The 72089-nt window shown below is 42.1% G+C and overlaps 1 pseudogene across 1 annotated transcript; it reads left to right on the top strand.

The window, feature by feature from the left end:
* The first annotated feature begins 35410 nt into the window (after nt 1–35410).
* Nucleotides 35411–65241, top strand: LOC309978955 (centrosomal protein of 78 kDa-like; annotated as a pseudogene). Its single transcript has 14 exons — nt 35411–35527; nt 35571–35830; nt 39174–39346; nt 39438–39509; nt 40572–40675; nt 42717–42891; nt 48999–49134; nt 50324–50369; nt 51786–51916; nt 61277–61354; nt 62601–62759; nt 63583–63754; nt 64077–64125; nt 64681–65241. The product of its transcript is annotated as a centrosomal protein of 78 kDa-like (transcript).
* Nucleotides 65242–72089: the final 6848 nt, after the last annotated feature.

Below are 72089 nucleotides of genomic sequence, written 5' to 3'. Positions count from 1 at the left end.
GATATTCTGGAAGTCGTCAACCACAGAAAGATTTCAACACATGTCGAGAAGGCAAGCAATGAAATGGAGGAGCCATGAATGAAATAATGAAGAAAAAAAGGCTGAACCTAAGTAAGGTCTGCACAAAGTCACTCAGCTTTTGCTGAGCTCTGGTTATAGTAAAGGGCAGAGGAAAGAAGAGGGGCTGAAAACAAGGAGACAAACGTCATTTTAGGAAAAACACTTCATTTAATGAGCTCCAGGGAACACTCAGCCTGCTGCCATACTAACTCATGAATTACAATGGATTGTTGGTAAGCAAGACAAGAAAACAGGGAAGAAACAAAAGAAACAAAAATCAAGACACTGTTTCTAACTGGACTCTTCTCAAATGAGATCGAGGAATTATGGTTCAATGCCACAGCTGTAAATCATTTCTGCTCTTGGAGAGGTTACAAAGGGCTTATAATATTTCCCTTGTTTTCAGACAGAATTTAGGTCTGAGCAAAAGCTTTTGTGTCCTCCAACCCCAAAATTTATTGGGGATGGAAGCCCAGATTTGCTGGGACATACCATAAAAAGAATCTCAAGAGCAGAGGGTCAAACTGATTTTGGAATATATGAATTATGCCCAGTGTGAGTTTCAATAGGTTTATATATATATATACATTTTTACTGATCTATATGATTTTGGGTTCTGAAACTTCTACATGTCACATGCGTGATACATAACAGACAATGTCAGCCCCAGGAGGGAGAAAACACTCCAATGAAGCAAGCCAAAGAAACAAGTTTTAAGCAAGGTCAAGTGATGTGTAGACCAGGATTGTTCAATTCCTACCTGTCATGCTGAAGCTTCCAGCTCCTGAATAACAACACATGCTTCCCTTGTCCTAGACAGCCAAGAGTACGTCTCCTCTCTTGGGCATAAGAATCCCTAGAGTTACATATGGGTAGTAAAGAGTGGACCCAGCTGTCATACTCACAATGACCAAATTGTGTTGATCGTACTTTATACCAATACATCGCTCCACGCTGAAGTTGCAATAAATGATATATTTGCTTTCTAGACATGAATGAGACGCCTTACTGGATATACTCCAGGAAGGCCAGAGAAGCTGGCTTCTAATCCATATGGAACAATTCACTGGTGAATTTCTTTCAGGATAGACCATGATTTATCTAGAATATCATCTTTACATATCTGGATCCTTCAAACTAGACAAAGGGAAAATACGGGCTTCAAGCCTCAGTTAGAAATATGGAATGGTGCCATGCTGACAACTGGTGCTCCCTGACCTGTATCTTCTGAGATTAGAACACAGTGTGGTGGATGACCAATTCATGCGTTGAACAAAAGAAGACCTCCTACAGGGCAGTGTAGCTGTTCGTTACAGGTATGGCACTTAGGGCTAAGTACCATAAGGACTACAAGAAAAAAAGAAAAACAAGTAACACATGAAGCATATACGATAAGGAGGCACCACAGTCCAGAGCACAAGCTCTGGAATCACACAGGCTTGGATCGAATCCCGGCTAAGCCACTACCATCTATATACCCTGAAGGACAGGCCAAGGTTTAAATGTTCTTTTACCAAATTTCAAAACAGAAGTGAAGAAAGAACCTATCTGCCAGGAAGGGACATCGTGGGCTGCAGCATCCAGTCGGATCAGGGCTCTGCATCTCCTGCTCAGAAACCTTGGCCACCTGGCTCATGGTGATGCTGGCAGCTGAGCAGCCCTGGAGAAGGCGATCCTGTCTCCAGGTCTCGCAGAAGAGCTGGGGAGGTCTGCGGACGAGGTGGCCCACACCCTGGTAAGCTCTGGCTGCCTCCTGCCCTCAGGTCTGAGCAGGCTCTGGCCTCTGGGCCCCGTGGTGGGGAAGGCCTGGCCGATACATACGCAGGGCTGAGGGGCCTGCAGAGCCAGTCGCCAGGCAGGGTGAGCTCTGGAGGAGGCTTCCACAGTCCCCAACAGTCTCCGCATGGTGGCCCATCTGGTGCCAAACACCTGCCACCCACAGCCAGAAGTCCCAGCCACTAGAAAGTCCAGAAGGGGCCCTGCCCTTTGCCTTTGGGCCGGGGTTAAGCCAGCAGCTGGGCTTGCATGTGACCCCTGCATCACCCCCTGCCCCGCCTGCACTTTCTCTGTGACACGTACAATGGATATGTCATAAAGCCAGGCAGAGCCAGTGCTATAAATTCAGAGGAGTTAGAATCTAGGAAGAGGCTCTCCCACTTTCATTCTCTGCTCTCAGATAAGGCAGGCAGTACCTCTAATATGGAAGCTATGGACACCACACCTCCTTCACACGCTGTCCTCTCCCATTCTGCTCCTGTTTTCCCCAGCACCCCATTTACGGCCCTGGCGGGCATCGGTGCTTCAGCAGGAAGCACGTCAGACCCCGAACCTATGGACACCACACCACCTTCACACGCTGTCATCTTCCATTCTGCTCCTGTTTTCCCGACCACCCCATTTACGGCCCTGGCGGGCATCGGTGCTTCAGCAGGAAGCACGTCAGACCCCGAACCTATGGACACCACACCACCTTCACACGCTGTCATCTTCCATTCTGCTCCTGTTTTCCCGACCACCCCATTTATGTCCCTGGCGGGCATCGGTGCTTCAGCAGGAAGCACGTCAGACCCCGAACCTATGGACACCACACCACCTTCACACGCTGTCATCTTCCGTTCTGCTCCTGTTTTCCCGACCACCCCATTTACGGCCCTGGCGGGCATCGGTGCTTCAGCAGGAAGCACGTCAGACCCCGAACCTATGGACACCACACCACCTTCACACGCTGTCATCTTCCATTCTGCTCCTGTTTTTCCCAGCACCCCATTTACGGCCCTGCCGGGCATCGGTGCTTCAGCAGGAAGCCCGTCAGACCCCGAACCTATGGACACCACACCTCCTTCCCACGCTGTCATCTTCCATCCTGCTCCTCTTTACCCCAGCACCCCATTTATGGCTTAGGCCGGCACTGGTGCTTCAGCAGGCAGCACCTCTAACACCAAAGCTATGGACACCACACCTCCTTCCCAGGCTGTCATTTTCCAGTCTGCCCTGTCTCCAATAGAACCACTACCCATTTCACACCGCTGTTCCAAGTTCTGGGAACACACCACCCAGTGATAGCAATGCCTCAGCCCATGCCTCGACTCATTTACCTGCAACGTGAGCCAACAGATAGACCAACACTTCAAAGTTATGACAGAATGTTGAGTAAGTTATACGCTTGGAATTTCATTTATTATTATTAACAAGCACAACTGTAGTGCTTAGACTATAACAAGTACTATTCTAAGGGCTTACCAAATATTAACTCACTTATTCCTCATAATGGCAACCCTAGAGGTAGGGAATATTCATAATGTTCACTCTTCTGGGGGCAACTGAGGCCCAGAGACGTTGAAGAGCTTGCCTAATGCCACACAGTAAGTAGGTGGCAAAACCCGGGATTAAAACCAGACCGTCTAGACTTTCATCACTTTGCTGTGCCACCGTACTATAAGTTGTGGTTAGGGAAGGAACTAAATTGACAAGACTCTGAACTAAAAGGAGAAGGGAGAAATGAGAAAATGAGTGATCCTAGAAACTAGAGTAGAGTTAGGCTCAGCAATTTCTGGTGATGAGACCCGGAAGAACAAGAACTTGGTTGGAATATTAACTTGGGGTAGTATCTGAATCCATGGAGAAATGGTTTTGTTTTCTGTAAAATTTAGAAAGGTCAGTTGGATGAAGATTAATGAAGACAAAAGTAGAAAGGAAAAGAAAAAGGTGCCTTAAGGGAGACATAACCGCTTCCCTCTACGTACCCACAGTTGGGGTCCTGTGGGAAAGGATGGAGCTCTCTCTACCGGGTTGGTCACCAGGCTGAACAAGGAGAAACATGGCAACCATTGTACTGGTTTTGATGATCTCTCAAAACCAAGGCTTCAGTTTCCAAGAACGACCTACGGTAGCATAACTAGTGTGTGTCACACATGCCACTAAGTGTGTTTCCAGTCACACATTTTAATTGGAGAACTACTTCCTATGAGGTAGGCATTAGTTCCCTATGGCTGCTGTAACAAATGACTACAAATGTGCTTGCTTCTAACACAACACACTTATTTTCTTATGGTTCTGCAAGACAGAGGTCCAAAACCAGTTTCCCTGGGCTGAAACCAGAAGTCGACAGGGCCATCCATCCTCCTTCTAGAGGCTCTAAGCGAGAATCTGTTTGTTTCCTCGCCAGCATTCCTTCACTTCTGGCCACATCAATGCAACCCCAACTTCGTCATCACATTCTCTTTGGAGTACAAATTCCCTCTGCCTCTCTCTTACGAGAACACCAGTGGTTATATTTGGGCCCATCCAGGTAGTCCAGGAGAATCTTCCCATCTGAGAACCATTACTTTCATCCCACTGGCAAAGTGCCTTCTGCCATTTAAGGTGACATTCACAGGTTCTGGAGAGTAGAATGTGGACATTTGGGGGCAATGGTATTATTCAGTCTACGACAAGGTAGATACTATTATCTTTCTCAGACGTAGCAAATGACGTTTAGGGAAGTAGTTTGTCTCAGGTCTACAATTTCCAGAGTAGAGACTTAAATTCTGCCACTGACACTTTAGGACACACCCTAAACAACTTGAATCTGTGTCCTTAACTACTGCATAATCCTTGGTTAAGAGTCACACTTAGGTATCAAGACCCAATTGAATGCAACACAAGTACTGTCTCCTCTTTCACTATGTTTGCCTGGTGTACTGATGAATCTTGCCCAGAGCAGAAGAGTTCAGAAAATTGTTATGCAGGTTTACGAAGAGAAAGCATTTACTGTTTGACGTGCCCGGAGTAACGGAAGGCTTTTTCAAATAAAATATGCCACCAAAGAGTCAAGTGTCACAACAGAGGTAACCCCGTGGGAGTCACGAGACTAAAATTATCTCCAATTGTGCAGGAGAGAAAAGTTTCACTGAAGGCAGGTGTAGTTCAGCCAAGCCCTACAGCACAGAAGTAGGAATGTGGGTATGTACGAATGGGAAACAGTTTAATGCAGAATGGATGAGAAATATGAATTCGTCCTATTCTAAAACAACTGGCTTATTAACTCAGTAAATCGATTTAGTCAGTCAAACTAGCTTTAGCTGATTACTTATCCAGGGAATAGCTGTTTAGAGTAATTTTTGTCATAGAACAGTCAATAAAATGGTTGAACTATAGCTTTAGGCTTGCTAAGTGAAATAGATTGCTCTAGATGATTTTCAAGTGACTTACTTGGTAGTACTCACGAAATTGGGGGTTAACAATTGCTTAAGAAAACAAAGAGAATTGATTTTAAATAAAGTACTTACTGTGTGAACTATCTGTTCAGTAGCTCATGTTAAACGGATGTTTATAATCCCCACTGGACAACCAACTACTTTTTTGCAAATGGCAATGTGAATTGCTCTCGCATAAACTATAGCAATGACCACCTATCTAATTTGTTGTCCAAACCAGAAATGTTCTAACAATACTGGTGTCCTAATAAAAATAAGCACGAAGGGAACACACACTGGGTGTCTCCCGTGTGCCCGTGCATGCATCTATATCTCACTGAACCCCCATAACAGCCCCCAAGAGAGGGACTCTGAGTGTCCCCATGCTGCTTGTGGAGAAACAGGCACAGGAAGGTTCAATAGTCTATCTACCTTATATCACACAGAGGGTGGGAAAGCCCGTTTTTAAACCACCTGCCTCCAATTCCAGGTGCCAGGAGCCAGACTCAGCCTACAGCTCTCTTCTGCTCGCCTGGAGGTGAAACAAGGTGTCATGATTAGTCAAATCCCGGTCTTCACTCATCAAGGTAGCTTGAACACCTGCACGTCCTCCAAGTAGCATGTAGCATAAGCAATAAGATGTTTGCCCCGTGATCCTCCAGGAACTTGGAATCAGCTGTGCCTGGTTAGGCTGAGCTGGTTTAGAGTGGAGAGGACCACCGATCTTCCACCCGGGCAAGTGCCTTTTGACCTCCTGCCATCAGAGGGCCGAAAACTCCAGCCTGAGAATGTGCTGAGGCCTGTAGCCTAGTTAGGCCAGCTCAGAACAATGATGAGCACACGTTTTTCCAATCACCTTTCCTCATGCTCCCCATGCCTCATACTGCCCTGCTTCTTTATTCTTTATCCCACAGATACCCAAAGCCCCTTGCCTTTGGGGAGGCGGATTTGAGACCTATTGTCACGTCACGTCCTCGCTTGGCTGCCCTGTGAATAAACCTCCTCTTTGCTGCAAACCTCAGCATTTCAGTGTTTTGGCTTGCTGCGCCTCAGACGGAATGGTTGGGAGCAGTGGTACAGGACCCTTGCATGTGAGGGAAGCTGGTTCCTAGTAGTCACATTGCGGATGTTTTCTCCTCTCGGGGTGGGGGTGGGGCAGACATCCTGCTCTTCCAGAAAGGGAGAAACACAGGTGCCAAACCCTTGCCCTCAGCGTCACCCTCACCTAGGAGCTTGTTAGAAGCACAGAATCCAGGCCCCACCCAGAACTACTGAATACCAGCCTGCATTTAACAAGATCCCCAAGAGAGGCATACCCATATTAAAGTTGGAGAGGCACCAAGCTGTCATCGTCTTCTCCGCAGCTAATGAAAACGAAGCAAAGATTCATCCCGAGCCGACTCTGCCTCAGTCACCTGGATATCCCATGAGCTCATTTAATCCTCCCCAGAACCTGCAAATGAGACTGAGGGTCAGAGTGGTCTAGCACCCAAGGTTCCATAAAAGAACATGACCAAGGCTCACTGGAGCCCAGACTTCCAAAAAAGAAGGCCCCTGAGCACAGCATGGCACCACCACAGCCCAAACCGTGGGCCTGGAGGGTAGGCCAGGCTCCCCACGCAGAGTTCACACCATTCGACAGATGCCCACAGCAGACCACAAGGCAATAATGAGAAGTAACTTCTGATTGTGGAATCTCTGAATTTTGAGATTTAAAGAAAAAAATCTGTTTTCAGGGGATGGTTAAAACAGTTCTACCAAGGAGTAAAGAGAGGGCATCTCAAGGCTCCTTCTGGACTAAGAATTTAATGCCTACTTATTGAGAAATGCTCCGTGCATTTGCTCAGCCCTACGTCAAGATGAAGTTCTCTGTGCCCTAGAAGCTTAGGTTCTAAAAAGGCCACAGAAATGGGTGAGACCTAAAAAATGCCAGAACAATGCAACGGTCTTAATCAGACTGTCTTTGCTTTGCCTTGCTTACAAGTCACTGACTTTAAACTGAATATGGTGTCATGTCTTTATGTTTCTTGAAGCTTTGTTTTTTCAAAAGATCATATAAAGATTTTCTTCCATGGTAAGACTTTTATATTGTATTTTTCTTAAACTGGACTGTGGTACATTTACCCTCCATCAGATGATTGCTTATAACTCACCTTGCTTTATTAAGAATACCGCTAGAGGCTTCTATGTGCCTACTAAAGAAAATACAATTTCAGGCCCATTGAAACCAATGAAAATCCAAGATTTCAGAGCACAAGATAATGAAAATTCTCTCTATCCGTGTCTCTTACTGCTTTTAATCTGTTAACAGTCCCTAAGTGTGTCAGATGAAAGGTACTGTCGCGGGAATTGACATCATTAACAGCATTCCATACAGGTAAGTCTTGATTGTTCCAATTTCTCAAAAAGTTGGACATATTTACTGCCTCTATGACATCTCTAGGGTGTGTGGAAGAAATAAAAAAGAGGGCTGTACAATGTATTTCTCCAAATATACACACAAATAGTTTGCACATACAAACAGGGAAACCTTATAAATAATGTATGGGGAGCAAAGTATTGTCGGTAACGGAACTACTCATTTCGAAAGACAACACTGTCACCAAGTGTCCCCTCACCAAAACTGACTGGGAATTTTTGGGGGCCACCAAACCAGAGATGGAGATTTTCAGGCACATTCTTGCCAGAAGAGAGAGCCTAGGGCATAAACCACTCAACTTGTTGGCACGAATGCCAGGGCAACCCAAGCAAGGGGATGTACAAGCCTACGTGACGCTTGGAAGTAGGAAGCTTTGGGGGACTACACCTGGGCTGGTACTGGCCTCCCTCCCCAAAGGGACAAGGAGAGCAGAAACCTGGATGGAGTCAAGACAGAGAACAAAGCAAGGCAAGGCTGGGTATGGAGCAACGTGTGGATCCAGGAGCATGTGTCTCAGAACTGCCGGGGCTCTGCAGACCAGCTGCATCCCCATCCTCCTTGACCCTCATGGGTATAATGAACTCAGGATGGGCGCATCCCGGCTGCCAAGTCACTTCCACCTGTCCATGGAGTTGACAGTTACTTGCTCACAGTGAACCAACCTCCCTGGACCTAACAGCTACCGCAGGAGGCGGTAGTGGAGAACAAGGTGACGACAACGACCAGATGCGAAGGAGCAAGAGACGTTCAGCGGACCGACTGGGTGGACTGATGGTGTGGGGTTAAGTCTGCAGAGCTAAAGGGGCCAGATGTAGAAAAGGGAAGGGGAACCATGAGGATATGGTCAAGCCCCATCGTATGGATATTTCATCCATATGTTGTATGCAAATCCCATTCAATTTGCTCTGAGTGAACAAGAGAGAACTAAATTATCCTTTAAACCATGTCAGTGACTTTATTTACCATCTCATTTGATGAGCTCATAGCCCAGGGGCAGAGGGAAATGGGAGCTGTGAGTCTGCCATCTCTCAGGAAGTCTCAGGCCTCAGAGGCCCCTCAGAGCCAAACTACCTCACCTTTTGCACTTTTCAAGCAACGTTATTCCTAAGTGCGAGTCACCCTCTTCATCAGGTTCTCCAAGAAACAGCAATCTCTCCCAATGAGAGAGGAAATATGGGCTACTTTGGCTTGCTGAGGCACAATATGTAGGTCTCCAAAATGGTACCTGCCTGGGGATTTTTCAAGAAAATTAAGCATCAGTGGTGATTTGTTTGTCTTCACATAACGTATGACCCAGATGTGCTGAGAAATAAGAAAAGGACGAACGAATCAAGGGTGGCTGATCCAAGGAGGCAAGGGGCAACTTCCACAGCCTACGTGGAAAGCTAGAGGGAGGGAACATCCAGCTGGTGGGAGCTGAAGACAGGGGCCAGTCCTCCTTGGGCTCGGGATGCCACCCCCTCTTCCTACATCTTCACGCTCTCCTTCTCTGTTGGCCCCTCCCAGCCATATTAAAGAGCCACAAGGAAATGCTCTCCTCCATTCCATTCTCCTGTCCTCCTATCCACCCCTCCCTTCTTTCCTTTTGCCATCAATTTCTTGACTTGCCCCCCATTTCTCCCCTCCCATCCACACTGCGGTCTGGTTTCTGCCCCACTACTCTCGCGAAACTGATCTCCTTGAAGCCCCCAATGATTTCTCCGTTGACAAGTCCAGGGCACTACTTCTCAATCCTTACCTTTGTGACCGCCAAGCCGAGTCAGATCTTAAACAACGTCTCTGTCTTGAAAATCTCTTCCCTTGGCTTCCGCGCCACCTTTCCTTTTCTTTCCATGAGACCGATCACAACCAGTGCTGCAGATTCCATCGAATTAAGGAATGCTGTTGCCTACATGTGTGAATGAGCTCAAGTGAGTAAAGTACTGAAGTAGAGGACACCTAAAGTGAAACGTCTTCATGAATGTCCACGTGGCTGAGCAGCAAGCTAACCTTTCCTACATGTGCTAAAGAAGAAGAGTTGGGTTTTATTTTATTTACTTTTCCCTGGACTGTGTTGAATGACTATCATCTACAAGTTCAGGCTACTTTTGGCTGAGGATTAATGCACTGGGAGAGCTGAGAGAAAACTGAACAATAGAGCTGTCTTTTTCTTGACCAGTTCACCTTAGTTTCCCAAACTCTAAGTCTTTCCCGAATTCTTTCTCCTTTTTATTGTAGTAAAAGGAACATAACACAAAATCCACCATTTGGATCATTTTACAATTCACCGTACCATTCAGTGGAATTTACTACTGTCACAATGTTGTGCAACTATCACCACTGCCTAGCTGCAAAACATTTTCATCAACCAAGAGGAAACTTACACCCATTTTAAGGAGTCATTCCCCATTTCCCTCTCTTCCAAACCCCTGGCAACCACTAATGTAGAATCTTTTCTGTGTGTATGGATTTGCCACTGCTGGACATTTCATATAAATGGAACCATACAATATGTAGCCTTTCATGCCTGACTCCTTTCAATTAGTTGCATCCATCATGTAGCATGTATCAGAAATCCACTCACTGTTATGGCTGAATCCTTCATACCCTTTGAATACAAAATTAAAACTACGTTGAGAGTGAAGCTCTGTTTTAATGGCACATCTATTAGGCCAATTCATTGAAACAAGCTGAAGATGGAGATATTGTTGTGAAATGATAATCGTTGAGAAGCCTCAGCCAATTGGATAACGAAAAGTTTGGGAAATGTTGCAAAAAATTATCTGCTTTATGTTAAAAGCCTATTAAACAAGGATGCAGGAGATTGTCTTTTTCTTGCAGGTAACTTAAATGAGGCAGAAAGAAATAACTGCCCTTTAGAACACATTTTGAAAGGATTCCATTTATTCTTAATAGACGAATGGGAGTACAGGAAGTTCACATCCAATATGGACTCCCTGTCCAAACACTGTTTATCGTTCTAGCCACCACTATCGAATTATATTTCTTGAGAGTAAGGCAGCTCAATTCCTGCATATTACTTTCTAAAATTCATCCATCAAATCCATTAATACAGTATAAACAAGAGTTGTTCAAGTTTAAGTGCGCTTCAAATATCAGGTATAAAGAACCCCCAGTAAGAAAAAGAATCCTATATCTCTTGCCAGAATGTGGTCAGCTCTGGGGCGCTCTGCTAGCTGAAAGACACATTCATTATTAAGGGGATAGAGGCTGTTTAAGTGGGATGAGAGCCAAAAAATTTTAACTACATATATGTGTTAAGAACAGTGCTGGGTTATCTCATATTCTATATCAGTCAAGGCTCACCGTTTTACATACGTGAAAAGCAAAGTTAAAAGTGTATTAGTAGGGCTTCCCTGTTGGCGCGGTGGTTAAGGATCCACCTGCCAGTGCACGGGACACACGTTTGAGCCCTGGTCCGGGAAGATCCCACATGCCACGGAGCAACTAAGACCATGTGCCACAACTACTGAGCCTGCGTGCTAGAGCCCGTGAACCACAGCTACTGAAGCCCACGCACCTAGACCCCGTGCTCAGCAACAACGAGAAGCCACCACAATGAGAAGCCCGCGTACTGCAACAAAGAGTAGCCCCCGCTCACCGCAACTAGAGAAAGCCCGCGCACAGCAACGAAGAGCCTAGGCAGCCAAAGATAAATAAATAAATACGTCTATTTTTAAGAAAAGTGTTTTAGTAACTTACTAAAAGGCACGCAACCAGTAAACGTGAGCACACTCAAGTTTAAGCTAATACTTGAGATTAATAAAAACGGCACTAAATTAAAAGTTCAGAGATATTTTTTATTTCATACTTTCACTAATGCTCTTTGGAGATAAATCATGTCATTTATATGGGCCTTAGTTTTCACAACTTTAATAGTTGGAACCTTGACTAGATGATCTGTATGTAGTCTTCCAATTCTAAAATGTTCCACTAATTTGGACTGCTACAATAATTGCCCTTGCAATACATGCATGCTACCACCAAGTAGCAGTAGAGACTACTAGTTCCTTTTTTACCCCTAGTGGGGGTGCATTTTGACAGCAGACTTATCCGTCAATAGTACAACCTGTTAGTATAACTATAAGATAACAAAATAATCTGGCATTCTTTCCTGTAAAAGAGAAGCTTTACATTGTGTCTGTGAATCATACAAGAATCACCTGCAGGTTTTTAAATATAGAGGAAATCCTGAACCCATTGAATGAGACTCTTCAGAGACAGGACTTGGGCATCTGGAATTTTGGGTTCCCATCATTTGTATATTTTATTTCATTTTATTTTTGCCTATGTACAATATTTGTCACATCCTTTTGAATCTTTAAAACTTTCTTTTTGTTTTAAATTTTAGAATATTCCATAATCTTCACCTACTTTTCATAAGGTGTTATCTGTTATGTTTATTCGATCTTGTGCGTCTCCTGGTTAAGACTTCTTTCTTTCCTTTCTTTGTTTTTTTCGGGGCCCTGCCTCATGTCTTGCAGGATCTTAGTTCCCTGACCTGGGATTGGACCCCAGGGCCCCAGCAGTGAAAGCTTCATGTTCTAAATACTGGACCACCAGGGAAGTCCCAAGATTTCAGTTTTAAATGACTTCTTTCCCCACTCTAATTCATTCCTGGGATCAGTTTCATGTTTGAACATTAAAGCAACCTTGCGTTGCCAGAATAAAGCTACTTTGATTCTGATATATGATTGTTTTACATACCATGGATACAGTTTGTGCTTCTCTTTACACATTTTGCATGCATGTTCAAAGGAGAAACTGGCCTGTGATTCTATTCTCGTAATATTCTTTATCGATTTTTTTGTTGCTTTTTTAAGATTCTATACTTTATGTTTTATTTATTTATTTTTGGCTGCATTGGGTCTTCATTGCTGCATGCGAGCTTTCTCTAGTTTCGGCGAGCGGGGGTCTATTCTTTGTTGCGGTGAGTAGGCTTCTCATTGCAGCCTTCTGACCCCATGGGCTTCTGACCCCATTCGTCAGTGCTACTTCAGGTCCTCACCCCTTCCCTTCTGACCCTGGGCGGTGAAATCCTCTTTCTGCGGCTGGCGTGCGGCAGAAAGTCAATGAGGCAAGAGTAGGTTTGGAGTATCCAAGGAGCAGAAAGGATGTCAGCGTGTGGAAAACAGAGCGAGCAAATTGGAGAGGAGAACGAAACAGTCAGAGAGGAAACAGAGGCCCAGATTTCTAGGTCTGTGGAGGCACTCTGAGGACTTTGCATTTTCTGTGAAGAAGCCACTGAAGAAATTTGAGTGACATGATCTGACTTATGTTTTAACAAGATCTCTCTGGATGCCACGCTGATTAGAGACTGTAGGAGAGCAAGGACAAGCCCCAGAAGACCAACAGTTGATTCAAAGAAATGATTACTCAAACATGGTCCCCCTCCTCAGTGAACACGCAGAGCAGCAATTGGCAAATAATGCCCACGAATCAAATCAGGCTCTCAGCCTGGATCTGTGGGACTGTGAGCTAATAATGGTTCTCACGTTTAGAAAGCTTGTTGAAGAGGAAAGAGGAGGAGAAGCTACAGAAACTGTATATGGCCCACAAAGCCTAAGATATTTCAAATCCAGAAAATGCTTTCCAACACCTGACGTAGAGCATGTGGCTGGTAGGAGGTCCTCAACCAAATTTGGAAGAGGAATACATGAGTCAGTTAGTTCCTGAAAACACTGTAAAGTGATAGGTGTCAAGAAACATTTACCCCTTCACCCTTAACCTTCACAAATGATGCCAGTTCCATTGAGCTATTGAAAAATACATTCTGGCTTTCAGAAAAATAACCCAGAGGACATTTTCTCACATACGCAAGGTCATAAACAACTGTCAAGTGAAGTTGAAATAGCAACAAATCAAATAATAACAAAAAACATTTTGACTGATTTTTAAATCTTAGAAAGCATTTTCATGTTCATTATCTAATTTAATCCTCAAATCAACGTCATGAGATAGTTATTATTTCCCCATTAGAAATGACCACATATGAAATCCTTAGTGATTGCTCAACAAAAGCTGAAATCTTGAGTGTTGCATCTATTAAGGCCATGGTTGGGTGTTTTCCCATGGGAACATTGGATGCTAAAATCCACAGGGATTTTCAGCTCAAGATGGCAGACTAGGAAATATATTTACTTTCTGTTCCTCCTGAAACCATATCTAAATAAAACTGTAGAAATACCAAAATTAATCAACCAATAAAAGCCAAGATATTCTGGAAGTCATCAACCACAGAAAGATTTCAACACATGTCGAGAAGGCAAGCAATGAAATGGAGGAGCCATGAATAAAATAATGAAGAAAAAAAGGCTGAGCCTAAGTAAGGTCTGCACAAAGTCACTCAGCTTTTGCTGAGCTCTGGTTATAGTAAAGGGCAGAGGAAAGAAGAGGGGCTGAAAACAAGGAGACAAACGTCATTTTAGGAAAAACACTTCATTTAATGAGCTCCAGGGAACACTCAGCCTGCTGCCATACTAACTCATGAATTACAATGGATTGTTGGTAAGCAAGACAAGAAAACAGGGAAGAAACAAAAGAAACAAAAATCAAGACACTGTTTCTAACTGGACTCTTCTCAAATGAGATCGAGGAATTATGGTTCAATGCCACAGCTGTAAATCATTTCTGCTCTTGGAGAGGTTACAAAGGGCTTATAATATTTCCCTTGTTTTCAGACAGAATTTAGGTCTGAGCAAAAGCTTTTGTGTCCTCCAACCCCAAAATTTATTGGGGATGGAAGCCCAGATTTGCTGGGACATACCATAAAAAGAATCTCAAGAGCAGAGGGTCAAACTGATTTTGGAATATATGAATTATGCCCAGTATGAGTTTCAATAGGTTTATATATATATATACATTTTTACTGATCTATATGATTTTGGGTTCTGAAACTTCTACATGTCACATGCGTGATACATAACAGACAATGTCAGCCCCAGGAGGGAGAAAACACTCCAATGAAGCAAGCCAAAGAAACAAGTTTTAAGCAAGGTCAAGTGATGTGTAGACCAGGATTGTTCAATTCCTACCTGTCATGCTGAAGCTTCCAGCTCCTGAATAACAACACATGCTTCCCTTGTCCTAGACAGCCAAGAGTACGTCTCCTCTCTTGGGCATAAGAATCCCTAGAGTTACATATGGGTAGTAAAGAGTGGACCCAGCTGTCATACTCACAATGACCAAATTGTGTTGATCGTACTTTATACCAATACATCGCTCCACGCTGAAGTTGCAATAAATGATATATTTGCTTTCTAGACATGAATGAGACGCCTTACTGGATATACTCCAGGAAGGCCAGAGAAGCTGGCTTCTAATCCATATGGAACAATTCACTGGTGAATTTCTTTCAGGATAGACCATGATTTATCTAGAATATCATCTTTACATATCTGGATCCTTCAAACTAGACAAAGGGAAAATACGGGCTTCAAGCCTCAGTTAGAAATATGGAATGGTGCCATGCTGACAACGGGTGCTCCCTGACCTGTATCTTCTGAGATTAGAACACAGTGTGGTGGATGACCAATTCATGCGTTGAACAAAAGAAGACCTCCTACAGGGCAGTGTAGCTGTTCGTTACAGGTATGGCACTTAGGGCTAAGTACCATAAGGACTACAAGAAAAAAAGAAAAACAAGTAACACATGAAGCATATACGATAAGGAGGCACCACAGTCCAGAGCACAAGCTCTGGAATCACACAGGCTTGGATCGAATCCCGGCTAAGCCACTACCATCTATATACCCTGAAGGACAGGCCAAGGTTTAAATGTTCTTTTACCAAATTTCAAAACAGAAGTGAAGAAAGAACCTATCTGCCAGGAAGGGACATCGTGGGCTGCAGCATCCAGTCGGATCAGGGCTCTGCATCTCCTGCTCAGAAACCTTGGCCACCTGGCTCATGGTGATGCTGGCAGCTGAGCAGCCCTGGAGAAGGCGATCCTGTCTCCAGGTCTCGCAGAGGAGCTGGGGAGGTCTGCGGACGAGGTGGCCCACACCCTGGTAAGCTCTGGCTGCCTCCTGCCCTCAGGTCTGAGCAGGCTCTGGCCTCTGGCCCCGTGGTGGGGAAGGCCTGGCCGATACATACGCAGGGCTGAGGGGCCTGCAGAGCCAGTCGCCAGGCAGGGTGAGCTCTGGAGGAGGCTTCCACAGTCCCCAACAGTCTCCGCATGGTGGCCCATCTGGTGCCAAACACCTGCCACCCACAGCCAGAAGTCCCAGCCACTAGAAAGTCCAGAAGGGGCCCTGCCCTTTGCCTTTGGGCCGGGGTTAAGCCAGCAGCTGGGCTTGCATGTGACCCCTGCATCACCCCCTGCCCCGCCTGCACTTTCTCTGTGACACGTACAATGGATATGTCATAAAGCCAGGCAGAGCCAGTGCTATAAATTCAGACGAGTTAGAATCTAGGAAGAGGCTCTCCCACTTTCACTCTCTGCTCTCAGATCAGGCAGGCAGTACCTCTAATATGGAAGCTATGGACACCACACCTCCTTCACACGCTGTCCTCTCCCATTCTGCTCCTGTTTTCCCCAGCACCCCATTTACGGCCCTGGCGGGCATCGGTGCTTCAGCAGGAAGCACGTCAGACCCCGAACCTATGGACACCACACCACCTTCACACGCTGTCATCTTCCATTCTGCTCCTGTTTTCCCGACCACCCCATTTACGGCCCTGGCGGGCATCGGTGCTTCAGCAGGAAGCACGTCAGACCCCGAACCTATGGACACCACACCACCTTCACACGCTGTCATCTTCCATTCTGCTCCTGTTTTCCCGACCACCCCATTTACGGCCCTGGCGGGCATCGGTGCTTCAGCAGGAAGCACGTCAGACCCCGAACCTATGGACACCACACCACCTTCACACGCTGTCATCTTCCGTTCTGCTCCTGTTTTCCCGACCACCCCATTTACGGCCCTGGCGGGCATCGGTGCTTCAGCAGGAAGCACGTCAGACCCCGAACCTATGGACACCACACCACCTTCACACGCTGTCATCTTCCGTTCTGCTCCTGTTTTCCCGACCACCCCATTTACGGCCCTGGCGGGCATCGGTGCTTCAGCAGGAAGCACGTCAGACCCCGAACCTATGGACACCACACCACCTTCACACGCTGTCATCTTCCATTCTGCTCCTGTTTTTCCCAGCACCCCATTTACGGCCCTGCCGGGCATCGGTGCTTCAGCAGGAAGCCCGTCAGACCCCGAACCTATGGACACCACACCTCCTTCCCACGCTGTCATCTTCCATCCTGCTCCTCTTTACCCCAGCACCCCATTTACGGCTTAGGCCGGCACTGGTGCTTCAGCAGGCAGCACCTCTAACACCAAAGCTATGGACACCACACCTCCTTCCCAGGCTGTCATTTTCCAGTCTGCCCTGTCTCCAATAGAACCACTACCCATTTCACACCGCTGTTCCAAGTTCTGGGAACACACCACCCAGTGATAGCAATGCCTCAGCCCATGCCTCGACTCATTTACCTGCAACGTGAGCCAACAGATAGACCAACACTTCAAAGTTATGACAGAATGTTGAGTAAGTTATACGCTTGGAATTTCATTTATTATTATTAACAAGCACAACTGTAGTGCTTAGACTATAACAAGTACTATTCTAAGGGCTTACCAAATATTAACTCACTTATTCCTCATAATGGCAACCCTAGAGGTAGGGAATATTCATAATGTTCACTCTTCTGGGGGCAACTGAGGCCCAGAGACGTTGAAGAGCTTGCCTAATGCCACACAGTAAGTAGGTGGCAAAACCCGGGATTAAAACCAGACCGTCTAGACTTTCATCACTTTGCTGTGCCACCGTACTATAAGTTGTGGTTAGGGAAGGAACTAAATTGACAAGACTCTGAACTAAAAGGAGAAGGGAGAAATGAGAAAATGAGTGATCCTAGAAACTAGAGTAGAGTTAGGCTCAGCAATTTCTGGTGATGAGACCCGGAAGAACAAGAACTTGGTTGGAATATTAACTTGGGGTAGTATCTGAATCCATGGAGAAATGGTTTTGTTTTCTGTAAAATTTAGAAAGGTCAGTTGGATGAAGATTAATGAAGACAAAAGTAGAAAGGAAAAGAAAAAGGTGCCTTAAGGGAGACATAACCGCTTCCCTCTACGTACCCACAGTTGGGGTCCTGTGGGAAAGGATGGAGCTCTCTCTACCGGGTTGGTCACCAGGCTGAACAAGGAGAAACATGGCAACCATTGTACTGGTTTTGATGATCTCTCAAAACCAAGGCTTCAGTTTCCAAGAACGACCTACGGTAGCATAACTAGTGTGTGTCACACATGCCACTAAGTGTGTTTCCAGTCACACATTTTAATTGGAGAACTACTTCCTATGAGGTAGGCATTAGTTCCCTATGGCTGCTGTAACAAATGACTACAAATGTGCTTGCTTCTAACACAACACACTTATTTTCTTATGGTTCTGCAAGACAGAGGTCCAAAACCAGTTTCCCTGGGCTGAAACCAGAAGTCGACAGGGCCATCCATCCTCCTTCTAGAGGCTCTAAGCGAGAATCTGTTTGTTTCCTCGCCAGCATTCCTTCACTTCTGGCCACATCAATGCAACCCCAACTTCGTCATCACATTCTCTTTGGAGTACAAATTCCCTCTGCCTCTCTCTTACGAGAACACCAGTGGTTATATTTGGGCCCATCCAGGTAGTCCAGGAGAATCTTCCCATCTGAGAACCATTACTTTCATCCCACTGGCAAAGTGCCTTCTGCCATTTAAGGTGACATTCACAGGTTCTGGAGAGTAGAATGTGGACATTTGGGGGCAATGGTATTATTCAGTCTACGACAAGGTAGATACTATTATCTTTCTCAGACGTAGCAAATGACGTTTAGGGAAGTAGTTTGTCTCAGGTCTACAATTTCCAGAGTAGAGACTTAAATTCTGCCACTGACACTTTAGGACACACCCTAAACAACTTGAATCTGTGTCCTTAACTACTGCATAATCCTTGGTTAAGAGTCACACTTAGGTATCAAGACCCAATTGAATGCAACACAAGTACTGTCTCCTCTTTCACTATGTTTGCCTGGTGTACTGATGAATCTTGCCCAGAGCAGAAGAGTTCAGAAAATTGTTATGCAGGTTTACGAAGAGAAAGCATTTACTGTTTGACGTGCCCGGAGTAACGGAAGGCTTTTTCAAATAAAATATGCCACCAAAGAGTCAAGTGTCACAACAGAGGTAACCCCGTGGGAGTCACGAGACTAAAATTATCTCCAATTGTGCAGGAGAGAAAAGTTTCACTGAAGGCAGGTGTAGTTCAGCCAAGCCCTACAGCACAGAAGTAGGAATGTGGGTATGTACGAATGGGAAACAGTTTAATGCAGAATGGATGAGAAATATGAATTCGTCCTATTCTAAAACAACTGGCTTATTAACTCAGTAAATCGATTTAGTCAGTCAAACTAGCTTTAGCTGATTACTTATCCAGGGAATAGCTGTTTAGAGTAATTTTTGTCATAGAACAGTCAATAAAATGGTTGAACTATAGCTTTAGGCTTGCTAAGTGAAATAGATTGCTCTAGATGATTTTCAAGTGACTTACTTGGTAGTACTCACGAAATTGGGGGTTAACAATTGCTTAAGAAAACAAAGAGAATTGATTTTAAATAAAGTACTTACTGTGTGAACTATCTGTTCAGTAGCTCATGTTAAACGGATGTTTATAATCCCCACTGGACAACCAACTACTTTTTTGCAAATGGCAATGTGAATTGCTCTCGCATAAACTATAGCAATGACCACCTATCTAATTTGTTGTCCAAACCAGAAATGTTCTAACAATACTGGTGTCCTAATAAAAATAAGCACGAAGGGAACACACACTGGGTGTCTCCCGTGTGCCCGTGCATGCATCTATATCTCACTGAACCCCCATAACAGCCCCCAAGAGAGGGACTCTGAGTGTCCCCATGCTGCTTGTGGAGAAACAGGCACAGGAAGGTTCAATAGTCTATCTACCTTATATCACACAGAGGGTGGGAAAGCCCGTTTTTAAACCACCTGCCTCCAATTCCAGGTGCCAGGAGCCAGACTCAGCCTACAGCTCTCTTCTGCTCGCCTGGAGGTGAAACAAGGTGTCATGATTAGTCAAATCCCGGTCTTCACTCATCAAGGTAGCTTGAACACCTGCACGTCCTCCAAGTAGCATGTAGCATAAGCAATAAGATGTTTGCCCCGTGATCCTCCAGGAACTTGGAATCAGCTGTGCCTGGTTAGGCTGAGCTGGTTTAGAGTGGAGAGGACCACCGATCTTCCACCCGGGCAAGTGCCTTTTGACCTCCTGCCATCAGAGGGCCGAAAACTCCAGCCTGAGAATGTGCTGAGGCCTGTAGCCTAGTTAGGCCAGCTCAGAACAATGATGAGCACACGTTTTTCCAATCACCTTTCCTCATGCTCCCCATGCCTCATACTGCCCTGCTTCTTTATTCTTTATCCCACAGATACCCAAAGCCCCTTGCCTTTGGGGAGGCGGATTTGAGACCTATTGTCACGTCACGTCCTCGCTTGGCTGCCCTGTGAATAAACCTCCTCTTTGCTGCAAACCTCAGCATTTCAGTGTTTTGGCTTGCTGCGCCTCAGACGGAATGGTTGGGAGCAGTGGTACAGGACCCTTGCATGTGAGGGAAGCTGGTTCCTAGTAGTCACATTGCGGATGTTTTCTCCTCTCGGGGTGGGGGTGGGGCAGACATCCTGCTCTTCCAGAAAGGGAGAAACACAGGTGCCAAACCCTTGCCCTCAGCGTCACCCTCACCTAGGAGCTTGTTAGAAGCACAGAATCCAGGCCCCACCCAGAACTACTGAATACCAGCCTGCATTTAACAAGATCCCCAAGAGAGGCATACCCATATTAAAGTTGGAGAGGCACCAAGCTGTCATCGTCTTCTCCGCAGCTAATGAAAACGAAGCAAAGATTCATCCCGAGCCGACTCTGCCTCAGTCACCTGGATATCCCATGAGCTCATTTAATCCTCCCCAGAACCTGCAAATGAGACTGAGGGTCAGAGTGGTCTAGCACCCAAGGTTCCATAAAAGAACATGACCAAGGCTCACTGGAGCCCAGACTTCCAAAAAAGAAGGCCCCTGAGCACAGCATGGCACCACCACAGCCCAAACCGTGGGCCTGGAGGGTAGGCCAGGCTCCCCACGCAGAGTTCACACCATTCGACAGATGCCCACAGCAGACCACAAGGCAATAATGAGAAGTAACTTCTGATTGTGGAATCTCTGAATTTTGAGATTTAAAGAAAAAAATCTGTTTTCAGGGGATGGTTAAAACAGTTCTACCAAGGAGTAAAGAGAGGGCATCTCAAGGCTCCTTCTGGACTAAGAATTTAATGCCTACTTATTGAGAAATGCTCCGTGCATTTGCTCAGCCCTACGTCAAGATGAAGTTCTCTGTGCCCTAGAAGCTTAGGTTCTAAAAAGGCCACAGAAATGGGTGAGACCTAAAAAATGCCAGAACAATGCAACGGTCTTAATCAGACTGTCTTTGCTTTGCCTTGCTTACAAGTCACTGACTTTAAACTGAATATGGTGTCATGTCTTTATGTTTCTTGAAGCTTTGTTTTTTCAAAAGATCATATAAAGATTTTCTTCCATGGTAAGACTTTTATATTGTATTTTTCTTAAACTGGACTGTGGTACATTTACCCTCCATCAGATGATTGCTTATAACTCACCTTGCTTTATTAAGAATACCGCTAGAGGCTTCTATGTGCCTACTAAAGAAAATACAATTTCAGGCCCATTGAAACCAATGAAAATCCAAGATTTCAGAGCACAAGATAATGAAAATTCTCTCTATCCGTGTCTCTTACTGCTTTTAATCTGTTAACAGTCCCTAAGTGTGTCAGATGAAAGGTACTGTCGCGGGAATTGACATCATTAACAGCATTCCATACAGGTAAGTCTTGATTGTTCCAATTTCTCAAAAAGTTGGACATATTTACTGCCTCTATGACATCTCTAGGGTGTGTGGAAGAAATAAAAAAGAGGGCTGTACAATGTATTTCTCCAAATATACACACAAATAGTTTGCACATACAAACAGGGAAACCTTATAAATAATGTATGGGGAGCAAAGTATTGTCGGTAACGGAACTACTCATTTCGAAAGACAACACTGTCACCAAGTGTCCCCTCACCAAAACTGACTGGGAATTTTTGGGGGCCACCAAACCAGAGATGGAGATTTTCAGGCACATTCTTGCCAGAAGAGAGAGCCTAGGGCATAAACCACTCAACTTGTTGGCACGAATGCCAGGGCAACCCAAGCAAGGGGATGTACAAGCCTACGTGACGCTTGGAAGTAGGAAGCTTTGGGGGACTACACCTGGGCTGGTACTGGCCTCCCTCCCCAAAGGGACAAGGAGAGCAGAAACCTGGATGGAGTCAAGACAGAGAACAAAGCAAGGCAAGGCTGGGTATGGAGCAACGTGTGGATCCAGGAGCATGTGTCTCAGAACTGCCGGGGCTCTGCAGACCAGCTGCATCCCCATTCTCCTTGACCCTCATGGGTATAATGAACTCAGGATGGGCAAATCCCGGCTGCCAAGTCACTCCCACCTGTCCATGGAGTTGACAGTTACTTGCTCACAGTGAACCAACCTCCCTGGACCTAACAGCTACCGCAGGAGGCGGTAGTGGAGAACAAGGTGACGACAACGACCAGATGCGAAGGAGCAAGAGACGTTCAGCGGACCGACTGGGTGGACTGATGGTGTGGGGTTAAGTCTGCAGAGCTAAAGGGGCCAGATGTAGAAAAGGGAAGGGGAACCATGAGGATATGGTCAAGCCCCATCGTATGGATATTTCATCCATATGTTGTATGCAAATCCCATTCAATTTGCTCTGAGTGAACAAGAGAGAACTAAATTATCCTTTAAACCATGTCAGTGACTTTATTTACCATCTCATTTGATGAGCTCATAGCCCAGGGGCAGAGGGAAATGGGAGCTGTGAGTCTGCCATCTCTCAGGAAGTCTCAGGCCTCAGAGGCCCCTCAGAGCCAAACTACCTCACCTTTTGCACTTTTCAAGCAACGTTATTCCTAAGTGCGAGTCACCCTCTTCATCAGGTTCTCCAAGAAACAGCAATCTCTCCCAATGAGAGAGGAAATATGGGCTACTTTGGCTTGCTGAGGCACAATATGTAGGTCTCCAAAATGGTACCTGCCTGGGGATTTTTCAAGAAAATTAAGCATCAGTGGTGATTTGTTTGTCTTCACATAACGTATGACCCAGATGTGCTGAGAAATAAGAAAAGGACGAACGAATCAAGGGTGGCTGATCCAAGGAGGCAAGGGGCAACTTCCACAGCCTACGTGGAAAGCTAGAGGGAGGGAACATCCAGCTGGTGGGAGCTGAAGACAGGGGCCAGTCCTCCTTGGGCTCGGGATGCCACCCCCTCTTCCTACATCTTCACGCTCTCCTTCTCTGTTGGCCCCTCCCAGCCATATTAAAGAGCCACAAGGAAATGCTCTCCTCCATTCCATTCTCCTGTCCTCCTATCCACCCCTCCCTTCTTTCCTTTTGCCATCAATTTCTTGACTTGCCCCCCATTTCTCCCCTCCCATCCACACTGCGGTCTGGTTTCTGCCCCACTACTCTCGCGAAACTGATCTCCTTGAAGCCCCCAATGATTTCTCCGTTGACAAGTCCAGGGCACTACTTCTCAATCCTTATCTTTGTGACCGCCAAGCCGAGTCAGATCTTAAACAACGTCTCTGTCTTGAAAATCTCTTCCCTTGGCTTCCGCGCCACCTTTCCTTTTCTTTCCATGAGACCGATCACAACCAGTGCTGCAGATTCCATCGAATTAAGGAATGCTGTTGCCTACATGTGTGAATGAGCTCAAGTGAGTAAAGTACTGAAGTAGAGGACACCTAAAGTGAAACGTCTTCATGAATGTCCACGTGGCTGAGCAGCAAGCTAACCTTTCCTACATGTGCTAAAGAAGAAGAGTTGGGTTTTATTTTATTTACTTTTCCCTGGACTGTGTTGAATGACTATCATCTACAAGTTCAGGCTACTTTTGGCTGAGGATTAATGCACTGGGAGAGCTGAGAGAAAACTGAACAATAGAGCTGTCTTTTTCTTGACCAGTTCACCTTAGTTTCCCAAACTCTAAGTCTTTCCCGAATTCTTTCTCCTTTTTATTGTAGTAAAAGGAACATAACACAAAATCCACCATTTGGATCATTTTACAATTCACCGTACCATTCAGTGGAATTTACTACTGTCACAATGTTGTGCAACTATCACCACTGCCTAGCTGCAAAACATTTTCATCAACCAAGAGGAAACTTACACCCATTTTAAGGAGTCATTCCCCATTTCCCTCTCTTCCAAACCCCTGGCAACCACTAATGTAGAATCTTTTCTGTGTGTATGGATTTGCCACTGCTGGACATTTCATATAAATGGAACCATACAATATGTAGCCTTTCATGCCTGACTCCTTTCAATTAGTTGCATCCATCATGTAGCATGTATCAGAAATCCACTCACTGTTATGGCTGAATCCTTCATACCCTTTGAATACAAAATTAAAACTACGTTGAGAGTGAAGCTCTGTTTTAATGGCACATCTATTAGGCCAATTCATTGAAACAAGCTGAAGATGGAGATATTGTTGTGAAATGATAATCGTTGAGAAGCCTCAGCCAATTGGATAACGAAAAGTTTGGGAAATGTTGCAAAAAATTATCTGCTTTATGTTAAAAGCCTATTAAACAAGGATGCAGGAGATTGTCTTTTTCTTGCAGGTAACTTAAATGAGGCAGAAAGAAATAACTGCCCTTTAGAACACATTTTGAAAGGATTCCATTTATTCTTAATAGACGAATGGGAGTACAGGAAGTTCACATCCAATATGGACTCCCTGTCCAAACACTGTTTATCGTTCTAGCCACCACTATCGAATTATATTTCTTGAGAGTAAGGCAGCTCAATTCCTGCATATTACTTTCTAAAATTCATCCATCAAATCCATTAATACAGTATAAACAAGAGTTGTTCAAGTTTAAGTGCGCTTCAAATATCAGGTATAAAGAACCCCCAGTAAGAAAAAGAATCCTATATCTCTTGCCAGAATGTGGTCAGCTCTGGGGCGCTCTGCTAGCTGAAAGACACATTCATTATTAAGGGGATAGAGGCTGTTTAAGTGGGATGAGAGCCAAAAAATTTTAACTACATATATGTGTTAAGAACAGTGCTGGGTTATCTCATATTCTATATCAGTCAAGGCTCACCGTTTTACATACGTGAAAAGCAAAGTTAAAAGTGTATTAGTAGGGCTTCCCTGTTGGCGCGGTGGTTAAGGATCCACCTGCCAGTGCACGGGACACACGTTTGAGCCCTGGTCCGGGAAGATCCCACATGCCACGGAGCAACTAAGACCATGTGCCACAACTACTGAGCCTGCGTGCTAGAGCCCGTGAACCACAGCTACTGAAGCCCACGCACCTAGACCCCGTGCTCAGCAACAACGAGAAGCCACCACAATGAGAAGCCCGCGTACTGCAACAAAGAGTAGCCCCCGCTCACCGCAACTAGAGAAAGCCCGCGCACAGCAACGAAGAGCCTAGGCAGCCAAAGATAAATAAATAAATACGTCTATTTTTAAGAAAAGTGTTTTAGTAACTTACTAAAAGGCACGCAACCAGTAAACGTGAGCACACTCAAGTTTAAGCTAATACTTGAGATTAATAAAAACGGCACTAAATTAAAAGTTCAGAGATATTTTTTATTTCATACTTTCACTAATGCTCTTTGGAGATAAATCATGTCATTTATATGGGCCTTAGTTTTCACAACTTTAATAGTTGGAACCTTGACTAGATGATCTGTATGTAGTCTTCCAATTCTAAAATGTTCCACTAATTTGGACTGCTACAATAATTGCCCTTGCAATACATGCATGCTACCACCAAGTAGCAGTAGAGACTACTAGTTCCTTTTTTACCCCTAGTGGGGGTGCATTTTGACAGCAGACTTATCCGTCAATAGTACAACCTGTTAGTATAACTATAAGATAACAAAATAATCTGGCATTCTTTCCTGTAAAAGAGAAGCTTTACATTGTGTCTGTGAATCATACCAGAATCACCTGCAGGTTTTTAAATATAGAGGAAATCCTGAACCCATTGAATGAGACTCTTCAGAGACAGGACTTGGGCATCTGGAATTTTGGGTTCCCATCATTTGTATATTTTATTTCATTTTATTTTTGCCTATGTACAATATTTGTCACATCCTTTTGAATCTTTAAAACTTTCTTTTTGTTTTAAATTTTAGAATATTCCATAATCTTCACCTACTTTTCATAAGGTGTTATCTGTTATGTTTATTCGATCTTGTGCGTCTCCTGGTTAAGACTTCTTTCTTTCCTTTCTTTGTTTTTTTCGGGGCCCTGCCTCATGTCTTGCAGGATCTTAGTTCCCTGACCTGGGATTGGACCCCAGGGCCCCAGCAGTGAAAGCTTCATGTTCTAAATACTGGACCACCAGGGAAGTCCCAAGATTTCAGTTTTAAATGACTTCTTTCCCCACTCTAATTCATTCCTGGGATCAGTTTCATGTTTGAACATTAAAGCAACCTTGCGTTGCCAGAATAAAGCTACTTTGATTCTGATATATGATTGTTTTACATACCATGGATACAGTTTGTGCTTCTCTTTACACATTTTGCATGCATGTTCAAAGGAGAAACTGGCCTGTGATTCTATTCTCGTAATATTCTTTATCGATTTTTTTGTTGCTTTTTTAAGATTCTATACTTTATGTTTTATTTATTTATTTTTGGCTGCATTGGGTCTTCATTGCTGCATGCGAGCTTTCTCTAGTTTCGGCGAGCGGGGGTCTATTCTTTGTTGCGGTGAGTAGGCTTCTCATTGCAGCCTTCTGACCCCATGGGCTTCTGACCCCATTCGTCAGTGCTACTTCAGGTCCTCACCCCTTCCCTTCTGACCCTGGGCGGTGAAATCCTCTTTCTGCGGCTGGCGTGCGGCAGAAAGTCAATGAGGCAAGAGTAGGTTTGGAGTATCCAAGGAGCAGAAAGGATGTCAGCGTGTGGAAAACAGAGCGAGCAAATTGGAGAGGAGAACGAAACAGTCAGAGAGGAAACAGAGGCCCAGATTTCTAGGTCTGTGGAGGCACTCTGAGGACTTTGCATTTTCTGTGAAGAAGCCACTGAAGAAATTTGAGTGACATGATCTGACTTATGTTTTAACAAGATCTCTCTGGATGCCACGCTGATTAGAGACTGTAGGAGAGCAAGGACAAGCCCCAGAAGACCAACAGTTGATTCAAAGAAATGATTACTCAAACATGGTCCCCCTCCTCAGTGAACACGCAGAGCAGCAATTGGCAAATAATGCCCACGAATCAAATCAGGCTCTCAGCCTGGATCTGTGGGACTGTGAGCTAATAATGGTTCTCACGTTTAGAAAGCTTGTTGAAGAGGAAAGAGGAGGAGAAGCTACAGAAACTGTATATGGCCCACAAAGCCTAAGATATTTCAAATCCAGAAAATGCTTTCCAACACCTGACGTAGAGCATGTGGCTGGTAGGAGGTCCTCAACCAAATTTGGAAGAGGAATACATGAGTCAGTTAGTTCCTGAAAACACTGTAAAGTGATAGGTGTCAAGAAACATTTACCCCTTCACCCTTAACCTTCACAAATGATGCCAGTTCCATTGAGCTATTGAAAAATACATTCTGGCTTTCAGAAAAATAACCCAGAGGACATTTTCTCACATACGCAAGGTCATAAACAACTGTCAAGTGAAGTTGAAATAGCAACAAATCAAATAATAACAAAAAACATTTTGACTGATTTTTAAATCTTAGAAAGCATTTTCATGTTCATTATCTAATTTAATCCTCAAATCAACGTCATGAGATAGTTATTATTTCCCCATTAGAAATGACCACATATGAAATCCTTAGTGATTGCTCAACAAAAGCTGAAATCTTGAGTGTTACATCTATTAAGGCCATGGTTGGGTGTTTTCCCATGGGAACATTGGATGCTAAAATCCACAGGGATTTTCAGCTCAAGATGGCAGACTAGGAAATATATTTACTTTCTGTTCCTCCTGAAACCATATCTAAATAAAACTGTAGAAATACCAAAATTAATCAACCAATAAAAGCCAAGATATTCTGGAAGTCATCAACCACAGAAAGATTTCAACACATGTCGAGAAGGCAAGCAATGAAATGGAGGAGCCATGAATAAAATAATGAAGAAAAAAAGGCTGAGCCTAAGTAAGGTCTGCACAAAGTCACTCAGCTTTTGCTGAGCTCTGGTTATAGTAAAGGGCAGAGGAAAGAAGAGGGGCTGAAAACAAGGAGACAAACGTCATTTTAGGAAAAACACTTCATTTAATGAGCTCCAGGGAACACTCAGCCTGCTGCCATACTAACTCATGAATTACAATGGATTGTTGGTAAGCAAGACAAGAAAACAGGGAAGAAACAAAAGAAACAAAAATCAAGACACTGTTTCTAACTGGACTCTTCTCAAATGAGATCGAGGAATTATGGTTCAATGCCACAGCTGTAAATCATTTCTGCTCTTGGAGAGGTTACAAAGGGCTTATAATATTTCCCTTGTTTTCAGACAGAATTTAGGTCTGAGCAAAAGCTTTTGTGTCCTCCAACCCCAAAATTTATTGGGGATGGAAGCCCAGATTTGCTGGGACATACCATAAAAAGAATCTCAAGAGCAGAGGGTCAAACTGATTTTGGAATATATGAATTATGCCCAGTGTGAGTTTCAATAGGTTTATATATATATATACATTTTTACTGATCTATATGATTTTGGGTTCTGAAACTTCTACATGTCACATGCGTGATACATAACAGACAATGTCAGCCCCAGGAGGGAGAAAACACTCCAATGAAGCAAGCCAAAGAAACAAGTTTTAAGCAAGGTCAAGTGATGTGTAGACCAGGATTGTTCAATTCCTACCTGTCATGCTGAAGCTTCCAGCTCCTGGATAACAACACATGCTTCCCTTATCCTAGACAGCCAAGAGTACGTCTACTCTCTTGGGCATAAGAATCCTTAGAGTTACATATGAGTAGTAAAGAGTGGACCCAGCTGTCATACTCACAATGACCAAATTGTGTTGATCGTACTTTATACCAATACATCGCTCCACGCTGAAGTTGCAATAAATGATATATTTGCTTTCTAGACATGAATGAGACGCCTTACTGGATATACTCCAGGAAGGCCAGAGAAGCTGGCTTCTAATCCATACGGAACAATCCACTGGTGAATTTCTTTCAGGATAGCCCATGATTTATCTAGAATATCATCTTTACATATCTGGATCCTTCAAACTAGACAAAGGGAAAATACGGGCTTCAAGCCTCAGTTAGAAATATGGAATGGTGCCATGCTGACAACTGGTGCTCCCTGACCTGTATCTTCTGAGATTAGAACACAGTGTGGTGGATGACCAATTCATGCGTTGAACAAAAGAAGACCTCCTACAGGGCAGTGTGGCTGTTCGTTACAGGTATGGCACTTAGGGCTAAGTACCATAAGGACTACAAGAAAAAAAGAAAAACAAGTAACACATGAAGCATATATGATAAGGAGGCACCACAGTCCAGAGCACAAGCTCTGGAATCACACAGGCTTCGATCGAATCCCGGCTAAGCCACTACCATCTATATACCCTGAAGGACAGGCCAAGGTTTAAATGTTCTTTTACCAAATTTCAAAAAAGAAGTGAAGAAAGAACCTATCTGCCAGGAAGGGACATCGTGGGCTGCAGCATCCAGTCGGATCAGGGCTCTGCATCTCCTGCTCAGAAACCTTGGCCACCTGGCTCATGGTGATGCTGGCAGCTGAGCCGCCCTGGAGAAGGCGATCCTGTCTCCAGGTCTCGCAGAGGAGCTGGGGAGGTCTCCGGACGAGGTGGCCCACACCCTGGTAAGCTCTGGCTGCCTCCTGCCCTCAGGTCTGAGCAGGCTCTGGCCTCTGGGCCCCGTGGTGGGGAAGGCCTGGCCGATACATACGCAGGGCTGAGGGGCCTGCAGAGCCAGTCCCCAGGCAGGGTGAACTCTGGAGGAGGCTTCCACAGTCCCCAACAGTCTCCGCATGGTGGCCCATCTGGTGCCAAACACCTGCCACCCACAGCCAGAAGTCCCAGCCACTAGAAAGTCCAGAAGGGGCCCTGCCCTTTGCCTTTGGGCCGGGGTTAAGCCAGCAGCTGGGCTTGCATGTGACCCCTGCATCACCCCCTGCCCCGCCTGCACTTTCTCTGTGACACGTACAATGGATATGTCATAAAGCCAGGCAGAGCCAGTGCTATAAATTCAGACGAGTTAGAATCTAGGAAGAGGCTCTCCCACTTTCACTCTCTGCTCTCAGATCAGGCAGGCAGTACCTCTAATATGGAAGCTATGGACACCACACCTCCTTCACACGCTGTCCTCTCCCATTCTGCTCCTGTTTTCCCCAGCACCCCATTTACGGCCCTGGCGGGCATCGGTGCTTCAGCAGGAAGCACGTCAGACCCCGAACCTATGGACACCACACCACCTTCACACGCTGTCATCTTCCATTCTGCTCCTGTTTTCCCGACCACCCCATTTACGGCCCTGGTGGGCATCGGTGCTTCAGCAGGAAGCACGTCAGACCCCGAACCTATGGACACCACACCACCTTCACACGCTGTCATCTTCCATTCTGCTCCTGTTTTCCCGACCACCCCATTTACGGCCCTGGCGGGCATCGGTGCTTCAGCAGGAAGCACGTCAGACCCCGAACCTATGGACACCACACCACCTTCACACGCTGTCATCTTCCGTTCTGCTCCTGTTTTCCCGACCACCCCATTTACGGCCCTGGCGGGCATCGGTGCTTCAGCAGGAAGCACGTCAGACCCCGAACCTATGGACACCACACCACCTTCACACGCTGTCATCTTCCATTCTGCTCCTGTTTTCCCCAGCACCCCATTTACACCTTGGCGGGCATCGGTGCTTCAGCAGGAAGCACGTCAGACCCCGAACCTATGGACACCACACCTCCTTCACACGCTGTCATCTTCCATTCTGCTCCTGTTTTCCCCAGCACCCCATTTACGGGCCTGGCGGGCATCGGTGCTTCAGCAGGAAGCACGTCAGACCTCGAACCTATGGACACCACACCTCCTTCACACGCTGTCATCTTCCATTCTGCTCCTGTTTTCCCCAGCACCCCATTTACGGCTTTGGTGGGCATCGGTGCTTCAGCAGGAAGCACGTCAGACCCGGAACCTATGGACACCACACCTCCTTCACACTCTGTCATCTTCCATTCTGCTGCTGTTTTCCCCAGCACCCCATTTACAGCCCTGGCGGGCATCGGTGCTTCAGCAGGAAGCACGTCAGACCCCGAACCTATGGACACCACACCTCCTTCACACACTGTCATCTTCCATTCTGCTCCTGTTTTCCCCAGCACCCCATTTACGGCTCTGGCGGGCATCGGTGCTTCAGCAGGAAGCACGTCAGGCCCCGAACCTATGGACACCACACCTTCTTCACACGCTGTCCTCTTCCATTCTGCTCCTCTATTCCCCAGCACCCCATTTAAGGCTTTGGCGGGCATCGGTGCTTCAGCAGGAAGCACGTCAGACCCCGAACATATGGACACCACACCTCCTTCACATGCTGTCATCTTCCATTCTGCTCCTGTTTTCCCCAGCACCCCATTTACAGCTTTGGCGGGCATCAGTGCTTCACCAGGAAGCACGTCAGACCCTGAACCTATGGACACCACACCTCCTTCACATGCTGTCATCTTCCATTCTGCCCTTGTTTTTCCCAACTCCAGCCTGAGAATGTGCCGAGGCCTGTAGCCTACTTACGCCAGCTCAGAACAATGATGAGCACACCTCTTTCCAATCACCTTTCCTCTTGCTCCCCATGCCTCATACTGCCCTGCTTCTTTATTCTTTATCCCACAGATACCCAAAGCACCTTGCCTTTGGGGAGGCGGATTTGAGACCTATTGTCACGTCACGTCCTCGCTTGGCTGCCCTGTGAATAAACCTCCTCTTTGCTGCAAACCTCAGCATTTCAGTGTTTTGGCTTGCTGCGCCTCAGACAGAATGGTTGGGAGCAGTGGTACAGAACCCTTGCATGTGAGGGAAGCTGGTTCCTAGTAGTCACATTGCGGATGTTTTCTCCTCTCGGGTGGGGGTGCGGCAGACATCCTGCTCTTCCGGAAAGGGAGAAACACAGGTGCCAAACCCTTGCCCTCAGCGTCACCCTCACCTAGGAGCTTGTTAGAAGCACAGAATCCAGGCCCCACCCAGAACTACTGAATACAAGCCTGCATTTAACAAGATCCCCAAGAGAGGCATACCCATATTAAAGTTGGAGAGGCACCAAGCTGTCATCGTCTTCTCCGCAGCTAATGAAAACGAAGCAAAGATTCATCCCGAGCCGACTCTGCCTCAGTCACCTGGATATCCCATGAGCTCATTTAATCCTCCCCAGAACCTGCAAATGAGACTGAGGGTCAGAGTGGTCTAGCACCCAAGGTTCCATAAAAGAACATGACCAAGGCTCACTGGAGCCCAGACTTCCAAAAAAGAAGGCCCCTGAGCACAGCATGGCACCACTGCAGCCCAAACCGTGGGCCTGGAGGGTAGGCCAGACTCCCCACGCAGAGTTCACACCATTCGACAGATGTCCACAGTAGGCCACAAGGCAATATGAGAAGTAACTTCTGATTGTGGAATCTCTGAATTTTGAGATTTAAAGAAAAAAATCTGTTTTCTGGGGATGGTTAAAACAGTTCTACCAAGCGGTAAAGAGAGGGCATGTCAAGGCCCCTTCTGGACTTAGAATTTAATGCCTACTTATTGAGAAATGCTCCGTGCATTTGCTCAGCCCTACCTCAAGATGAAGTTCTCTGTGCCCTAGAAGCTTAGGTTCTAAAAAGGCCACAGAAATGGGTGAGAGCTAAAACATGCCAGAACAATGCAACGGCCTTAATCAGACTGTCTTTGCTTTGCCTTGCTTACAAGTCACTGACTTTAAACTGAATATGGTGCCATGTCTTTATTTTTCTTGAAGTTTTTTTTATAAAAGATCATATAAAGATTTTCTTCCATGGTAAGACTTTTATATTGTATTTTTGTTCAACTGGAGTGTGCTTCATTTACCCTCCATCAGATGATTGCTTATAACTCACCTTGATTTATTAAGAATACCGCTAGAGGCTTCTATGTCCCTACTAAGAAAAATACATTTTCAGGCCCATTGAAACCAATGAAAATCCAAGATTTCAGAGCACAAGATAATGAAAATTCTCTCTATCCGCGTCTTTTACTGCTTTTAATCTGTTAACAGTCCCTAAGTGTGTCAGATGAAAGGTACTGTCGCGGGAATTGACATCATTAACAGCATTCCATACAGGTAAGTCTTGATTGTTCCAATTTCTCAAAAAGTTGGACATATTTACTGCCTCTATGACATCTCTAGGGTGTGTGGAAGAAATAAAAAAGAGGTCTGTACAATGTATTTCTCCAAATATACACACAAATAGTTTGCACATACAAACAGGGAAACCTTATAAATAATGTATGGGGAGCAAAGGGTTGTCGGTAATGGAACTACTCATTTCGAAAGACAACACTGTCACCAAGTGTCCCCTCACCAAAACTGACTGGGAATTTTTATGGGTCACCAAACCAGAGGTGGAGATTTATAGGAACCTGAGATGTTTGAAAAATGGTTTTGGACGTCCTCCTCGAGGAAGGCAACAAGCGCCATCCCAAATTGCAAAAATGGCTCCAGGTTGACTCCTTGTGTCCTCACTCTTTGTAATGTAACATTCCAACTTCTCCCGTCAATGGCAGAGTTGATTTCCCCACCCTTAAAGTTAGGTGACTTGCCATGGCCAATAGAAGGCAGCAGAAACGATGGTGTGCCAGCTCAGAAATAGGTCCCACGATGCTTCTACTCTCCCTCTCGGAGCCCTGATACCCCCATGAGCACAAGCCCCAGTTACTAGCTGGGACATAAGAGGCATGTGGCCCCGTCAGTCCCCCGGCCCGGCTACAGCCATCCCACAGCTGACCCCACAGGGGTAGCAGCAATTCCAGCCATGATAAGCAGGGTTGTGAGGAAGAATTAAGTGCATAAGCGTATGCTATAATTTATAAACCACTCTGTCAACCTACGACATTATTTTTCAAAAGCATTTTTGTTATTTTGAATCCCTGCGTGGACATATTGAAAACAGCACTCCAATGATTGCTGGAGAGCAAAGGATGCAACCTGAAATTGAGAGTAAAATATATTAGTTTATCCAGATTCACATATTTGTGTAAATTACTAGAAAATCATCTGAAGAAAAACAGACCCCAAAGAAAAAACAGTCCAGGGTCAGCTGGGGAGTGGCTGTGTTTGGGAAAGTGGTCACACCAGGGACTCTTCAACAGGAATGGTAATGTTTCACTTCACACAGTGGCTGGAGGACACGGGAGTGTCTGCGATGTTATAATGTGAGCACGCTGCATGTAAAAGCCACTGCTGACCACATCTAGGGGATCTGATGCGTGGGAGCTGGTAGTGGGTGGAGGCATCCAGAAGGTGGTGGTAGAAGAGGAACGTTGTACACGTAACGCCTAAGGCCTGACCAGAGGACGACCACTGTTCTAGAAACTGGACACAAATCCAACTTCTACGGCCAATCTTGGAAGACAAACTGAGGCATATTTAAAGTTTTAACACTTTATGTGCGCAAAAATAGATTCAATTCAGGCACCACAAAGCGGAAGAGGTGAGGAGCACTCCAGCCACAGGAGCTGCAGAGATGTTTATTTTAAAAGGGCAGAAGCAAAGCAAGGAAATGACTGATTTGCTATGGCTTTAACGCCTAGTTGGTGGTTTGTGACTGGTTGTCCTCAGCGGTTTTCGTCACCCTGAGGCGTTGACAGGCTTAGATTTTGGTTGGTTTACGTAAGCAGCCGCATCGCTAGAGCCACTGCGGTCTAACGGCCTCCTTGCAGGGTTAATTTACTGACACCAATCGTCTGAGTCCTTCCTCTCACTCAGTCACTTCACTTCCTACGCCTCAGTTTCTCCTCTGTAAAGTGGATATTCAGTAGTAAATTCTCGGAGTTGTCGGTACAAATAAATAAACAAAGTGATTATTAGTAACCACGATCATGTCCTGAATGCACGGAACACGTCACCGTTTACCAACCACCGTGTCAAGTCAGCAGAAACTACAGAAATTAAGGGCTCTCCGCAGAAATTCACACACCCGCGCACCAGGTAACGGACCACAGGCAAACGTTCACTCAGCCTTTCCTGTGTCCCTCACGAAGTGCACACTCTCTCCTGGGCGGCGCGAGCACAGACACTTAGTGGGAGTTTACTTTTAAAATGCGCTGATACAATCATGTCTCACTTTTGTTTGGATCAGTCAGCAAACGCGTTTTCGAAACCCCAAATTCTCCACACCTCCTACCTTTCGCGCCGTCCTAGTCTTGAAGTTTCCACCACTGCTCCTCAAGCCGGGTCCCCTTGGGAGGCGGGGCTGCGTGCTGGCGCACAGGGCGTGCGCTGACGTCCTCGAGCCCCGCCCCCAAGGGCCCGCCCGGACGTTTAAACCGCCGCGCCGCGTCTCGCGGGGCGTTGAGGCCGGCGCCAACAGCCGGCGATGCGGGGTCACGGGGTCGTGGCATGGAGGGGGCCGGCGTAGCTGGGGCCCGTGGCCCTGCATTTTCCGCCTGCTACGTGGGTCCTGCCCACGCTGCGGCGCCGCAACCGCCGGGCGGTGGGCGCCCGAGGGGCCGGGAGGCGAGCATGGACCGCCAGGCGGCTGTGGGCATCGTGTCCGCAGCCAGCGTCCCCGAGGCCACGCTCCGGCCATGATCACTCGGTGAACTTGCGCCGCGACAGCGTGGCCGACTTCTGGCGCTGTGAGGAGCTGTGTGCGCTGCAGGACTCGCTGCCTCTGCCCGCCGTTCGCGCTTCCCTGCGGGAGGGCTGCTGGACTTCAACGCCGACCGCCTCCGTGGGGTTGACTGGACGCCGCTCTTGAGCACCCTCTGCCCGTGATCTGTATCCAGAGTTTCTTCCCGCCACGGCTTGGCGAGACAGGTTTGTAGTTCCCGCTTCCAGGGGCCCTCATGTGGGCGCTGAGAAGCGGGGTTTTAGATGGTGCAAGGTGGAGGGTGGGCACTAGAACCGGTGTCCAGTGCCCGGGTGTGCGTGCACTAGACGGGGCGTGCGGCTTAGGACCCCTGCCAGCTCGGTGACCCCGGCCGAGTGCTTTAAGGCTTCTAGGTCTCAGTGTTCTCATCTGTAGCATGGGCTTAACAGGACCCACTCTCTGTGGAGGTTACAAGGTCTCACTCTGTTAATGCTTGTAGACTCTACAATGTAGAACACTTAGCACAGTTTGGAGCGTCGTTAATGGTTGCACAGATGTTACCTGGTGTGTTGAATGACTTTGCCTGGTACAGAACAAAGCGATTAGGAAATTGATATATCCCAGCTTCATTTCCTTTCCATTCAAACAGGGCTCAGGAAAAAGAAATTTTTTTCAATAGTATCCTATAGTGGAAAGAGCACCAGTGTGAAGGCAGCTTAGGGTTTGAATTCCAGGGCTTATGCTCTCTGTGGCCTGGGCAGGTTTCTTTTGCGCTACAATCCCCACACTTGTAAAATGACATTAAAAACCACTCTTTCTGTGGGTTCTTAGAATTAATTAAGCAGGTTATGTGTGTAAAGTATCCTGGTACTTGAATGAGTTGTCAGAACCAAGGGCTGCTGGAGACGACGCTTCTGCCCTAGGTAAGCTCCCCTTCTACTGGGTGGCAAGTAAACACAAGCACAGTAGTCAGTGTTCTGGAAGAAGTGAGTTCTGGTGCTACAAAGCATAGAATCTCTTTTTTCTTTAATTTAATTTTTATTTTATATTGGAGTATAGTTGATTTACAATATTGTGTTAGTTTCAGGTGTACAGCAAAGTGATTCAGTTATACATATATCCATTCCTTTTCAGATTCTTTTCCCGTACAGTTTGTTACAGGATACGGAGTAGAGTTCCCTGTGCTATGCAGTAGGTCCTTGTTGATTATCTATTTTATATATAGTCGTGTGTATATGTTATTCCCAAACTCCTAATGTATCCCTCCCCGCCATCTTTCCCCTTTGCAGAGCACAGAATCTTGGAAGGGAAAGTTCAGGGTAGGCTCTTGGAGGAGGTGCCATCCTTTCTAAGGATATGTAGAAGCTCCTGGGGTGGCAGGAGGGAGCAGTGTGTGTCAAAGTTTGAGAAATATAAAAAAATATGGCAAAACTCAGGTACAGGACTGGAACTCAGGGTTTGGGAAAGCAATGAGAGTCGATACTGGAAACCTAGTGGGGCCCCACAGAAAGGGGCCTTGTTTGTCATGTCAGGAGTTTGGATGTTTATCCTGAAGGCTGTGGGAAACACCAAAGAACAGTGAAATGGAATTCTGGTTTAGAGGCTCACTGGGACCTCCATGTGGAAGGCAGTTGATTGGGTGCAGCGTGAATTGTAATCAAAGGGTCCCACTTAAGTTATAAAAGGTGGGACTGGATTTTGCAGATCTGAGAGAGAATGGGTGAGGCCTGGTGACCAGTTAGAAAAGGGAGGGCAGCAAGTGTGGGTGACAGTTTACAGCTGCATCTTTTTGTGAGATATAGAGCACAGTAGCGAGGGATTGGAGGTGGGGAGAGGATCTTACTTGATCTTCAGTGCTTTAGAGGGGCCTGGTAGAGGGGCCAGGTCTGGGCCCAAGATACAGATCTGGGCTTTCTGGAAGGACAGGTGTTTGAAGGCATGGGAGAGACTTAGGTTATCCACAAGAACATCCAAAGAGTCATAGGTCTGAGAGTTTTTTAAGTGGGTATATTTGAGGATGTTTATAAGCTGAGAGAAAGTAGCCAGCAGAGGAAGGGTGTGAAGATCTAGGAAAGGAAATGATCGTTTGTTTTCGAAAAGCTGAATACTTATCGTGTGCCTGGCCCTTTACTAGGATCTGGGGTTCACACCATCTGTTCTCTCTCCTGCAAAGACAGTTCAAGTCATCCCCTGGTGAACAGAAGTCAGATTATTCTTTGCATCCCATTCAGGTGTAAGAACTGTTCTGTACCTCTGAAGGGACTTTACTTAAGCAGAGTAATAAGTTAGAAATCAAAAGAAATTAGAGCTGGAAGGGACCTTAAAGGCCACTGTACTTAATTTTGCCACATATTTTACATTGAATGTAACAAAAATTTATTGTTGAGCCCATTCTCTTCAGAGTTCCTTCACTGAACTTCCTTTATGTCTTGCATCCAGTGGGGCTAGCTTGTAGATTTTGGCCTCCTCTTAAATTTGCTTCTTCATCCATATTACATTTTGCCCAGACTATGGCAGAAACTCCTGGGTGGTTTCGCAGCTCCTAGGCTTAGCTCCTCTAAGTTCATCTGCCTACTCGGGTTCAGTGATCTTGTAACATAAAAAGCTATGCTTAAAATAATGCTGCTAATGGCTTGCCCACACAGAGTTAGTGCATACTAGCCACGCAGCGTTTGCCCTGACTAGAGGCGTGTAGTCTGAACTGTGCTGGGCCAAGCCTCATGGGGCTCTTTTTTTTTTTTTTTTTTGCGGTACGCGGGCCTCTCACTGTTGTGGCCTCTCCCGTTGCGGAGCATAGGCTCCGCACGCGCAGGCTCAGCGGCCATGGCTCACGGACCTAGCCGCTCCGTGGCATGGGGGATCTTCCTGGACCGGGGCACGAACCCGTGTCCCCTGCATCGGCAGGCGGACTCTCAACCACTGCGCCACCAGGGAAGCCCCGTCATGGCGTTCTTTGGCCCTGAGGAAGGGGAACTTTCTGGGATCACTCCCTTTGTCTAATTGGTCCTTCAGCAGCGGGGCGCCTTTTTCTAATCAGCGGAGGCACCCTTACTCAGCTAGTGGTAGTCCCAGGCCTCGTCACCTGTGGGATAAAAGCCATGCTCTCTCCCAGGCTTGCTTCTGCCAGCATCTCTATTTTCCTTTGTGTCTCTTCTCACACTTGGACCCCTGGCCTTTAGTCGTCCCCACCTGAAGTATTTACAGTGCCCAGCAGGAGTCAGGCTTGAGTGTCTTTTCACAGATGTTCCCTCTGCAGTTAATGCACCTCCTACTCCAACTCTGCATAGCCTCATCTTTCTAGATTCTACTTCAGGGTTCTCATGAAGCTGTCACTTAGATATAACTTTTTGCCTCCATAGGCACCTCTGTGCATAAAGGTTATGTTTATTTATCTCATGTGATTGAAATTTTGAGTTTATACATCTTCCTCCTTAATGAAGGCTTTAAGGGCAGGAGTCGTTTCTAATCCTTAGCACAGAGCAGATGCTTTTTTTCTTTTTATTTAGGTGCTTTTTAATGATGATAAAATGTATGGTTTAAACCACTCATTTTACAATATTTTTGCTTTAGGTTGTGACAGAAATGAAGTTTACAGAAGTCGTGTTCCTGCGGTAAGAAATAAAGATGTGACCTTCCAGTTGTGTAAAGCTCATGAAGGCTGTATAAGTGCATCGGGTGCGCTAAGGAGCCTGGAGCTAAGTGGGCTAGTTCTGAGAGAGAGAGACTTAACTATGTTAACAAAAGTAAGCCTTCATTGTGTCCTGCCAACCTTTGATAGTTGCTTTTGGGGCAAACTAAAGCAATAAAATTTTAAACTGTTCCTCCCCATTAAAGGGATTGAATATTTGGCCACTTTGGTGAACCTGTGTCTTGCGAATTGTCCAGTTGGAGACGGAGGTTTCGAAAGTGAGTTTCAGTCTTGTTTAAGTCTCTTCCCATCGGACTGGTCTCGTGATTTCCTACACACCATGTCTGTCTACCTTTTCCTGTCTACCTTTTCTTGGTGTTGTGCATGCGTGGATTGTCTCCTGTACCTGCTCAAACCTTGGTCCATTTTCATTTGTACCATGGAAGTTTGTCATGCTGGATACTGTCAGAATTAATCTTACTTAAGTTTGTGTTAAGCCACAAACCACACGTTTTATATATTTCCTGTTTTTTGTGTTTCTTTATATTTTTATGGTTTCTCTTCAAGAAATATTATGGGACGGGAAATAGCAAGATGTAAAGAGCAAAAAAGTCATCATTCTCTTTAAATTGTTAGAACATCTATCTGCAATCATAATTATAATGCACTGTGGTATGTGTTCAAATAGGAAATATATGTAACGTCCCGTAGGAGCAGCAAACTCAGTGGTGTTGGTGAGGGTGTATGATGGACCTAATCACAAAGCAGGTGATTCTTGATTGGGGTCCTGAAACATTAGTGTACATTCCCTGTATCCATTAGTGGTCTGAAGGGGTAAGGAAGCCTGCCTTTCAATTTGAGGAAACAAAGGGTTTGAGGTCCTCCCTCTTCTATTGCTCTAGTATACTGCATAGCAGCTAATAAAATACTGGGTTTATAGTTGACATTTAAATCGCTGATTGATCATCAAGGTTGGCATGTATCATTGGAACTGAAAATCGGAAGAGTCTTATGCTTTTTAGGTTTTTCTTTTTTTTCCTTTGTCTCAAAAGTATGTAGTACTTTACTGAGTGGTTGGTAAGAAAGTTTGCAGTATCCAGTGTATTCAGTTTTAGTACTAACTAGAATTAAACTGTTGCTATAAACTGGAATAACTTTGTTACTGACAAGCTTTAGAATGCATCAGTTCATCAATTACCTGTTTGGGAAGATTGTAGTTAATGATTTTAAGAATGTGGCTGTAAACCTCCAATTGACTCAAGAAAAGCAAATAAGTCAAGATTGACAAACGTATAGGCTCTTCATCTTACTGTGTGTGTGGGTTTTTTTTTTCCTTTTAGTTATTTGGCAAGGTGTAAAGAACTCTATCACTCTTAAGACAGTAAACTTCACGGGGTATAATCTGACATGGCAGGGAGCAGATTACGTGGCCAGGATCTTAAAGGTGATTTTATGTTTAAACTTTCATGAAAACATATGTGATTGAAGCACATTAATACATTGACACAGATGGCAGTTAATTTTTGTCTTTTGATACCTGTGAGTGCATCTTTCGTTTTGTTGAAAGAATAAGACCAGTTTTCAGTTTGGGATTCTACCATTTAGTAAAGATAGTCCACTTAATTTTAGAAATAGGAGATTTAATATATAATACATAATAATACTTCTATGTATTTTTAGTTACTGAAAACATTGATTGTGATGCTGTGAAGAAACTATTATAGTTTATAATAGTCTTCAAGATTTAATTTAGTCTTCAAGACTAAATTATAGTCTTCAAGATTTAAATGAATCAAGTGTCTATTAGCTGCTGTAGTTTATAAACTAATAAACATCACTACATCGGCAACTTGTAAATACAGTTTTTAAACTAATGCCTTAACAACTTTACAGTGGTTATAATTACTGTATTGAGGCCTAAGTTATTTAATAATTTGACATGAAGTCTTTTTAATAGTTTGGTGGTGCAGATCAGGGATAGGTAAACTATGGCTGGTGGGCCAGATCCGGCCCGTCGCCTGATTTTGTAAAGATTTTGTAAAGTTTTTTGGAACATAGTGGAACCCATTGTTTACATGGTAGCTATGGCTACTTTCAGCCTACGCCAGTGGGGTTGAGTAGTTGCAACAGAAACTGTATAGCCCACAAAGCTGGAAATGTTTAAATTTAGATTTTAGAAATTGAAAAATTCTTTGAGCCTATACAGGGCAAGTCCATTGACCCCTCGGGTAGAGAACAGTCAAGAACTTGGGTGCCAAAGCCAAATGGTCTAGGTTCAAATTCCCTTTCTCCCTTTTCATAGCTAGTGACCATGGACAAATCACTTAACGTCTATGCCTCGTTGTGAGGTTTAAATGAACTCATTTGTATAAATAGTGCTTGGCACATACTAAGCACTGTGTAAGTGATTGCTGTTATTTCTGCTTGGAGCTTTTATAAGCCATTGTTAATAGGAAAATGACACTAATGATTTTGCTTTTAGAGTGTCAAAGGCACTTTGAGTCTTTTATGTTTTCAAGAATGTAACAAGACTTTTTTGATTTAAAGTCAGTGTTCCCTGTTACCAAAATTGATTTTATGAATATAAAGAATTGAATGTCTTTAAGACAAGACTTGTGGTTAAATGTCAAACCATTATCTTCCCAAGGCACATCAAACTGGCTGTGCATAGTCCAGGCCTCTGAGGTTTGTGTCCACACCCTAGGTAGCATGTAAGATCCATTTTGTAAATATAGTTTTAAAAATAATGCCTGGGACTTCCCTGGCGGTCCAGCAGTTAACACTGCGCTCCCAATGCAGGGGGCGTGTGTTCGATCCCTGCTCAAGGAACTAGATCCCACATGCAATAAGTAAAAGATCCGGCAGGCCGCAACTAAAGACCCGGCACAGCCAAACAAAGAAACAAATAAATAAATAAATACTTTTTAAAAATAAATAAAATTCAATAATGCCTTAGGAGTTAGGAAAAGAAAGTATTAGAACCTATTTAGCTTTGTATCATTTAAAAATATCTGTGTAGTTTATAATGTACCTAAATTATATGTATAGAACTTTGTGTATATAATTTGTTAAAAAATAAGATGCATATTAAAAAGTTTTCTTATGGGTTGCCCAGTCAGGTGTTTGGAGACCATTGGAGGACAGAATGATGAAATTTAGAGCCTCAGCAATGATAGAATTTAGAATCAATTCCCTGACTTAGAAGATAAGGAAAATAATTCTTAGACTGTAATTGAGTTATCCAACTTTACATAACTGTTCAAAAACAGGTCATCCAGTGGCTGGAATCTAATCACTGACCGACTAGAATGTGGGTCACTGGACTCGTAAAGCAGAACTGACTGTTTAATTTCTCAGCTTGATTCTCCTGGCATATATGCGTGATATGTGTGTGTGTAAATCTCTGACATAATAAGCCATACTCAGTAGGCACATCCTGTTTCCTTATTGAAACATCTTAATTTCGTCCCATTAAATCTTTGAAGTATCAGACTATCAGAAGGCATGAAGAAACCTGGGCTGAGAGTCTTCGTTACAGGAGACCTGATCTTGACTGTATGCCTGGTTTGAGGTGCATCGCTCTGAACTGCAACAAGCTCGTTGGTGACCTGGGTGCTCGTGCTTTTGCAGAATCTCTTAGTGAGGATTTATGGCTTGGAGGTAAATTCTTAAATTGAAAATACTGAATTTTTAATGTAATATATGCTTAGCTTTTGGCATGATACTGTTGTGATAGGACTTTTTTTAAGGCCTCATTTTTCTGATAGCTTTTATGTTGCTTTTAAACTTTCTCTAAGAGTTACATATATTCTTTACAGAAAATACAGAGTAACAAGAGAAAAATTACCTATAAATTTAACACCCAGACATAATCACTGTTCATTTTGGTGTATATATTCTCAGTCTTTTTATTGTTTTCTATAAATATATTTGTACACTTAGGGATTACAAAAATAGAATTGTAGTATACTTGCTATTTCATATTCCTGCTTTTTTCATTTAATGAGGTATCATGTAGTGTTCCATCATATTGATGTCCTATAATCAGTTCTTTGCAATTAGATTGAGACAGTTTGCTTTTCCATGTCAGAAACAATGTGAATACGTTGTATATACATCTCTGTGTCCATCGGGCTTACTTCTGTAGAATAAGGTACTACAAGTGGAATGACTAAGTGTGACATATTTTTAAGACTTTTCATACACATTGCCAAATAACCACCCAGAAAGGCTATGCCAATTTGTAGTCCACCCCAAGAGTGGATGTGAATGAAGCCTGCCTCTCACAAACACTGGCTGGTAGCACTTTTAAAAAACTGTAAGACTACAAAAATGAGTACCTCTCCCTTTTTTATGCAAGTGGGATTACTCCAAATTTTATAACTTTTTTCAGTTAATTCAGTATGACCATCTTAGCAAGTCAGTAAATTTGCATCTTTTTTTTTTTTTTTGTGGTACGCGGGCCTCTCACTGTTGTGGCCTCTCCCGTTGCGGAGCACAGGCTCCGGATGCGCAGGCTCAGCGGGAATGGCTCACGGGCCCAGCCGCTCCGCGGCATGTGGGATCTTCCTGGACCAGGGCACGAACCCGTGTCCCCTGCATCAGCAGACGGACTCTCAACCAGTGCGCCACCAGGGAAGCCTTACTGCATCATTTTTTTTGTGACCCTTCAGTGTTCCATTATATGAATATGCCACAGTGCACATAGCTTATCCGATTTTGTATAAAAGGTATGTCCAGTTTTTCAGTTACAAAAAGTACTCTGATATATATCCTTACCTATATCTCTGACTATTTCTTTTGGATCAAAAGGGTATAGACATTTTAAAGACTTCTCTTACAGAATCTTGGCTTAATCTGATAGGAGAATAACCACATTTTGTTTTATTTTGTATTCATTTGATTTACTGGTGAGTTTTACTGGCTGTTTGTATTCATTTGGCTAGTTGGTTAATTACACCGGGCGTCCCTTCTTCTGTAGTGACAGTTTGTAAGGGTTGTATCATATGCTGTTAGATCCATATGTCTGACTTGCTATTTCTGTATGTCATGGGGCGTTGAAAGACTCTAGTTATTTTAATGTGATGGTCCACTCAACACTTAAATGACTCATGATAGTTTCCTTTCATGTAATATTTTTAAATACCTGTGCTTTTGCGATGATCCCTTTTGATTAAATGAGTAGGTTGTTCAGCCCCAGAACTACTAGAATTCATGATCATTTGTTCTCGTTTTTGTCTGACCTTTTACTGCGAGAGTTCTTGACCATCATACTTTTCATGATAGGTTTTTAGTGTGTATTCTCTATACACACGTTGTTTGAATTTGTTAATTGTTTGTATCCTAGAAAACAGTACTTTTCTAATGTTGTACTTCCCTTATGGTTTGAGCAGATAATTCACTGATTAAAGTGATTTATACTTGTAAATTGTTCTTATCTCTACTCCGAATAGAGGTGAACCTAGATACTAAGCCTGCTTCCACCAAGAGCATTATTTGCTTCTTGTGCAACCTCTGAATTCTTGCAAGGAGTACTTTATTCATTTGTCAGTTTCACAAGTAATGTTTTTAATACCTTCTGTGTGCCAGATACGGGTTTAGGCACTACTGATAAAGCAGTGAACCAGACAGACAAAAGTCTTGCCCTCATGGAGCTTACATTTTAGTGAAGGAGTTCAGATAGAAATTAGTAAAGAGATAAGTAATATAATTTTAGAGAGTAGGAAGTGCAAAAATATCTAAATGTAAGAAGAGTGAGGGGGGCAGGTAGGACTCCATTGGACAGGTTAGTTAGGGGCCAGCTTCACTGGAGAAGTGGCATTTGAACGGAGACCTGAATGAAGAGAGGAGCAAGCCATGGAAGATCTGGGGTAAGCACATTCCAGGACAAGGGGGCAATGAGTATGCAGGCATGTAGGTGGGTGGAGCATTTAAGGAAAAGCAAGAAGGCCAATCTGGGCAGAGTACTGAGTGAAGAAGAATGTGGTGTGACATGAGGTCAAGGAGCTAGCCAGGGGTCTGCTCTTGTAAAGTCTTGAAGGCCAGAGTAAAGATGTGGATTATTCTAAATGAGTAGAGGGTTTCGAACTGGAAAAAGGCATGATCCAAATAGTATCTGAATAAGGTGACCTGGTATAGAGAATGGACTTGGGAGGATAAAGAAGAGAAACAGGGAGACCAGTTAGGAGACTATCACAGGGGTCCAAATAAGAGATGTTTATGGCCTAGGTTAGGTTGGAAGTTTGCAGCAAGTGAAAAGTGGTTGAATTCAGGTTGTGTTTTCAGGGTGTAGCTAACAAGACCTGCAGATAGATTAGTTGTGAGGTATGAAGGGAATAGTAACAAGGAGACAAGTCGTTGATGATTATGTGTGCAACTGGGTGGTACCACTTAGAAAAAGGGGGCTGATGGGAGGAGCAACTTTTGAGGGAATATCAGGACTTTGATTTGTTATCTTAGATGCCCTTTAGGTATCTAAGTGTCTGGACAGTGCTCAGACTGTACTTTCTATCCAAAGGTATCCAAAGCCACTTTAGATGCAAAATGCTTAAAGTTGACCTTTGTTGCTGCCAAAATAGTAGCCATTGTGGGCAGTCTGCAAGATGGCATCTTAGGTTTCTGAGGAAGAAATTAGAATACACAAAGGGGTATTAAGGGTATAATTACATAATGTAGATTTCATATTTAAATTTATGGGAAAAGCAATAATTAGTTGGCTTTTGGTTTTAAATGGAAATAGCCACTCATTGGGAAATAATTACTCTAACTTCAATTCATTTTACTTTAGATCATTCTGTGATGAAAGCAATTATCAAAAAAGGAAGGAGTGCCAAGTCAGACATACATAACATGTTTCAGTTCGCTCAGAAGAATTTCTCTTTAATGGCTTGTTTTTCTTTCTTTCTTAAAAGAAAATTATCAAGGTACTTTCTGCCATCTTAAAACTAAGTTTTTAGTCAAATCAAATGGCTTTTCTGTTTTTGAAAATGTTGTGTGATGCTTTAATTTAGGTTCCCAGAAATGCAGATTGAAAACCTTTTAACTTTTTATTTTCTGGAACATACTATCGTTAGTCACAAATAGTCTTTTTTCTTTTGGTGATAAGAATGAATAGCAGGAGCAGCATTTGTGAAACCAAATCTAATATGAAACTGACTCTTTCTTGTGAGTAAATTTGAACTTTGAAACAGCAAAACAATAAGGTTTGATATAAAGCAAAATAAATATTTTATGTTTATGATCTGCCAATTTCCCAGAAAGAGTTTTGTGGTGACTTTAGTTATATACCGGATACATTAAAATCACCAATGGACAACTCATCTTTTATTCAGGTTCCCTCTGAAAGTTTTAAAAATTTGTTGACTTAATATCACTGAACGGTTCACTTTAAAATGGTTAAAATGATAAATTTTCTGTTTTGTGTAGTTTACCACAATTTTTTTAAAATGTGTTGTTTGAAGATTTTTGGGTTTTATAAAGGTATTGTATTAGCATAAAAATGAAAAATTTAAAAGACCACCTCTAATTGCATTATCCTATCTAGCAATATTTACATTTTTATTTTCTCTTCCTGCTGTCTATAAACATAATTCCACATAACTTCAATATAATTTGCCATTCTTATCTTTTCATACTAAATTTAAATTCTGTGATTCATAGTTATACTTTTTAACATTGTATTCACAAGGTTTCATTGAGTTGGTCAATTTTTTAAATTGGTGAACAATTGGAAATAACCTAAAATAAACTATTGTAAACATCTTCATAAATACAGCTTTTTTTTCCTACTTAAAGATGTATGTTTTTGATTCTCTGTTAATCAACTTGCTTGGACAATAGTGTATTAAATAAGTTGTTAAGAGTGTTTATGAAGTCAAAAAAAAGCTTATGATTGTCTGCCAATTGTTATTTCAAGAGAGTGATATTTTAATAATCAAATAGTACATACAAAGAAGTTAAGATTTGTGGTATCACACTAATTAGATATTATTATTAAAAATTTATATCGTGTACAGTATTCTTAAAATAGCTAAGTTGACTTTTGCTATGATATTAGAAATGGAAATATATATATTAATAAAGCATGTATATTAGGAATTCTGTAAAATTAGTACCTGGTGGTATATAATAGGGCATCATGGAATGAGAAGAACACAGTTAAACGTTTTTTTTTATTTAGCATGATGAAACAAAGTGGAAATATAACTGCAATGTACAAACTCATTGAGCTATTTTAAGAGTAATTTTATTTCTTGGGCTTTTTTTTTTCTATTTGCCTCAGTTATTTGGAGACACAGAGGTAAGCCAATCAGTATCTGGGTATATACCTAGATCCTGGTGAGTGTAGGGTGAAATAATGGTGTGAATTCTGTCACATTTATATTGTCATGATGTATGCCTAAAAACAGATGGGAACTTTTATTAGAAATTTTTTTTATCTCCTAACAAGAAAAGTGTAATTTAAAAAACTTTTAATACAAATGTATTTGCATTCGTTTCTGAAAGTAAAGGAAGGGTATACACATACAAACCACATGCATACAAACATTTCTTTTGACCGTAATTAAGTTAAAAAACACAACAAAATAGCACAAAATGAACTGAGCGCCTATATATTTTTAAGAGGCATGTAAATCACACAGGATCGTGTGGTGATTATCAATAAGCTACACTCTATGAAATATTTGTCCTATATAACCACATACACTCCATTTTACCCTGCATCCTAATGCTGCTAAACTATAGTAGAAAGCAACAGCATAGCACAGGGAGATCAGCTCAGTGCTTTGCGATGGCCTAGAGGGGTGGGATAGGGAGGGTGGGAGGGAGGCTCAAGAGGGAGGGGATATGGGGACATGTGTATGCATATGGCTGATTTGCTTTGTTGTGTAACAGGAACTAACACAGAATTGTGAAGCAATTATACTCCAATAAAGATCTATTAAAATAAATAAATAAAATAACACAAAATATAGTAGCTTTGAAGGATAAATATAACCATTTTAACCTATGATGTTTGTTTTCAGTAAATTCAAATTAAATATTTAAATGTGAATTTTAATATGTGGCTTGTTCTAAATAAAATATTAACACGTAGGTCTAGTTTTTGCAACCAAATATTTCATATAAAGATACTTGCCTCTTTACTACTGAAATATAGGATAAGTCTCCACATTTCACTCTTTTATCCAGTGGGTTTCATTTGTTTTTTTGTGTGATTTCTGTATGAAATCAAAGGAGCAGTGAAGGTTGACAGGCTTATAGGAGAGTAACATTGATTCACCTACCACCCAGCAACTTGCAGCCTTATAACTTTTATTGTTTTTACATAGAAAAATTCATCTTAAATTGAAATTTTGGTCTAATTCTGAAGATTCTGTTTGGCAGAAGTCATGGGTGTATCTGTGTTTCTGTGTCCTTGAGATTCAGAAATGCCAAAGGTGTTCTAAGATTCAGTAAACTTGAGTGTTTCTGCATAATACATAAAATGTATCATACTTCGGGATTATTTTAAAAATTTATTTTTGCATTTCTGCACATCTCAATACTTTTGTTTTAGTTAAAATAACTTGTTACTGTAGAGAACTTATATTTTTTAAAAATGCTGGCTTATGTAAAACCTTTGTACAAAACTATCCTCTTTTTAATGGCCTTGGCATCATTGTCAAGTGCCTGTTTGATTCCTTTCAAAGTGTACACATGTGACAGTTGCTCTGTAGACCTTTGGTGCATCTTGATTCCTTCTTTTCATGCTTTGTCAAACATAGGCTTGGCCACAAAGCAACCTGTAAGTAATGGAAGGAAACACTCTGCTGGTAAAGAATGTTATGGTCCTGAACCTCTACCACCTGGTGTGTCTGGTTTCCAGCCGTGGCGTACTGCAGAACATGCAAAAAGCAACAGGTAACGTGTTTGCATTCCCTGTCTTTTTCAATCATTCAGAGTCTTTATTTTGGAACTTCTGTTATGTGAGCGGTCTCTGGTGCTTTCTATAGAGGAAAAAAGATAACTCACACATGGCTTCTGCCCAATGAGCCCTTTAAGGAAGAAAAACAAAAAGTAATTGGGAGTTTCAAGTTGTTTCTCAAGTGTCACAACAGAGCTAACCCCGTGGGAGTCTTGAGGAGACTAAAATTATCACCAATTGTGCATGTGAGAAAAGTTTCATTAAAGGCAGGTGTAGTTGCGTGAAGCCCTACAGCACAGAAGTAGGAATTTGGATATGTACGAATGGGCAAAAAGACATTTTAGACAGGGGAAATAGTTTAATACAGAATGGATGAAAATTATGCATTAGACCTATTCTAAAACAACTGGCTTATTAACTCAGTAAATCAGATTTAGTGAGTCAAACTAGCTTTACCTGATTTCTTATCCAGGGGATAGCTGTTCATAGTAATTTTTGTCACAGAACAGTAAATAAAATGGTTGAACTATAGCTTTAGGCTTGCTAAGTGAAATAGATTGCTCTAGATGATTTTCAAGTGACTGACTTGGTAGTACTCACGAAATTGGGGATTAACAATTGCTTAAGAAAACAAAGAGAATTGATTTTAAATAGTACTTGAAGTAGTTACTGTGTAAAATATCTGTTCAGTTGCTCATGTTAAATGGATGTTTATAATCCCCATTGGACAACCGACTACTGTTTTGCAAATGGTAATGTGAATTGCTGTTGCATAAACTATAGTGTTGAATCCCCAGTCTTTGCACTTGAGTTTAGCAACTTTGTGGTTTCCTATCTTCTTCCTGAGACACTTAATCTCACGTCCATCCTCCTCACACAGGGTGGTAAATTAGAGAATGATTAATATCACCATTTAAAGAAGTGAGACTGAAATCTCAAGCATCCTGAACATAGGAACTGAAGGGGCCTCTCAGCAGTTCAGAGAGTTATTACCGAGCCAGTCACCTGAATTCTGTTCAGTTTTCTCCACAGCAGAGCCCTCCAGGTCCTTGTTTTGAGCTTATTTATTTTTATACACAATTCTGTGTGGATACTGTACATAATACTAAATAGTTGTATTAACTGGGTTTAACTGGTGATGTATTTACATGAAGATCTAACTTCGTTTTGTTGATATCTTTTTAGGGGCTTTCCATTCATCAAAGCTCGTGATATATGTAATCAGTTGCTGGTGTTTAGCTATCATATTTATGATATATAGGACTTGAATTGGGAAAGGTGGATGGTCATTCTCCTTGCTTTTTAAACTGACAGAGCCTTACAAGAAGCATTTCCCTCTCTGAAATAAATCCATGTAAAACATGTTTGGTCGCTCTCCCAATGCAACTGTGTAGTTGTGTGGATTTGGCACACAACTGGCAGCCTTGTGGTTATGCCTGTAAACAAGGAAGCCTGTTTTCCAGTCCGCAAATCAGCTGTTACCCAGTGAAACGAACTTGAGTGCCATTTCTGACCCCCTCACATGGAGCTCTCATACTGAAGAATGTTCACATGTTTTCAAGAAACGTTGTTTGCGGGCTATATATACAAATTCCTGATCTGAAAGCCAATATAAAGCAACATCTCCCAAACCTCTGCTCTCTCACCAAGGCCACACACATTCCCTCGCTTATGGCCTCATGGCAAGCTAATACTGTCAGTATCAGATTCTCCTTCCCAGTGGTTCTGGGAGACTGCATAGTTGCTCTGTGAAAGGCACCACTGCTGAGGTTGAGAGAAGAGCATCTTGGGTGTCAGTCCTGCCCTTGCACGCCCAGAGAGCACCTCGTTCTCCTGTTACGGTTTTCCTGTGCTGCAGGGTTTGCTGCTTGTTGTCAAAATGATGTCCTAGTGACATGTCTTCTGCGTGGTTATATAATCCCAGCACACTTCTTTATGATCTGTAGACTTTTATGGGGTTGTGGCCAGGTAAGGTTTTAAATGTTTGGAACTGTCCTATTGAACAACATTGCAGTGGCAGTGAATCTTGATGGGAGAATTGTATTACTGTTACCCTAGTTTTGGCTTAAGTGTGGTGAGAAGATGAAATTTTTGATGGGTTAGTTTTAGTTGTGTATGTGTATGTGATTTCTTTTTTAAAATTCTAATGTCTGTTATTCCCAGCTTAGATATGTTGACTTTCTGATTATTCATCGGTCCCTTTACTGATGTATTTTCCTCTGAAAAACTACATTTTCTTCCAGACTGTTTGTGTCTGATGGTGAAGAATAAATTTTTCATTTGCAGTATAAAGTTGATCTGAGAAAAAATGTTTACCTTGGCTCTTCACTTGGCTTCTGTGAAAGAAACTTAATAAAATAATATGGGCAATTCCCATTACTAATCCTAACCATGTACAACAGAGGTCTGGACAGTAACATAGCAAAAATAAGTTCCTGTAATTTTACTTAGTCATTGCCTGTTTTAGACTAAGGAGCAGTGAGAGACATTTATAAATAATGATACCTCAGATCACTTTTGTTAAATGTTCTCTAATATTTGGATATTTGGATCTGGCTTGTGTTATCTTTTTTTACAATCTTGTCTCTTTCTTTGCACTTTAGTGTAACAACTCTGTGATTTCCTATCTTCTTCTTCAGACACTCAGGTCCATCAGAATTTCCTGTGACTGTGACAGTAGAGAGTCCTTCCTCCTCAGAAATCGAAGAGGTCGATGATTCCTCAGAAAGTGTTCAGGAAGAGCCAGAGAAAATCCGTTTGAAACAAGAAGCACTGCAGGTACAAAGTTATCACTTTAAAGCTATAGAGAAGATTCTTTTTCAAATGGAAGCCTGATTGCAACACGCCACAGCTTGTGTGAGGGTTCTGTTTTCCCCTCCCATCTGCATTGTATCCCCTTGAATGGTTCCTTAAGCTTAGACCAAGGTGAATGGTGGACATTTGAACTCTAAGAAATAAAAATCAAAACATGTCGTTAGTAATATATTTTCCTTTCCTTAGAACCTTAGTATATTAGATTTAGGGAGAACCTTAGTGATCATACGATAAAGAAATTGAGTTCTGAATGAATATAGTCAGCTGATTCAGTGTTCTTGTTTTACAGATGAGGAAATTGACAGTTCTAGCTGAACTCTGTTTTTATAAGAGGAAAATATGGCCTCATTTTAAATAAAAGTAAAAAAAAAGTTTTGATGTTGATATTCTCCTTTCCTAAAATAAAAAATATCAAGAAGCTACATTCTATTACCAACTAAACCTGACCTCTAATGCCATTCCATATTTTTGTTTGTATGGACAGAAAAGAAAAATTGATTTTCATAAGAAATATTTGTACCTCAAAAATAATATATTTCTTTTTTTTTCAGCTTTAATGCAGAGCTGAACATTTCTAGTAAATAAAGGAACACCATTTGGGGGGACCTTGTCTTTGTGCTACAGAGTTCATGTTTAATTTTTAAAAATTATTTAATGTGATTTTCTTTTCATATGAAACATGAAACTTGACAGGTTTCAGAACTAATTATCCCATTATTGTAGGACTATGGGAATTACTCTTTGATTTTCAAAAGAGAAAGTTAGATTTTTATTTTTTTAATTAAAATTAATGATAATATAGAGAAATTTTAAGAAAAGAACTTAGAAAATTATGAAATGTTAGAGTAGGAGAAATCTATAGTTCGTGTAGGGTTACCCCCTTTCGTTTTATAAATGAGCACCTACAATTTGTAGCACGTAGTGGTTTATTAGTAAATGGCAGAGTACGACAAGACCCTAGAGCATCTAACCCGCCTTCCTTGTCATTTTAGATGTGATGTATTCATTTCCTTCACGAATAGACCAGGAGATTGTATTTCTAAAAGCAATGATAGACACTGGGGAAGACCAAGAAGTTTAAACACTGGACCACAGAATAGCAGATTCAGAAGGTACTGAGAACCCTTGTAGCTCTTCTCCGTTTTCACAAGACACTACAATGATGGTATCAAAGTGTTTAAGTATATAAGCCCACAAGAATCAAGAGATTTCAACATAGTTTTGAAAGACGGAGGACAAGTAGGAGAGTGTGAAACTGAAGCAGTAGGACAGAGGAAAAGCATCACCTAGAATATGCACAGCGACCACCTGCAACTGAGGAGGATTCTGACCCCACCTGCAGAAGTAGGCCCATGCTCAGATGCGCATGTAGGAGAGAGGGTGGAGTTAGTTAAAAGTGTGACTGAAATAGGGGAGCTCATTGAAGGGTTGTGTTTGGAGGAGTGGACTCCCAGCCCCGCCCTCACACTCCTGAGATGAGATGATTTCATTTTGAAACCAGTGAAACAGGCAAGAACTAGGGCAGCTAGTGTGAGTTTTTACACCCTAGAAAATTGTGTTTGGGGGAGATCCTATTACAGTTACTCCCCGCTTTTTCCTGCATAAGAAACCAATCAATCGTTGACTTCAGGGAGCTTTCTGCACTCATTCTTAAATAGAAAATAACTGTCATTTGCGTGATAGTTGAGTAAAGCTTCCAACGTGAGAGGGGGAAAAAGAGTGAAAACGTATCCTAGTAGGACAAGGGACAATTTAGGGAACAAAATAATTTAAGAAAAAACCCTAATTAGTATCCTGAGAGAGGTTTAAAAAGAGCTGTAAAAAAGCTATAAAATAAGATTAGGGTGTTAGTTAAAAAGAGAATGGTCAGAAAGCAAGAGAGGTCTCTTGGAAATGAAAATATGGTTGCTGAAATAAATTCAGTAGGAATTTAATAAATTTCTCAGTATATAAAAAAGAAAGACACAATGGAAAAAGTGATAGAAATATGTTAGAGAGGCTGCATCTGGGAGATCCAACATGTTACTATTAGAAACTCCAGACCCAGAAAAAAAATGGAAGGAAGCTGTCAAAGGGCAACAAAATTCCCCACAGCTGAAAGTAGACATCAGGCCTCAGATTGAAAACAGTTACGCAAGATGAGCAAGAATAGACTCATACCTAGGCACCCTTCATTGTGAAACTTTAAAATACTGAAAAAATAAAATAGAATAAAATACTGAGAGGATACATCCATTCCAGAGAGAAAAATACTGGCCACCTAAAAAAAAGAGTTAAAATCTGACCTTATCATACTTGTCATCAGCACCATGGATCCTGGAAGGCATTAGAAAGATACCTCCAAAGTTTTTCAGGCACATAATTTTCACCCTAGGGGTTTGTATCCAGCCAAACTATCAGTCATAAGTGGAGGCTGAAGAAGATATTTTGTACACAAAGAAATTTGAAAATTTGACCTCCTGTGCTACACCTTAAGCTATTTATAGAAATAATCCAGCAAAATGAGGCAATAAACCAAGAAGGAAGGTAATAGGGGATTCGGTGCAGATTGCAGCTAGTCTAGAGTGGAGAGGCTTCTATTGATTGTGTGATTGAGAGCTGAGAAACACCTTGAGGCATATTGTACTTACTTGGTATTAGGCACTGTTGGAAGGGAGGAGGGAGAGGAAGAGGAGAAGGAACTTGAACTCCAGAGGACAAAAGGCTATATGGACATAAACATGAAGCAAACTAAACTATCATTGATTTTTAACGTACTATTGGAGAGGAAGAGAAGAATCCACTTAAACTTGACACTATAGGTGTCCCCCTTTTCAGTGACACACAGGGGTAATGACCACCTGTCTAATTTGTTGTCCAAACCAGAACTTGTCCAAACTCCTTACACTTCAATAGTGTAAGGAGGCGCTCTAATGCTGTAACATCAGGACAACAGGTATAAACTGGAACAGCCCAAGGCGGCTTGGGGTATGTGGTCACCCTGCACAAGGGCAGTGACACTGGCACAGTATGGAACAAGGTGTAGTCTGTACACAGAGACACAGTACATCTGCAGTGGGCAATATTAATTTAATTGTAATAATGGCAATACTGTCTTGGTTTGCAGCTTTTATCGTCAACTTGCATGTAATCACTAATAACTAAAGTAAACTATACTTAGTATGTATTAGTATTAAGTTGGTATGTACTGAAATGTATTGTGTACTAGTATGTACTTAGTATATATTAGGCTCTAAGTGTTTTTGCATATATTAACTCATTTAATCCTCTGAATAGCCTTATGAGGTTGGTGCTAATATCATTCCCACTTTTTTTTTTTTTTTTTTTGCGGTACACGGGCCTCTCACTGTTATGTCTTCTCCCGTTGCGGAGCACAGGCTCTGGATGCGCAGGCCCAGCGGCCATGGCTCACGGGCTCAGCTGCTCCGCGGCATGTGGGATCCTCCCAGACCGGGGCACGAACCCGTGTCCCCTGCATTGGCAGGCGGACTCCGAACCACTGTGCCACCAGGGATGCCCCATTCCCACTTTTGAGAACAGGTAACTAAGACAGGGAAGGAACTTGCCCAGGCTGTACCTATTTTAAGGTTGGATTGAGGCTTTGAGTTGAGGCTCTCTGCCTGTTCTCTTAAACCTTACTCCTTACTGACTCTCGAATAACAGAAGACTTAACTGCACATAGAACAGAATATAAATTTCAACTTTGACAACGTAAAAGCTAGGTTTGGAAGGTAGACAGGAGGTAGAAAAAAGGGAAGATGGTATGAATGTCCTCATTTTACAAAGCGTGACGTTGAGAGAGTTTATAGTTGATCAACAATGTAGGTTTTTAAGTATATCACTACAAGTCAAAGAGATCATGAGCAGTGGAATAACTCATGATGACATTACAGAGCAGTGTGGACATAGGAAAGAGTGTAAAGGAACTAAACCCTTACTTAGTAGTAAGTTAGAAAGTGAACAGATAATGCCTCCAATTTAGTGAGAAAATAGTCATGTAAGAGTATTACTTGGAAATGGAGAAGAATTCAAAATAACAATAGTTGGACCTCCCTGGTGGCGCAGTGGTTAAGAATCTGCCTGCCAAGGCAGGGGACACGGGTTCGAGCCCTGGTCCGGGAAGATCCCACATGCTGCGGAGCAGTGAAGCCCGTGCGCCACAACTACGGAGTCCACGCTCTAGAGCCTGCGAACCACAACTACTGAGCCCACGTGTCACAACTACTGAAGCCCGCGTGCCTAGATCCTGTGCTCCATGACAAGAGAAGCCACCGCAATGAAGAGTAGCCCCCGCTTGCCGCAACTAGAGAAAGACTGCACGCAGCAACGAAGACCCAACACAGCCAAAAATAAATAAATAGTAATAAAAAAATAAATAAAAAATAACTATTGATGTAAACCTCATGAAAAGGAAATCCAAACAGCCAGTAAACACAGAAAAGTGTACGACTTCATTAAGTAATAAGAGAAAAGTGAGTCAAAACCAAGGAAACTACATGCCAATCAGATTGACAAATACATAAATAAAGTCTGGTAGTTTCAGGTGCTGTAGACCTGAAGTACTATGAGAATCTTCTACCCTGCTTATACTGGAGTATAAATCGACACAACCACTTTGGAAAGCATTTAGCACTCTCCATCAACTGAAGGTATATAAATAGCCTGTGAGCCAGCAGCCCTCACCCCCGCCCTGTGTAAAGGCACCAGAATAACCGGTACAGCAGGATTCCTGTCCATGATTTGCATTAGCACAAACTGAAAACAAACCAAATGTCCATTAAGAGTCAAAAATTAAATAAATTTTGTGTATTCGTACAGTGGGAAAACTATCCAGCAATAAAATTGAATGAACTAGAGCTCCAGGCAGCAATGTGGATGAATTTTTTAAACCAACGTTGAGAGAAAGAAATAAGATAGAAAAGACTTCATATACTATGATCCTCTACATAAAGTTAGATGTTGACAAAACTAAACTCTTTTGTTAGGGATGCATGCAGGTTAAAGGAAAGGATTGTCAAGAAGTGAGGATGGTGTTTAACCTGGAAGAGGGAAGGAGCTTGTGATGAGAAAAGGATATGGGGGGGGGGGTTTGAGATGCTGACAAGTATCAATACTTTCAGATTCGAGTAGTGTTTACGTGAGTATTCTCTTTTTATTTGTCACATTGACAGTTTTGTTCTGTGCACTTCTCAGTACACATATCGTATTTTACAATTAAAAACCTGCGTAAAGAATCGGTCGCTTCTTGAGTGCTGGATGTGGGAGTGGGATGAGACCATTTCATTTTAAGCCCTTCACTACTGTTTGCATTCACATGTTCATTCATTCAGCATTAATTGAACATATTCTATGTACCAAGCACTCTTCTAATTTTATATGTGTTTTAACTCATGTAATCCTCACAAGAGCTCTGTGATATGGGAGCTTATCTCCATTTTCTGGATGAGGAAGTTGAGGCCTAGAGTTATAGAACTTGTCCAAGGTTATATAGCTAATGGGTAGCGCCAGGCCCATTTGCCTCAGAGAATCTGAATTTTTACAATATAATCTAAAAGAGAAATTTAATTACTAATTATAAGCAAAAAAATTGCACATTAAAGAAGATGACACGTTTTCATCTATCCAGTTAGAGAAAAACACACAGTCTGTCTTTCACACACATACATCTTGTATTGGCAGGGATTTTCCTTATTAAGCAATTATTTATTGACCGTCTATGCTGTGCTAGGCACAGGTGCTGGGGGTAAACACTTAATAAAATACACCCTTATCTTCAAATAACTTGCACTCTAAGTGAGGAAGTAAGCCAACAGTTATAGTAGAGGTTATATACCAAGTGATACATCGCTGATGGCAGTGTAGAATCTCAGAAATCTTTTGGAAAGAAGTTTGGAGACAGGTACCTCAGAGCCTTAAAAATGTTCATTTGCTTTGATCTCAAACTCATGGATTTATTTTAAGAACGTTATTCTCAATATGGAAAAAAGCTTTCATGCATAAAAACGGTTATTGTCTGATAATATTGAAAAGTTGGAAAGAATTTAAATGTGTAAAATGGTTAACCAGTAAACCCACTCAGTGGAATATTTTGTAGCCCACAAAAAAAAAATCACGGTTATGAATCCCCGATTATATGAGAAATGATTGATTTCAATGTTAAATGGAGAAAAGTTGAACATAAAATTTGATATCCAATATGATGGAAGCTTTGTCCCAGAAAAATCACCCTAGCCGGTGTACAGAAGGGAGGAAGGAGAGCAGATGACAGGAAGGAAAATTATTCCAAAGCCTTATCATTAGTCTTACTTAAGTAATAGAATATCAAGCAATTTTACTTTCTAACTTTTTTGGTTCCATATTTCCATGTAAGGGACATGAATTATGAATACTTTGTAGGAGGAGGATACACTTTTTCACAAAAATTTAACACTTCTAACACAATTAGAAGATTGATTAAACCATCATATTAAAAGTAGAGGAATTTTGCATTTTTTTTTCCTTTTTCCCCATTGAAAACTTGACTGGCTTTAGTAATGGAACATTAAAGAATTTGAAGTTCTTAGACTCTCAGTTTTTTAAACATGTTCTGAATATAAAAATATATGTTCATTGAGCAAATGTTTGTAAACAATGAACAGCTTCTTGAAGGAAATAGAAGCCACCTCTGCATGTACACACACCTAATCTGCTCTTTTGTCTTAAAAAAGTACCAAAAATATTTTGCCATGTCACTAAATACTCTTCTACATCAGACAATTTGATTAAGCTTTTGCATCATCTCCCAGGAAAAACGCACAGATATATTATGAATGTAGAACTTCTGAAGCCCATTCATTAACTCTGGTTGAGACCTCTTGTCATAGCGCATTCCTTCAGACAGTGAGCTGTTTTTCTTTAAACCAGTCCCAATTTGGAGGCTCTTAGCTTTCTTCTAGGGTTTGGTTATAAACAATCTTATGACATCATGTTGGTAGATAAATCTTTGCCCACATCTTTGATTTCCTTAGGGTAAACCCCTGATGTAGGATTATTGTTAGGTACCAAGAGTTACTCTTCAGAAAGTGATACCAGTTCCTCTCCCAATGATGGCATATAATAGAGTTCCTCATTCTTTAAGTGATTGTTCAAAGCAGTTAAAAGGTATACCGTACTGTTTTCATAAGTATAGGAATTCTGATTGTTTATCGCTGCATAAGAAACCACCCCGAAACAGTGGCCTAAAACAATGACAGTCATTTATTTTGTTCACGAACCTGGAGGTTGAGTAGGATATTGATTCTTTTACTACACTCTTACTGACTGAAAACAATACCTATTTGACTAGCTCACAGCTCTGCAGGTCAGAAGTCCAGGCACAGCATGACTGGGTTTCCTGCTCAGATACACACGGGAACATGTGCGTTCCCTCCTGAGAGTGTTAAAGCACGTGAAATTTAAGTGTAAGACATTGAGACCCAAACGTTGGATGTTCACCATAGTTTGTGTGGGTCACAGAGCTGAAATCAAGATGTCAGTCTGGCTGTGTTAGCATCCAGAGGCTCTGGGAAAGAATGGCTCCAAGATTCTTCGGCTTGTTGGCATAATTCAGATTCTGCAGTTGCAGGACAGAGGTCCCCATTTCCTTGCTGGCTGTCATTCGGGGGACAGTCTCAGCTCCTAGAGGCCTCTCACTTGCCTTCCCTGCCACACCATTGGACTTCTTCAGAGCCAGCAATGGAGAGTCTCCCTCTTGTCCCTTTTGTACTTCAATTCAGGAAGAGTTCAGGTCCTTTTCATGGGGTGCCTGAGTAGGTCACATCCACCTAGAATAATCTCCCCATCTTAAAAAAAACAACTGATTTTGAACCTTAATTCCGTCTGCAAAATCCCTTCACTGCAGCACCTAGATTTAGAGTTTGATTGGATAAGTGGAAGGTTTGTGTACTTCCGTAAGTAGGAGTCTTAGGGGCTCTGTTAGAATTCTGCCTATTGCAAGCAGTGTCCCCACTTCACGGACCGAAGTGTCTTATTTCCTGAAACTCCTAAGGGAGTTTATCAGTGTTCATTTTATTTCAGTGACCTTGGTGAATGGGAAGACTACCACCTCCGTGAGCAGGAATGGCACCCAGCTTCCTGAGTCCACAGTGTGGCTCTGCTACTTAGTGGTGTGACCTTGGCTGTGCTGCTCTACTTACTCTACTTCTCTGCCTCTGTTTCCCTCATCTGTAAAATAACATGGAGTTAGTGATTGTTCTTTCCTCGTACGGTTTGTTTTTTAAATAAATTTATTTTATTTATCTGTTTTTGGCTGCGCTGGGTGTTTGATACTGCTCTCGGACTTTCTCTACTTGCGTCGAGCGGGGGTTACTCTTCGTAGTGGTGTGTGGGCTTCTCATTGCGGTGGTTTCTCTTGTTGCGGAGCACGGGCTCTAGGCGCGCAGGCTTCAGTAGTTGTGGCACGCAGGCTCAGCAGTTTTTACTCGGGGGCTCTAGAGCGTAGGTTCAGTAGTCGTGGCGCACGGGCTTAGTTGCTCCGTGGCACGTGGGATCTCTCCGGACCAGGGCTCGAACCCATGTCCCCTGCACTGGCAGGCAGATTCTTAACCACTGCGCCATCAGGGAAGCCCCCTCTTAGGGTTTTGATGATTAGATTTAATGCCCAGGGAACTCCAGGAACAGTGCTTGACTGTAAATTGCTTTAAAAGTGATCACTTTTGGAGCTTCCCTGGTGGTGCAGTGGTTGAGAGTCCACCTGCCTGCTGATGCAGGGGACACGGGTTTATGCCCGATCCGGGGAAGATTCCACTTGCCGCGGAGTGGCTGGGCCCGTGAGCCATGGCCGCTGAGCCTGCGCGTCCGGAGCCTGTGCTCCGCAACGGGAGAGGCCACAACAGTGACAGGCCCGTGTACCGCAATAAAAAAAATAAAATAAAATAAAGTGATTACTTTAAAAAAAATGCTTTTGAATCTGCAGTTATGCAATTCAGGTGTGTTAAGCATGTTCATTAATAGGAGTTCCTACTATAAAGAGACCCACAAATAAAAATAGAACTTTTCTTTCTTGTTCTTAACTATTTATTTCTGACTTGCTATGTTATACGCATATGCCTTTTATGGTGGGCTGCCACAAATTTATGTTGGAAAAAGTGGAATTTAAATAAATCTTTACTATGCTAATTTGATAGATTTTGATAATTCATTTCACTAGCATGGTATGATATTACCAGTAGCAGACTAAAAGCTGAGTTCACTTCTGGCTCTGCCCCTAAATCCTGATGAGTCCTATAGCTGGAAAGGCTTTTGGATATTATACTACGAATTAGTTATAACATTTACTCTGTTTAGGAAAAACTGGAGGAGTGCCTAAAGCAGTTAAAGGAGGAAAGAGTAATAAGACTTAAGGCTGATAAATGAGTCAATGAAGTAAACAATTTCTTATACTTTTGGGAGTGTTTTGGTTTTATTTCGATTTGATTTTAATCCATATACACATAGTTTGTAAACTTTAAAACTGTAATATGTTGCAAATTGGTTGTATCATATGGACTTTTGCATTTACTGGTATTTAGTGATCATATGATCTATATTCCAGAAAGCATGTTTTTAAAAATATGAAAATCTCGTTGTGTGTGTGTGTGTGTGTGTGTGTGTGTGTGTATGTGTGCGCACGCACACGCGCTTTATGACATTAGCTTATGATCTGTTCATGATTCTTTGATTCAAGAAAGCACTTTTTGTGCATATACTATATATACAGTAGCATAAAAGACATGATGAGACTCTCCTGGCAATGAACTAGGAAAGTGAATCATTTAAATAAATTTAAGGTATTGGAAAACTTCTAAGAATGCAATGAAAGATAAAAATATATACTGTAAGAATTACATTAGGTAATGTGCATGAAAGCAGGGCATAATCTAAAAAGTTCTAAATATACTTTATCAGAGGTTGAGCGTAGGGAGGAATTTTTCAAAGTGCATATCCACTGGATTGGCGGACACTCATTCAATAAGTGGTGAGCACCTGCTTATATAAGGCAAAAGGGGCATCATGAACATAACAGCCTTTCTGAGAAATACTGGAGTTGAGCTTATAGGGGGTTTTAAGTGCATAGGTGATGAGCGGAAGGGGAAGAGTGCACGGGAGTGAATATTTTGAAGGAGCCAAAGAAAACATTGGTGATCGTACATTTAATAAATTGGGTTGGGTATGATTTAGGACTTTTAAACGTTAAGCATTAGATATTTTGTTCACTAAAGTTAATTCTTAACATTCAGCAGAGTTGTAATATGTTTTGTTCAGATCAGATTATATAATTCACTTTCTAATTTAAGGGAAACTTAAAGCAGGTAATTTTCTGATGTGGAATGAGGCTCCATTATGAATTGAACCAGTTAGAAATGTGATCTTTCATGAAAGATCATTAATAAAACGATAACTTTGGTTTATTTATATACCACCTAAGCGTTATATAGGAAACTTTGTTGGGTGCCTGGGGGTTTTGGTTATTATGTGATAATGGTCTCTGTCTTTACTGGTGGAGAGTTAGGTTAATTACAGATTAATTACATTTTGAGTGTTTTAGTTTTGTTCCTTGAAACTAGGCAAGACTACTTTTGATGACAATGAGAAAAAAATCATGTCAGACATTTTCCGTCTTCTTTTATAGCTAGAACATGAAAATGCCCAGTTAAGAAATGTAACTTTCTCTTTGTCTGAAGCCCTTCATGTCCACAAGCATGATCCTGGATGATGAAGGTGTTTTGGGCAGCACTGAGAATTCTTTTCAGAAGTTCCATGCTTTCTTGGATCTCCTTAAAGATGCTGGGTTAGTTCATTTCTCTTCATGGCGTTCTTCTCTTTGCGACTGTAATGGTAGTTTGCTGAGGAACTGGAGCAATTTTCATCACTTACGTGGCCATATTTAGCCAAATTTAGTGTAATTATAAGTAATATAGTTGACGTTTTAAAAGGAGGAATTAAATTTTTTAAGAAATGCCAATAGGGGAGCCTGCTTTGGTAGAGTGGGGAGCCCATTATAAAAGAGTAACCTGTAGAGAGTAATTAGTAGGTACAGTTTTTTGTAAAGACTAAATTGAAAGCAGTTTTCATTGAAAATATTCGGGAATGGATAAGAATTTTCCTATCTTTCATTTACTTTGCTTGTTTGATAAGTTTGAATTAAAATTATTTTTGTCTTAGGCATAAAAATTATTATTAATCTGCAGGGAAGATATAGGTCAGTGGTTCTCAACCGTGAGCAATTTTGCTGAAAGAGGGAAGTGGAGATTGATAGGTGATGGAGTGGTGTTTTGTCAGTGAAATGAGTTGAGTGTTGGGAAGGAAGGAACAAACACATTCTTGGAAACTGGAGGAAAGGTGGTAAAGAAGTGTGGGAATGGAGGTGTGACTGGCAGTGGACGGGGTGCATGGTACATGTTGAAGCTGCTAGTGAGACAGTGGGATGTCTCCTAGAGGATGAATCTGGAAAGGGCTGAGAATTTGGGGGAGAGAGAGGCTTGTAGTATGGAGTAGGATGTTGGCTTTTAAGATTTTAGAAGTATTTCATGATTGTAGGTCTGGGGAAATCTAAACTGCTCTTCTGTGATTATAATAACCTTTATCTTTTCTCCTTTCCTCCTCTGGTCCAGGCTTGGGCAGCTGGCCACAATGGCTGGTATAGATCAGTCAGATTTTCATTTACTAGGTCATCCCCAGATGAATTCTACTGTTAGTAGTCCACCTAAAGAAGAAAAGAAGGCACTTGAAGAAGAAAAATCAGAGTCAAAGCAGAGTGCCCCAGGACCAACGCAAAATCTCCAAGTAAGTGGAGAGGACAGCACTTAAGGATTCTAAGAGTGATTAGCAAAAAGGAAATGACCAAGTCAGAGAGAAAATAATAATGGTCAGTCTCTAATAGTTCACATGCTCGGGAGCTAGAAGACTCTGGAGTCCTCCCCAAATCTGAGATTAGTAAATGTGGGCCTGTTTCATGATACTGTATTGTTGTACATAAGAAAACTGGAAGTTCTTTAGAAAGTGTATGAGTTAAAGCAAACTCTCCTTAATGAAGAAAGAAAACATTACAGAAAATATTCCAAATTTTAAGTTGTATAAATGTCTGTTCTATTCATATTTTATCTAGGTTTCTATTTGTATGCAGTCAGCTTAACAATGAAGGAACACTAATGGAGGTACACGTACTGATATAATTTTTAAAATAAGTAATCTTGACATAGCTGATACGTAAGATATTACAGTGACTCACCTGGTCATGGGAATCGGAGGGGAAACCTGTCAGCTTTTCCTCCAGCCTCACTTGGAGCCCCCTTCGCCCAGCTCAGCCAATCTCAGACTGGTCTTGGGAACTGACTGGTCTTGGGAACTGACAGTCTGGTCACAAACCATATTATATACTGTTCACATGTGCCTGGAGGATAGCAAAGAAATTAATTTTCTTACAGAGTAGGGTTTTATTTTTAGTGAGGGGAAGGAAATGGGTAATAACTACCCCAGTCACCAAAGTCTGAAAATGTAGCGGACATAGCCTTGGATATAGCTAGGTTAAGCTGAGAATCACTTGGCAGGATATAATTAAGAGAAAAACTGGCTCTGAAATCTTCTGAATAATCAATTGACTGTGTTAATAATAAGATCACAGAGTAACACTGAAGTTTTGAACTCTACTTTTTAATGGTTGGCTTTGTTCATCACTGAATTTTTGTCTTGTCTTTTGTCTTTCCCTCCAGTTTCAGAAAATTACAGGTGATGCTGGGATTCCTTTGCCTGTCAACTCCTTCCATGTCCCAGTCTCTACTCAGGAGGCCTTAGAAACTTCCAAAGACAACCTGGGGGTCGCAGTCACAGAGCAGCAGCAGGAGTCTTTTGAAGATTTCATTGCTAGAACATGTTCTCCTTCAGCAGACGTCATTTCTGGAACTGGAAGTCAAAGAAAAGAAGAGGAATTACCTAGATATAGCAGGTCTTCTTCAGAGAAAATGACCAGAGCATAATATACCAAAAACTACTCTGCTAAGAAACAACCTGGGAAGGACCTGCATTCCTGCTCTGACTCACCTGTAAAGCAGAAAAGCAAAGGAATTGGGCAAAATAATTCTTTGCTTAATGAACCAATTAGAAGTGAGTCTTCGAAAAAACACATTTCTGTTAAGAAAGAGAGTACAATAGTGACTGTTTCTTCAAAGACAACTAAAAGTAAACTCAGTCTACTAGAACATTCTGAAAGTGATACTCTTGGATCTGATTGTGAATTTCCAGAAAGCATCCATATTCCATCACGCCTAACATAGGTCTAAATCTTTTAAAATCTTTTAAAATTATGTTTTTGCCTTCAAATTTTAATAAATTATTTATGTTTTTATTATAGCATATGGTGTTTTAAAATACTTGACTGGAAGCCATTAGAGAAAGATTTATCTATACTTTTTTATTATAATGAAAGTTTTGGTGTATTTTTCCTTGTGACAGTTTGCACCATTCATTCAGCTAGTGTTTACTGAGGGTTTCATATGTACAGTACTTTTCTGGGTGCTATTGCTTTCAACAGTGAACAAAATAAAGCTTTTGCTCTCCTGGAACTAACACTCTGTGGTGGGAGAAAACATAAACAACAAAACAGGGTAAGGGGTAAAAAGAGATGGGAATAATAAATGGCATAGTTTTACCATTTGGTTAACTGTCAAACTATTATAAATCGTATGGCCAGAAGCCATTGACATATTTTAATTCACAATAACCAGAGAGCATCAAACAATTTACCAAGGCACTTAACCGTGTTTATGGATTACAGCAACACTATGAGGTAGGGAACTATTACCATCCCCATTTATAGATGAGGAGTCTGAGGAGACATTATGTGAGTTGCCCAGAATTACACAGCTGTAAGTAAGTGGGAAGCTGGGATGTGACCAGAACCCATGCTCTTTTTTTTTAATGTATGGACTTTATTATGTTTCATTTGTTTCTGATTTATGTGATTTTTTTAAAGATTTTTTTTGATGTCGACTATTTTTAAAGTCTTTATGGAATTTGTTACAGTATTGCTTCTGTTTTATGTTTTGGTTTTTTGGTCGCAAGGCACGTGGGATCTTAGCTCCCCAACCAGGGATCGAACCCTCACCCCCTCCATTGGAAGGCGAAGTCTTAACCACCGGACCACTAGGGAAGTCCCCCTTCTGTGGTGATTTTTATGGCAGTTTTTTTAAATTTTATTTTTTATTGACGTATAGAATTACAGTGTTGTGTTAATTACTGCTGCACAGAAAAGTGACTCATTTATACATTTATATACATTCTTTTTCATATTCTTTTCCATTATGGTTTATCACAGGATATTGAATATAGTTCCCTGTGCTATACAGTAGGACCTTTTGGGGTTTTTTTAAATACATCCACTTTTTAAAAAATAAATGTATTTATTTTATTTTTGGCTGTGTTGGGTCTCCATTGCTACACACGGGCTTTCTGTAGTTGCGGTGAGCGGGGGCTACTCGTCTATGCGGTGTGCAGGCTTCTCATTTTGGTGGCTTCTCTTGTTGCAGAGCATGGGCTCTAGGTGCATGGAGTTCAGTAGTTGTGGCACACAGGCTTCAGTAGCTGTGACTCGCAGGCTCTACAGCGCAGGCTCAGTAGTTGTGGCAAAATAGTCAATAATTTAATACTGAATGGAGAATTAAGGACTCTAGAGCTAACCTTTGGAGAAAAGTAAGAACAGAAAAGATAAGATTTGGAACACTCATTATCCCTGTTTTCATATAACAGGATTTCTTGTCATCCAACTATTCGTTATCTACATCCTAATTTTAAGGTGTCTATAGATTCCAGCCCTTCTAAGTCAGCAAACTGATCATCCTGTTTCAGCAAATTACTCACTGATGGATTCATAACATAAACATAATACCATATAATAGAAATAAAATTCAAATCAACTTTAAAGTGAAATTCTGAATTTTAAAGATATAATATCATGAAGCCATTGTAAATAATACCAGAGATCTGCTGGGTTAAACATACAAAGCCATTGATAAATGAGGATGTGTAGTTAACAATTTAAAAAAGAGATACAATAGACGTAAAAGAAAAAACAATTGAGTATCAAATAATTAAGAGAAGGCCTCGGAAAACTGTTGAATTTTTACCAGAATTAGCCTGTTTGAGCTGCTAACATTGAACATGCAGTGAAGGACAGTTTACTGTCCCATAAACCAGTTTTGCTGAAATAATCACTCAAAACAAAATGTAATTCTTTTTTTTTAATTGTGGCACTTGTGCTTAATTAAAATTTAACCTAAATTTTACTGGCTATAACAGAAAATATACTGGATTCGTTTATATAACAACATATTTTGACATAAATTTCAAATGAAAATTATTTTCAAATGTATTTTCAATTACTCTTCAGTCACTACAGATGATTTTAAGTACATGGATTTTTTTTTTTCATGTACAAATCATCCTTGAAAAATAAGGATTCTTTTACTTGAGTAGGACTTATCTTAATCCAGAGATCAGATCTAGGTCCAATAGACAAAATTTTAAAACTTAAAATTTTCTAATAGTAAAAGGCACTTAAAAGGTTAAAACCTCCTAACAGACCAGCATTCCGACTATAGAATCAGCTGATTTATGGGTAGTGAGCATTTTGTTATCAAAATACTCATCCACAGCTGAGTGAGCCTATAGCATGGATACATGGTAGATTTCTGTACCAGAAATTGGATGAGCTTGTGTGTGGATCTCCTTCCAAATGCTAAGATTTCAAGGGCTTAACTGAGACCAGAACAGCATTTTCCAAAGTTGCTGGAAACAAAGAGTCCTTTAAAATATTCCACTGACAAAGGGTTGTAGAGCCAAATAAAGTTTAAAAACACTTCAGACCAAACTCTACTTAACAATGAAATTCACAGAGCACATTATAGCTCATTCCACATTTCAAAAGTCCTGCAGTCACGAAACATGTTTAAATTTACTGAACCCAGGATTTCTCAAGTTTATTTTACTACAAAATCCTTTTTCTTACTTTTCTTTTTTGTTGACTTCACATTCACTAATGTCCCATGGGAGCATAGGTGATATTCAAAATATTTAACAAACTTCAAGTGAAGGCGCTAAACAATCAGGAAGCTGTCTGACTAATTAGACTGACCCTAAAACTAGTGTTCTTTGGATCACTATTTAGAGGAAAAATCTGGTTTAAAACTGAGATCTTAATTGATAATCTAATGCCATCAATCTGCAAAGTTGCCTTAATTAGTAGGGGTTTTTTTTCTTTTTTTTTTTTGGTTACAGTTGCTGGACTTAAAGTGTAGCTGATATAACATAAATCATTTCAAAAAGGTCAAATGTATGATGTCACATGTTCTCTAGCGTCAAATCCATTTCACTAAGTCTAAAATAATCTCTTTCAAGAGACGCAATATTTTTTTAACCCTGGAAGGTTCGGTTCTAACCTTAAAATAACTTAAAGACACTTTTCAAAACTAAACTAAAAATTGAAAAAATAAATAATAAGTAGAAAAGGGCAAGAGCTAAAGTAAGAGACATTTTCACTGGCCATTAAAAAAATTCTCTTCTTAAATCTGATTTTTAAAAATGAATAGAAAAGACTGGCAATTAACTTATTTTCCCTGGTGACTACTGCCTGTTTGGGGTGATACAAACATTTACCTAGATAACTGTGCTTTAGGAGTAATAAGAATTATATTTTTGGTCTCTGTCCCAGTTTCTGCCACAGAGTTTCTAACACCCTTGGTATTTCCTAAGTGATGAGATGATAATGGTGTCTTTTGTTATGTTAACAAGGTGATCTTTGGAAAGCACCTAAGGATGGGAGCAGGCAGCCTGTGGAGCCAACCTTGTGATTAGAGGTTGGAACTTTCAGTCCCACCCCCTTGCCCTCAGGGCAGGGAAGAGCCACTCAAGACTGAGCTCAATTGCCCATGGCCAATGAGTTATTCAGTCACGCCTGTGTACTGAAGCCTCCATAAACCCCCAAGGACAGGGTTCAGGGAGCTTCCCAGTTGGTGAGCACATGGAGATTTGGGGAGAGTGGGCTCCATGCTTTCTCCCCATACCTCGTCCTATACATGTTTTCTATCTGGCTGTTGCTGAGTTTTATCATTTTATAATACACCGGTTAATCTAGTTAATAGAATATTTCTGTGAGTTCTATGAGTCACTTGGGCAAATTAATTAAAGCTTAGAAGGGGGTCGTTGGAACCTCTGATCTGTGGTACAAGGGTCAGAAGCACAGGTGACAACATATACTTGGTGACTGGCACCTGAAGTGTGTGTGTGCATTCCTGCTGGACTGAGCCCTTAACATGTGAGATCTGATGCTATCTACAGGTAGATAGTGCCAGAATTGAGTTGAATTATAGGACACCCAGCCGTTTGAGCACTGCTATGCTCTCTCATTGGAAATGGGGTGCTCAGGACCACTTAATGCTTTCCAGGCTCTGGCTTCTGTGAATTCATGACAACAGTAACCTCTGAAACATACACATGTACCTTTGCCACAAAAAACTTCTGATAGACACATAAGAAATTAATAAAAGTTGCTAAGAAAGGGGGTAAGGGACCTAACATTGGTTGGATGAGGGGGAAAAATATTCCAGAAGGAATTACTACTACTATCTATCTTGTGATAGTATGTGATTTTTAAATATGTGATCTCATTAGATTTTCCAAATACAAATAAACAAGATAATTATCTTTTTTTAAAAAAAAAGGCTGAAGAAAATGTAGTTTTATATACTTCAGGAAAAAGAAAATTGAGGGCGGATTTGATTATAGTGTTCAGTAGGCCAAGAAATGTGAATAAAGAAAGAATTACTATAAAGGGGCCGGAAAAATGATTTAGGAGACAAGACTTTAGGAGACACTTTCTGATAAGCAGAGCAGTAACTCTTGCCCATTTCCTTTGTTTTTGGCCACGAATGGTTAAAGGCTCCTGTGAGAGGGCTACAAGGGGACTAGTGTCCACATCAAGTGGATAGCTTAGATCCTGATACCAACTACTGGAAATTATCCAGGGCCCAGGAAAGAAGTACTGGTAAGCTGCAGTTGCCAGCACGGTGCTTGGTAGATGTAAATATTTGTGGGTCTGCTAAATTAATGGTAAGACTATAATTCATAATACCTTGCACACAAACTAGATTGGTAAGTTTTCAGTGGATGACTTTATTACCATTCAGAACTCAGTTAGATGGAACAGTACTCCTCAATGACTGAGAAATCAATCTTCCTCAATCTTCATGTATCACCATCTGCAAACATTGCTCTCTGTCACAGATTACCTGCCTTCAGCTATGGATGAGACAGTGAGATGCATTTCATTCTCCTCTTCCTGGACACACAGAACAATGACCTTTTCTAACCTCCCTTGGAGCCAGGCAGAGGTCAAGTTTTTGCATTCTTGTTGAAAGGGTATGGGTCTACCACTTTCAGGCCTGGCCAGGAGATATTATGCATGATTGCCCATGTTCCCTTCTGCTGTAGTTTAGGTAGTCATGCATTTAAGACAACACTTCAAGGTGGAGGGGGCATGGGTTCCTGATTCACTACTTGAAAGCAATCTGCTAAGAATGAACCACCTAATTCACATGGGTCTCTGACAAGAGAAATAAACATTTATTAAGTTAAGACACTTGGCTTTCAGGAGTGTTTGTTATACCACCTAGCATCAATTACCTTGAGTAATTCATTGCTAAACTGGTACACTGGTAATAACCACGGACTAGTGATGAGTCTACTTAATTCCAATCCTCTCCATTTCTCATTGATGATTTACTCTATACTCACCAGAAATTATTTTTCATAGGACTTCTTGATGACCATGTCAGTCTAGAATTATCCATAGTATCTCTGTCTATCTCTTCCTCCAATTCAACTTCCCAGTAGGGGACTGGCATTACCCCTCTGTGTAGATACAACCATGGAGGATCAGGTCCTAACGAGATCGTATCTAGAAGGGCCCTGTTCTACAAGGTTAATGGTTTATTTTGCTATACCTTGGATTCATATGTTGATTTAAAATAAAAAGTGACATGATTTTTGAAGGTTGAAGCTGAGTGGCTGAACCAAATTTCTATAATCAAGTTAACATATATTTTCCCCCTGAGTCTGTACTAGGTCATTTCTTAAAAATTATTTTTTCTATCCTATGAATCTATATGTTTACATGAGCATTAGTTATTATTCCCAACGTCTATGTTATGGACGGAAAATAGGATTCTTCTTGTGTCCCAACTCAAATCAAACAGTAAAGCATTGTTTACATTATACAAGGTTTACATTGCACAGGACTGTTTATATTCTACAAGCATCCTGAGGTCATGTCTAGACCCAATGGGGAAAAATGTCATAATAGATTAGTAAGGACTGTAATGAAGATGGAAGGGGAAAGTGGTGGCATATGTGCTAGGCATTTATTTCGCCAACTGAGGTCATTTCCTTGTCATGTATCACAATGCTACTGTAGTTGCTCATGTGCTGCAATCCACTGCCCACCCATCCACCCATCTAACATTTTTGAGGACTTAATCTGTGCCAAGGACTCTACTCTCTGCCTGAAAGGCAAGTGAAAAGTACAACCCAGGTCTTTCCTGAAGGAGCACATAAAGGAAGACTGATCTCTGAATAGTAAGTGACACAAGATAACGGCTGAATGGGTGGTTGCTTTTATCGTGTACTTGCAGGATAGAAATCAGAGAGAAAAATAGCTCCAAAGAGTTGGACAGTTATATTATCATTGATTTTCGAGTGACCACCAATTAAAGGGCATGCTTAGCAGCTAGAAATGAGGACCTCATTAGATGACTACAAGAGCCAGACACTTTCAAAACTTTCCCCTAAACTCTCAGTTCCATTTTCATTTCATGAAGAGACAGCTTGGGAAGTCAGAGGTCACGCTCTTGTATGTCCACAACAGGGATGATTTAAGGCACCGGTAAGCTCCTGCTGAGCTGCCACCTGAGGTCATATGACTGTGAATCATGGCGGGATATAATGACTTGGGCAACATTCTTTCCTGCAAATACGTACAAGATGGATGATGAATAGTATTGAAGTATAATATATGGTGCCGATCATGAATTTAAATTCCCTCAGAAATGGAGGAGAAACAATTAGCAAAGGG

This window comes from Leucopleurus acutus, assembly GCF_964270905.1.
Source record: "Leucopleurus acutus genome assembly, contig: HAP1_SCAFFOLD_418, whole genome shotgun sequence".
In the NCBI taxonomy this organism is placed as follows: domain Eukaryota; kingdom Metazoa; phylum Chordata; class Mammalia; order Artiodactyla; family Delphinidae; genus Leucopleurus; species Leucopleurus acutus.
The sequence above is the reverse complement of the archived record's forward strand: the minus strand, read 5'-3'. Positions and strand labels throughout refer to the sequence as shown.